This window comes from Phaseolus vulgaris, chromosome 11 (assembly GCF_000499845.2).
Source record: "Phaseolus vulgaris cultivar G19833 chromosome 11, P. vulgaris v2.0, whole genome shotgun sequence".
NCBI classification, from domain to species: Eukaryota; Viridiplantae; Streptophyta; class Magnoliopsida; order Fabales; family Fabaceae; genus Phaseolus; species Phaseolus vulgaris.
The window spans coordinates 34,175,160-34,243,544 of record NC_023749.2 but is presented as its reverse complement, the minus strand read 5'-3'; the positions used below and the strand labels follow the sequence as shown (position 1 = coordinate 34,243,544).

At 36.7% G+C, this 68,385-nt stretch overlaps 2 protein-coding genes and 2 long non-coding RNA genes across 4 annotated transcripts; 2 read left to right on the top strand and 2 right to left on the bottom strand.

The window, feature by feature from the left end:
* The first annotated feature begins 7,648 nt into the window (after window positions 1-7,648).
* Window positions 7,649-21,666, top strand: LOC137805806 (uncharacterized). Its single transcript, XM_068605728.1, has 2 exons — window positions 7,649-7,930; window positions 21,529-21,666. Exons 1-2 carry the CDS (start codon window positions 7,649-7,651, stop codon window positions 21,664-21,666), a joined length of 420 nt encoding a protein of 139 aa, XP_068461829.1.
* A 6,262-nt stretch (window positions 21,667-27,928) lies between these two features.
* LOC137805796 (eukaryotic translation initiation factor 5A-4-like) lies at window positions 27,929-29,507 on the top strand. Its single transcript, XM_068605721.1, has 6 exons — window positions 27,929-28,208; window positions 28,297-28,406; window positions 28,637-28,763; window positions 28,863-28,918; window positions 29,033-29,098; window positions 29,205-29,507. Exons 1-6 carry the CDS (start codon window positions 27,929-27,931, stop codon window positions 29,286-29,288), a joined length of 723 nt encoding a protein of 240 aa, XP_068461822.1. The 3' UTR covers window positions 29,289-29,507.
* A 27,494-nt stretch (window positions 29,508-57,001) lies between these two features.
* Window positions 57,002-58,248, bottom strand: LOC137810386 (uncharacterized). The gene is made up of 2 exons (XR_011080900.1): window positions 57,892-58,248; window positions 57,002-57,140 (listed from the first exon to the last, which is right to left on the bottom strand). It is a non-coding gene; the product is annotated as an uncharacterized lncRNA (long non-coding RNA).
* A 7,084-nt stretch (window positions 58,249-65,332) lies between these two features.
* Window positions 65,333-65,853, bottom strand: LOC137827840 (uncharacterized). Its single transcript, XR_011083782.1, has 3 exons — window positions 65,726-65,853; window positions 65,556-65,646; window positions 65,333-65,471 (listed from the first exon to the last, which is right to left on the bottom strand). It is a non-coding gene; the product is annotated as an uncharacterized lncRNA (long non-coding RNA).
* Window positions 65,854-68,385: the final 2,532 nt, after the last annotated feature.

Here is a 68,385-nt window from a genome sequence, read left to right as displayed (position 1 = left end):
AATGGGGAGATGAGAAAGAAACTGACCGAGGGGTCACTTGCACCCCACAACAGCAAATCTTACCAATATATACCTCCAAAGCTAACCCAGTGACAATCCCATCTGTCATAATCCAACCACTAAACGTTCGTAGTCAGAAGGCTAAATTTAGGCCAAACACTTCGGCCCATACTTCTAGAACACTGGGGGGAGTTTGCCGATACCCCTTCATTGATGGGATAATGGAAGCCCAGTTGCCTGCAAGCTAGAAAGGATTAAACACAAAAAAAAATATGATGGAATGATCGATTTCGATGAGCACATTGATGTTTACACGACACAGATGAGCCTATACACCCTGGACGGCATCGTCATGTGTCGAGTCTTCCTAATGTCCCTGAATGGAGAAGCCCTCAATTTGTTTACCCAACTCCCCTCTTTGTCAATTGACTACTTTGATACGTTGATCGCCAAGTTTGGGATGCAATTCACAATAAATCAACTTCACCACCTCTCCTCAATAGCCCTTGTAAATATTTTCCAAGAGAAGGGAGAGTTGTTGCGCTCATTCATGGAAAGGTTCGGGAAGATAGCTTTAAATATCCAAAACCTTAGTCCCGAGATGTGGCCTTGCACCACACGATAAAGACCTTAAGGCTGGGAATTTTCTTCGTTAACTTATGCAAGAAGAACTGCTGACCTGGACTAGCTACAAAGGAGGGCTACAAAATTCATTCAACTGGAAGTTTTGCGTGAGTTTGGAAACAATTCTCGGGCCAAGATGGTCCTGAACAAGAAAAAGGTTGAGAAGTAGGCTGATATCAAGGTGATATTGAGAGAGAAAATTAGGAGATGAAAAGAGACAAACTACAAAAGAGGATGTTCAGAAGTTACAATTCAAAGGTAAAGTCAAGAACCTTTAATCAAGGTGATCTCGTCTAGCAAATGCGCAATGGTGCAAGAAAAAAATTGATGGGAAACCTCGACCAACTGGGAGGGACCTTTTTGGATCTAGAACGAAGCCAAGAATGGAGCTTACATGCTAGAACATCTATCCGGCAAGACAATGTCGAGTACCTGAAATGCTACTCACTTGAAATTTTATTTTCATTGAGTTATTCCACTTGTAATGTAGCCACCACAGTGTACTATTTCCTCACTCGGCCTTTTTTTTTTTAAGAAGTTTTAGCCGAGAAGGTTTTGACGAGGCAACCAATGAATTTTTTTTTCAAGAATCTTAGAGTCAAATATCAATATTCGAGCCAAGCCTCAACTCTCAGCCAATGTAAATCGACACGCTTGAGACCTGCATAAACCAAAATATAAAGATCAAGCATAAACTGAGATGCTCTCGTCCAACATGAACCAACACGCTTGAAGATTTTGCTAAATCAAGATGCAAAGGATAAACGTCAAACGACATGCTATTGACCAACATGAACCGACACGCTTGAAGATTTGCATAAACCAAGATGCAAAAGTCAAAAATCAATTGAGATGCTCTCAGCCAGTGTGAACCGACATGCTTGAAGATTTTCATAAACCAAGATTCAAAGGCCAAAGCATCAATCGAGAGTGCCAGTGTGAGCCAGCACGCCCAAAGACTTGCATCAACCAAGATGCAAGGGCGAAGCATTAACCAAGATGCTCTCGGCCAACATGAACCAACACACTCGAATACTTGCATCAACCAAGATGCACAGACCAAACATCAACCTAGATGTTCTCGACATCAATCTAGATGTTCTCGGCATGAACAAACATGCACTTGGCTTTACATCAATCATAATGTCAAAGCAAAACATCAACCTAGATATTCTCGACATTAGCCTAGATGTTCTCACAATTGGCTTGGATGTTCTCGGAATGAACCAACATGCAATCGACTTTACATCGACCATATTTTCAAAGCGAAACATTAACCTAAATGTTCTCGGCATCTGCCTGGATGTTCTTAGCATGAACCAACATGCACTTGGGTTTACATCGATCCCAATCTCAAAGCAAAAAATCAACCTAGATTCTCTCGGCATCAACCAAGATGTTCTCAACATGAAACACCATGCATTTGGCTTTACATCGACCAAAATGTCAAAGCTAAACATCAACTTAGATGTTATTGGCATTAGCCTAGATGTTCTTAGGATCGACTTGGATGTTCGCGACATGAACCAGCATGCACTCAACTTTACATCGACCATGATGTCAAAGCAAAACATAAACCTAGATATTCTTAACATCACCCTAGATGTTCTTGATATCACTCTATATGTTCTTGGTATCGGCCTGGATGTTCTTGGCATGAAACAACATGCATTCGACTATACATCGACCATGATGTCAAAGCAAAACATCAATCTAGATGTTGTCGACATCAACCTTGATGTTCTCAGCATCGCCCTAGATGTTCTCGCCATGAACCAATATGCACTCGAATTTATATCAACCACGATGTCAAAACAAAACATCAACCTAGATGTCCTCAACACCAACCTAGATCTTCTTAACATCAACCTAGATGCACCAAACTATATGTTCTCGACATCAACAAACATGCACTCGACGTTACATGAACCATGATGTCAAAGTAAAACATAAACCTAAATGTTCTTGGCATTATCGGGTACAAAGTTTTTTATCATCCACAACATTAAAACAAGGCATTGTTGGTGAGACGCATGAACTTAACCGATATGCAAATGGCTCTACAATGAACATAGACTAAGAACGTACAAGTCCAACTGTTTCCCCATTTCCCAATTGTTAGATTAATCCTCATAAAATGGTTATGATGACCCTATAAGGAATCCCAGAAACATAAACCACGCCAAAACGTAGAAGCTTCTAACTCTTCAAGACCTTTGTCCAATCGAGCTTGGGGCCAATGTACGGATAAACAAAAGTGTACATCTCGGCACCAACAAGACCACCCAAACAAGATAAAATTTTCTTTCTCCTTTATCGAGGTACACAATCTGACTCTAAAAAAAGCAAAAACTTTACGAGTCTGGGGGCTAGTGTATTGTCCATGTACATCACCAGGTACTCCCATGGTATGACCGAATCTTCTACAGTTGAGTACATCTCGGGAAACCGATAAGTACTCTCGAATAACATGCTTAACATAATCATTATACGAAATATTTGTCTAATACTAAGATTAACTCGAAAAACTAGGCCCAATAATAAAGGTCCATGTTGACACTATAAATATATATTTCCAAGAGACTTAGAAAAGAACAAAGACCAAATTCATATAAGAGACACACATAATAAAATATCCTGAATGCAACAAGATGACCTTCCCAACTCATACAATAACAAATTATAACTATTATGAAACACCAGTTAAATAAATAAAATTAATAAGATTACATTTTTTTAAAAAGCATATTTTGCAATATTTTCTTATTATATTGATTAAAAGGGAAGTCAATGTCTCTATAATCTACTTCACTATTATTACACAAACTAGCCTCTACATTCACTCTGCTCCATCTATCTACATAGAAAATCCCCCACAATCTATTCAATTAGGGACCTTAAAAAGTTTGAATCTACAGGTTAATCATATTTTAATAAGCTGAATAAGAAATAATAAATAGTTGTTTTAATATTTTGTTTTTGATAACTACTTTAATCAGAATTTTTGGCTCTTACGGAATCTTTTGGCATTTTCACAAGTCTTGGGTCGAGTGTGAAACTGATTTTTAGTTTGGACTTTTTCCATTTTCAAAAGCTATTCGCAAATGTTACTAATGTATAAATATTATTATTATTTTTTTATTATTACTATATATATATTAAGATATATTATATGTATATAAAATATTTATTCATAAATACATATACGATCTTTTAATTATAAATTCTTGTATGTGACAAAATTGTTTATTTTGGTTTTGTATAATATGGATTTGCAGACTATATTCATCAATTCATGAAATAAATTAAAAAGTTTTTATCACCAGATAAATAGAGCTTTGTGGATTTGATGGCTTGCGTTTAAATTAAACAATCATTTTGAAGTTTCAAATGGCTTGCGTTTGAATTAATCAAACATTTTGAAGTTTCAATATTTGAAGATTCAAACCTACCTTATCAATTTGTTGAAAATGATATTTGGGGTCGATAATTATTTCTTAATATCAAAATAATAGAAGAATAAAATTTATTACTTTAAGAATATATTAAATTTTAAGTCCTCTTATAAATTTGAATATTTTGAGTTAAGTTTCTATTAGTTTTTTTATTCTATTAAGCACTTGAATCCTTTATATTTTTTAATTGAGTCTTTATTGTTTAATTTTTTTATTAATTAAGTGACATAAGTGTTATATATTACTCTATCATATTGTTTACTTGTTTCTAACTATAAAGAAATAAAAAAAATTTGTGATTATGTAAAGTGATATTGTGATTACAAATAACTTTTATTATTTTTTAAAAATATGTTTGTTAACGAAGTTGTCATGTTTCTTGATAACTTCCACGTCATTACTGTTAATAGTCAATGAGCCGTCTCTGTTACCACCATTAATATACTTAAGTGATGGTAGGAGTCTCTTGTCATCCAAAACATTTTTAATAATAAAAATAATTTATTATTTTATATTAATCAAAATAACATTTTATAGTAAATACAAAACTTCACATTTATTAGGTAAATAAATAAAAAATAATAAAACAATGAAATATAAAATATAATATTATATCAATATTACTTTTTTTATATTAAAATAATAGAATTATCCGTAACAATGCATAATTAAAAAAAATAGTAATAGAACCAATATATGAATGATGATATTTTTATTTCGTTTAGTGTATAAAATTATATTTCAATGATAAGTATAGCAAAAATTTTTAAACGTACATGAGTGAAAAACTATATGAATATCATTAATTTTATTTTAGTTTATAATAAACCGGATAAAAAACGTATTAATTTACTTTTGTCATTACAAATTTAACTAAAAATATTATTTTATACGATATATATAAAAATCTGATTTAATTAACCTATTTAATCATTTTTAATGGATATATTTCCCATCCATCAATGAAAAAATATTTTTAAAATTTTAAAATACTTGTTAATTATATTTAAAATAATTTTAGAAAATGAATTTAAAACACAATATAAACTATATTTATAAGAACATAAAAAAAGTTAAATTTAAGAAAGGTTTAATTATGGAAATAATTTTTTGTTTAATTTATTAGTTATTAATAAAATAATTCATTACGTTTTGAGAAATAATAATTAATAATTAATGGAATACATTTCATTTAATATTTTATTTTTATTTTTAATGGCTTTGTGGGTTTGTAAGAGGCCTCTGATAACAGAAAATAGATGAAAGTTATTATGAGTATGACATGCGGAAATTTTTCAGAGACGACGAGTTCTTGAAGTGTTTATATATAGGAAGTTAAACACAAAGAAAGATTTGGATTTGTGAGATTTGCCGACATAGATAATGAGATCGAACTAGAGAAAAGGTTGGACACAATGAGGATTAGGAATATAAGGATTCACGTCAACATACAATAATAATATAGGAGGGTTGAAAACCAAACTCTTGGATTCAAACAACAATAACAAAATAACACAAAAAAATTAAGAAAACAACTGTATTATACTAGAAAGTGTTGACCAAAGAAGTTTTGATGGATCTAAATCTGTTTTGAAGACTTATTGCGGATATAGTTAGGTAGATTTTGTTATGTAAATTTGTATTTCATTATGATCCAAGTTCTTTAATAGTAATTTACTTGAAATGCTTGTTTTCCAATTTTGTGTTTATTTTAATTAGTTGATTCATATATTAATCAGTTCAAATTACTTATATTCAAGTTTGTTGATTATAGAAAGTATTTTTATCAGATTGATCTATCGTATCAACTGGTTGAAAACACTTAGAGATTTTAAGGAATTAAAAATGATTTGTTTTCTATTTTGTCTTTTCTGTTAAGTAGAATCAACAAGTTATTTCAATAAAAGAACTGGTTTAAAATATGGTGATTTCTTATGTTAAAGAAAACAATCAGTTTATTTTCAAATATCAATTAAATGTTTTTAACAAAATTCTGTTATGTTAATAAAACTGTTTTTAATTGATAGAACTATTTTCGATAAATGATCAAACTGTTTTAATAATATTTGTCTGATAATTTCAAGCTAACACTTTTCATAGAGAGGAAAACATAAAGTTTTATATCATTATTGAAGATTAAATTTGCTTCTTGGGTCATTCTTGTTATGTGAAGAAACTTTCTGGGTTTACAATTCTGTTGTGCTTCATTTGTAATAAATCTAGGTGTATTCAAACTCTATTCTTTTCATTGTATTTTGTTGTAAGTAGATTCATATAGGGTTTCTGAATTTTTTGTGTGGTTAATAGTGTTGTGTGTTCTCGTAGGGTTCAAGATCAACACTCTTGGTTGTTTTTGTCTAACCTTGTATGTTTGGTTTAGTCAGTGGTTTGTTGAGGGCTGAATGTAGTGTTGAACCAAGTGTGTTCAAGCTTTGAAGAATCCAAACCCTTTGAAGGTTGATAAAAGACAGGATGTGCTTGCTGTTGCTGAGCTGTCTTTGGATAGGATATGGGTAGATTAATTGTATATATCCACTCTTGATTGAATCCAAAGCTTAAGCATTCTCAAACTTTTAATTGAAAAGTGTTTTTCAAACTAAGTGAAAAACAACCTGTTGTTTTGTCGAAACAACCGATTGTTTTATACTTAGGTGTTTTTAGAAAGGTTGAAAACTGTTTTTGATGGTTGACTTGTTGTCAAACCAAAACAACTGATTGATTCGTGGAAACAACCGATTGTTTGTTTTGGGACCATAACAGAAAACTGTTTTGTGCTTTAACTGAGCATTAAATGATTTTACAACTGTTTACGCTCCAGTTTTTAATGCCTTGACCAATCTTTAAATGCAATTAATAGTTTGTTAAGATTATTGCTTAGAGATTGCATTGATCACAGAGTGTGAGATAGGATTTTCATCTTGTATTGATTTCAGATCTTTTCTTTAACAAGTGTAATCCTTTGTACTTTTGAAAGAAACTTTGTGTGTATAGCTGAGAAGTGTTGTGTGTTCTTGAGGGGATCAAGATCAGCATTCTTAGTGGTGTTGTGCTGGACCAAAGGAAGTGTGTGTCTTGAGGGGATCAAGGTCACATCTTTGGTTGTGTTGTAAGTGATCTAGGGTTAATTGCTTAGTGGATTTCCCAGTGGTTTCTGGGAAGACTGGATGTAGCTCTTGGTTAAGAGTGAACCAGTATAAATCTCTGTGTGCATTCTCTCTATCCTTTAACTCTTTAATTTCAGTTTTATATTTGTAAACTGGTATAAACAATCGATTGTTTCTGCGAAACAACCGATTGTTTTGGCAAATTGATTTCTTAATCAAGTTATTCTCGAAGTAATTTCATTCTTGGCTTAAAAGTTTGCGAAAACCCTCTTTAAACCATTCACCCCCTCTAGTTTAAAGCCATACTTTCTAACAATTGGCATCAAGAGCTTGGTACTTGAAAGTTAATCAAGTTTGTTCCGAAAATCTTTTTTTATGGCTAGAAAACTATCTTTTGAGGAAGGTGCTTCAATCTACAAACCACCTTTATTCTGTGGATTGAATTACAAGTATTGGGAGGCCAGAATGAAAATCTTTGTGGAATCTTTTGATCATGGAATTTGGGATTCAATCGAGAATGGTCCTTTCATTCCAAAGTTTAAAAAGAATGGTTCTTTGATTGCAAAACCTTGGTCCCAATGGACTAATGAAGAATCTAAAATGGCCAAGCTTGATTGTACTGCTCAAAACATAATAGCTTCTGCACTAGATACTAATGAGTTTTCCAGGATATCAAAATGCAAAACTGCTAAAGAGATGTGGGATACACTCAAAGCTACTCATGGGAACAGCAATGAATCAAAGGAAGTAAGGTCAAGAAGTCAAGCAAGAAGGAAAAGAAGGCAAAACAGAAAAAGTCTCAACCTCTGCTTCATGGCCAGAAAGGAAGATGACTCAAGTAGTGTAAGTTCATCTAACTCCTCAAACTCTGAAAATTATAGTCAATTGCTTCAAGCCTTTCAAGAAACACATGAAGAAGCCAACCGATTGGCCCTCTTGAACAACCGATTAAAGGGAATGAATAGCTGGCTTGAAAAGAGAGTCAAAACACTGGAAGAGGAATTGGAAAATTCAAAAACAGATTTTGAAAACCTTGAAATTGTTTATAAAAACTCCTCTTGCAAGTGTGATACTCTTATTTGTGAAAATTGCGAAAATCTTGAAAAAGAAAGTACACTATCTTGTGAAAACTGTGGATAAGCTTTCCAAAGGTCAATCCAACTTTGAGAATGTCTTGGCATCTCAAAACTGTGTTTTTGGAAAAGATGGATTGGGCTTTAACCCACAAAACAAGCAAGATAGATTTTCAAAGTCATTTTCGAAAATGCCAGAAAAACAACCGATTGGACCATCGAAACAACTAGTTGTTACATGCTTCTACTGCATGAAAAGAGGCCATTTTGTTAGGTTCTGTAAAATCAGAAAATATGTTGTTCCTAGAGGATTTATGAAGTGGATTCCTAAGTTCAGTAAAGGTTCAGATGATGAATGTAAACCAAATGGACCCACATTCATAAGGGGACCAAATCTTTGTAATTGAAAATCTTCTTTGTAGGAAAACTTGGAGGAGAGCATGCAACAATGGTACTTGGACAGTGGATGCTCCAAGCACATGACTAAGGACACATAAAAGTTCCTGAGCATCTCCTTTAAGCAAGAAGGGCACGTTACCTATGGTGACAACAACAAGGGGAGGATTCTTGGGAGAGGATCCATAAGAAACAAAGATATCTTGGTCATCCATGATGTGCTCCATGTAGAAGGTTTAAAACACAATCTGCTAAGCATTAGTCAACTGTGTGACAAGGGATTTCAACTTATCTTCAAAACAAACACATGTGAAATCTGTCTCCCCAACACTAAAGAGGTAATGTTGGTAGGTAAGAGAATCAATAATGTTTATCTTCTAGATATCTCTTCACCATGTTCAATTGGTTGTCTTCTATCCAAGCAAGATGAGTCTTGGCTTTGGCATAGAAGAATTGCTCATATTCACATGAATCACTTGAACAAGCTAATTTCAAGGGATCTTGTGATTGGGCTACCAAAGCTTAAGTTTGAGAAGGATCATATTTGTGAAGCTTGCCAAAAGGGGAAACAAGTGAAAATCTCTTTTAAAATAAAAAATGTTGTTTATTCTTTAAAACCTCTTGAGCTACTTCACATGGATCTTTTTGGACCTTCAAGAATCATGAGCCTTGGTGGCAATTACTATGCTTTTGTTATTGTGGATGATTTTTCTAGGTTCACTTGGACTCTATTCTTGGAATAAAAAAGTGATGCCTTTTCTGCATTCAAGAAGATTGCAAAACACAAAGAACAACAACATAGGCTCAATAAAAAGTGATCATGGAGGAGAATTCCAAAATGAAAAGTTCAGCAAGTTTTGTGAAAAGATGGGGATTCTGCATAATTTCTCTGCTCCAAGAACTCCACAACAGAATGGTGTGGTAGAGAGGAAGAACAGGTCCCTTGAAGAGCTAACAAGAACAATGCTTAGTGAATCTTCAGTTCCTAAGTATTTTTGGGCTGATGCAGTTAGCACTTCTTGTTATGTGATGAATAGAGTGCTAATTAGGCCAATTCTAAAGAAGACTCCTTATGAACTCTTCAATGGAAGGAAGCCTAACATCAATCATCTCAGAGTTTTTGGTTGCAGCTGTTTTATTCTCAACAATGGAAAGGAAAGCCTAGGGAAGTTTGATGAAAAAGCTGATCTTGGTATCTTCATAGGCTATTCTTTAACAAGTCATGCATACAGAATCTACAACAAGAGGCTAATGACTGTAGAAGAGTCTGTTCATGTTGTCTTTGATGAGGTGGATCGCAAAAGCATTCAAATCCCGAAGACCAGTGCTGAAGAGGATGAGCAGAACATCAGTTTGGAGAAGCTGGGCATCAGTGCAGAAAAACAACCGGTTGAATCGTAGAAACAACCGATTGAAATTCTTCAACAGAGTGAGTTGCCCAAAGAATGGAGGATTCCTATAGATCTGAGAGTGGAAAACATCATAGGGCAGATAAAGGAAGGTGTCTCTACACGTAACTCCATCTCAAACTTCTGCAGGCACACTGCTTTTGTCTCTCAAATTGAACCAAAGTCAATTGATGAAGCTCTCAAGGATGAAAAGTGGGTTGAAGCTATGCATGAAGAGCTGAATCAGTTTGCAAGGAATGAGGTATGGTTTCTTGTCCCTAAAACAGCTGAGATGAACATCATAGGTTCGAAGTGGGTATTCAGAAACAAGTTTGATGAAGATGGTGTGATCACAAGGAACAAAGCAAGGCTAGTTGCCAAAGGCTACAATCAAGAGGAGGGCATTGATTATGGTGAAACCTTTGCTCCTGTTGCGAGATTGGAAGCTGTGAGGTTGCTGCTGGCTTCTGCATGTATGAGTGGTTTCAAACTCTTCCAAATGGATGTCAAGAGTGCTTTCTTGAATGGCTACATCAACGAGGAAGTGTATGTGGATCAACCACCGGGCTTTGAAGATCATCAACATCTCAATCATGTCTTCAAGTTGAAAAAGGCTTTGTATGGACTGAAGCAAGCTCCAAGGCAGTGGTATGAGAGGTTTAGCAACTTTCTGCTGTCTCATGGCTATGAAAGGGGAATGATTGACAAGACTCTCTTCATCAAAAAGTCAAATTATGAAATTATCCTTGTGCAAATCTATGTTGATGACATCATCTTTGGTCACAAGATAGTTAGTCTGAAGAATTTGTGGTTGCTATGAAAGGTGAGTTTGAAATGTCTGTGATGGGAGAATTGTCTTTCATTCTTGGATTGCAGGTTAAGCAAAAAAGTATTGTAAAGAGATTCTCAAGAAATTTGAAATGGAGAGTTGCAAAAAAGCAAGCACTCCTATGCCATCAAGCTGCTACATGGATGCAGATGCTGCTGGAAAAGGGTTAGATCAAACCAAATACAGAGGTTTGATTGGCTCTTTGTTATATTTAACAGCAAGTAGACCGGACATTATGTTTGCGGTGTGTCTTTGTTCAAGATATCAAGCAAATCCTAAGGAGTCACACTTCAAAGCTGCAAAAAGAATTCTGAAATATCTCAAAGGAACATCAACTGTTGGGTTATGGTATCCTTCTCACTCTCCCATTCATTTAATTGGTTATTTAGATTCTGACTTTGCAGGTTGCAAGCTAGATAGGAAGAGCACAAGTGGCACTTGCCACCTTCTTGGTTCAAGCCTTATCTCATGGCATAGCAAGAAGCAAGCATGTGTAGCTCTCTCTACTGTTGAGGCTGAGTACATAGCTGTTGGAAGCTGTTGTGCACAGATTCTGTGGCTCAAACAACAACTTGCAGACTTTGGATTGCAAATCAGCAAGGTTCCTTTGATGTGTGATTAGACAAGTGCCATCAATCTTACCAAAAATCAGATTCAGGACTCTAGGACTAAGCATATTAAGATACGTCATCATTTCATCAGGGATCATGTAAGCAATGGGGACTGTGAAGTGAAGTTTGTTGATACTAAACTGCAGTTAGCTGATATCTTCACAAAACCATTACCAAAAGAGAGGTTCTTCTTTCTAAGAAATGAGTTAGGTATCCTTGACCTTCATAATCTTTCCTAAATCTGTTTTAATACCTGTTAGAGTCTATTTGTGAAGACAAATAGGGGGGTAATTGATTGTTTCTTGTGTATCTTTCTCTAAAACTGTTTAAATCTGCTAAAATCTCCGATATCAAACCTGTTTCTGCTTCTGCTGATAAAAACAACCGATTGTTTCGAGTAAACAACCAATTGTTAGTCTGGAAATCTGCTTTCAAAGTGTGAAAATCTAACCTGCTGCTGTAAGAAGCATTGGACTGTACATATGTTGTTTTTGCAGGTACTGCTTCAGATTCAATCAGATCCAACACAAGCAATCAGGGATTTGTCTTCATCAAATAGGGGGAGATTGTTGAACCAAGTGTGTTCAAGCTTTGAAGAATCCAAACCCTTTGAAGGTTGATGAAAGACAGGATGTGCTTGCTGTTGCTGAGCTGTCTCTAGGTAGGATCTGGGTAGATTAATTGTATATATCCACTCTTGATTGAATCCAAAGCATAAGCATTCTCAAACCTTTTAATTGAAAAGTGTTTTTCAAACTAAGTGAAAAGCAACCTGTTGTTTTGTCGAAACAACCGATTGTTTTATACTTAGGTGTTTTTAGAAAGGTTGAAAACTATTTTTGATGGTTGACTTGCTGTCAAACCAAAACAACCGATTGATTCGTGGAAACAACCGATTGTTTGTTTTGGGACCATAACATAAAACTATTTTGTGCTTTGACTGAGCATTAAATGATTTTACAACTGTTTACGCTCCAGTTTTTAATACTTTGACCAATCTTTAATTGCAATTAATAGTTTGTTAAGATTATGCAACAAATAACTTTATTTTAATACAAAAAAACAGATTTGAGTTTTTCAATAGATTGAGCTTTTGAAAAGTTGAGAATTGCTTAGAGATTGCATTGATCAAAGAGTGTGAGATAGGATTTTCATCTTGTATTGATTTCAGATCTTTTCTGTAACAAGTGTAATCCTTTGTACTTTTGAAAGAAACTCTGTGTGTATAGCTGAGAAGTGCTGTGTGTTCTTGAGGGGATCAAGATCAGCATTCTTAGTGGTGTTGTGCTGGACCAAAGGAAGTGTGTGTCTTGAGGGGATCAAGGTCACTTCTTTGGTTGTGTTGTAAGTGATCTAGGGTTGATTGCTTAGTGGATTTCCCTGTGGTTTCTGGGAAGACTGGATGTAGCTCTTGGTTAAGAGTGAACCAGTATAAACCTCTGTGTGCATTCTCTCTATCCTTTAACTATTTAATTTCAGTTTTATATTTGTAAACTGGTATAAACAACCGATTGTTTCTGCGAAACAACCGATTGTTTTTCTGGTGCTGTGCTTTTTGCTTTGTGTTTTGGCAAATTGATTTCTTAATCAAGTTATTCTCGAAGTAATTTCATTCTTGGCTTAAAAGTCTGCAAAAACCCTCTTTAAACCATTCATCCCCCTCTAGTTTAAAGCCATAGTTTCTAACATGTGGCTCTTGGTTAAGAGTGTACCAATATAAATCTCTTGTGCAATATCTCTCTCTTTCACTTTGATATTTGTTTTATAAAGTGCTTTACAATGTTCTACTTTTAAATCAATTGATTGAATTCTCAAAACAACTGGTTTATATTTTGATTAAATGCTTCTTGTTTTTTTTTTATAATCAGTTGAATAGATAAATAAATTAGTTGATTTTATTGAGTTTTCAATCTGATACCAGTATTTGTGAAAATCTTTTGAAAACAATTCACCCCCTCTTGTTTCAAGCCATCTATTCTGACAAAAGGTTTTGTACATAAAGTTCGTTCACAATATTCAATGTATTTAGCATACACATATAAAACGATAGGTTGAGTTAAAGGGGTGTGGTAGGTGAATTGAACTTTTTTAAAATCTGGTTTAGAATGAAGTTACTAAAAATCAACATATTAAAATATTTGCAGATAACAAAATAATCGATTAAAGTTTCAATTGACCAACATGAATTTTAAAAATCAATCAATTCAAGAATTTAGTGCAGAAAAATAAAGAGAGAAAGAAAGAACATCATACAATAATTTTTATACTAGTTCACTCCTCCATAAGAGCTACATCCAGTTTTCTAGCCACACCAGCTGAAATTTCACTAACTCATAATCTTTAGAAATTTTTTGTGTTTTTCATCTTTTCTAGAGCTTTCCTTAGTTCCTTTTGCTTGTGTTTCCTTTCTCAATTGCTTTAATTTTTTGCTTGTCTTTTATTGATTCTCCATTTTTGTTTGTCACACTTATTCCCTTTGAGTTTAGCTTTTCAATTTTTTTAGTTTTTCTTTGGCTTCATTTATTACACAATTTGGTGAGTTGGTTGTGCTTGAAGTGGTGCATCAAGAATTGGTTTGGATCAACAATCTTTAGGTTCTATTTTGGTCTTCAAGACTCTATCAAGAGGAGAAAGAGGGATAAAAAAGAAGCATTTTCGATCCACTTCACTTCAAAGAAGCAAATTAAACACTTTTAGTGCTTTCACCAAAGACCTCATGATCAAACTTTGTAATTTGTTTTAGTATCACGAAATTTTGTGTACTTTACATCTTTCTAGTGTAGTTTTTTTTAATTTTAGTTGTTTGGGAAAGTGCTCCAACGACAATCCCAATAAAAATTTGTAATAGTTTTACATGCATTAGAGTGATTGTGTGTTAGTGAACTCTCAATGTTCATTGCACTATAACAATAAGACTCGTCTAACATTACTTTTGCATCTATTCTTTTGCTATGTTTTTGTACTTGTCTTCCTTTCTTATTTTCCTTGCTTATACGTCTCTGTGATACTTTACCGTTTTTCCTTTTCTTGCGATTAGATAACCTTTCTTTGGTTTTTCGAGTATTCACATGCATACATATTTTTATTTTTATTTTCCAAAATTGTTTTGAAGTTTCCTTTTGAAAACTTTTGTGAGATATTTATAAGTTTCATATTTCAATAGTATTTCATATTAAAATACAAACACTTATGCATATTAATTGATAAAATAACTATGATATAACCCCTAATTTATGAATTTAAACATTTTTACATATTTTGTGATTATAATTTGAATAAGAATGATTTATTCCCAAATTTGTGTTAATTTCAGGATTCTAGGGAAGAATGGAAATGAAAGGGCAAAAAGAGAATAAACAAAGATAAAAAAGGGAAAGTTGGAACGCTCTAGTACTCGCCCAAGATAGAAGCTTTCAAAGGATCTCGCCCAAGCGAGCCCAATCTCGCCCAGGCGAGATCACTCCAGTGACGTTGGGCCTGTTTTTGTCAAACTCGCCCATGCGAGTAGTCACTTAGCCCAAGCCCAACTAGGTTAAATATGAGGTGTGAGGCACAACCCTAAAGATCAATTGGAGAATAAAAGGTGTTAGAAAACACTAGAGGAGGTAGCCGTGAAGGAGAAACATCCTAGATATTCTTTTCTTGTTTTCCATGCTTGTAATGGCCAACATGAGTGGCTAATTCTACCCTTTGGGTTTTAGAGTAATCTTTTCAAACTCTTATGTATTTAGGTGATATTTAAATATAATGTTATGTTCTTGATTGATGATTGGTATTGTCATTTCATTTGTAATGCTTGTTTACCATGATCAAAATCCTTAGATTTGACTGGAAAGTAGATTTCTAAGTTTCTGACCCAAATGATAATGCTTAACATATTTGGATGCTAGGAATAGATTTGAAATGTTAATTGATATCAACATCTAATCATAATGCCAATGAGTTTTTATAAATATGCGAGGAATCGATATTTAGGACTCTCTTAATAATTTTATATGCGATGAATTGATATAAAAGACTTTTATATAGGCATCAACATCAATCATAGGATAAAATGTTACTATGCTTTTCAAAATACAAAAGAGTAAGAAGGATGAGCCCCAATCCCAATTGAACCAACAAACTCTTTGACTTTCTTTATTATTCTTGCAATCAATATAACAAACTCCCAACACATTTTATTCTTTTGTTTTATATTTAGTGAATCTTATACTTGATAATTCAATTGTTCCTCATGGGTTCGATATCCGTCCTTAGGGACAAATTATTACTTATGATACGGTACACTTGCCGTAAAAAAGTCATCAGATACCTTTGAGGTTACCTCTGTCTAGGAAAGCCTTAGTACTTAAAAAATCCTTGTGACTCACCTCACTTTCCTGGGAGTGAACTTGAACATTTATCACTTCAGCCTCCTTTACTAAACTTCACCTACAAAGTTGTTTAAACAAATTCTCTTACTTTGAAAAGTTTTGGGACCCACTTTAGTTGATCTTTTTCTTTCAAACACTTGCGAAATTTTTTTACATTCAACCATGAGTGGACCATTTCATCATTATGATATTCATGGAAATATAAATGATCAAACTAAAATAGATATCCGTTCACGACTAGACCAACTTGAAAAAAATATTTATAAGATAAAATAAATGCTTATAAAATATAAAAAAAAACTTAGGAAAGTAAAACACATAGGTCTAGAAGTAAATTTGTAGAAAGTTCACATGTTGCAATCCTAGCTTGCATTGTTATGAGTCTTTTGTTTTGTATTTTGGGGTGTAGAATTGGGTGGGATTGGGTGTCTAAAATTGGGTGAAAGAATTTGTGAAGTATTGGTGTATGGAGAATGATAATGAATCTTAAGAAAGGTGAAGCCAACTCCTCAGAAGTTCTAAGCTAGACACAAAACTAGTGCTAGCAAAGAGTGAGCTAAGGAACTAGTTGGGACTGAAATTTTGGTAGCGATTCAATAGTCTATTCAAAGCTCCTTTTTCTGCTTCCAATCTTCTTAGCCAAATGTTTCGAGGCTGGATGGATTTTCATCATTCCCTCCCTCTTGAGAAAGATCTGTCCTCAGATCATAAATGATGTTCTATGATAGAAACCTCTGTTTATTTGTTATTTTCCTCCAGGATCAAATATCCATCTACAAAAACATCAAACAAACATGAAAAAAGTTTCTTTAAAAGAAAATTAATGAAAAAGAAAACAGAATAAAAATAAGGCCCTTTATTGCTATAAAAGTTTTGAAAAATACAATCCTTTTCAAATCTATTTTTGTTCACTTTGTGTTGTTCTTTGCCTAAACTAGGAAACAACATCACAAAGTGTTGTTTTTGAGATTTTTGCGAAGAAGAATTAGCATTATATAATTGAAAAAAAGAGTTCAAGGTATTGAAATCCCTTTTAAGGATTCTTTCTCAACTATGTTTGCAAGGGGTGTCATAAAAGACTCTTCTTCTTTGTTGGTTTCTTCTTCTTCTTTCTTTTCAATCAAACATTCATCTGTATTTTTTGTGGAGGAAAAATTTATATCTATATTTGGTTAAACTCCAGACACATATTTCTCTTATCTCATTTATTTTTTTATTTGTATTTTCTCTATGTTTTTCTAATTATGTTTTCAATAACCTAACCTCTTCTTTCCACCCATAGTCATCTTTTGTGTTCTAATTACTACCTTGAACACTAGATGCATGATTATGATCACTCATTTTGAATTAAAAATAAATTATTTTCACAATTTTTTTTATTTCAAATGAGTGATAAAATATTTTCACAAATAGGTTTTTGAGTTGGTGAAGTTTCAATCAAAGTCAACAAGTCAAACCGTCTCCAAGTTCACTCCCAGGAAAGAGAGGTGAGTCACTAGGACTTCTTAAATACCAAGTCTTCCCTTAGCCATTGCTTACCTCAGATAGTATTAACAATTTTTTTCCTAAAAAGAAAGTTCAAAACAAATTTTCCCTAAATGTGATGTATGCAAGGCGTCCTAGTGGATCAAAGGAAGATCAATTACAAACGAAGAGCAATCACTTAGGTATCACGGAGACTTAGAAAAATAAAGGAAAGCAAGATAAGAAAAACAAAAAAAAAATTAAACTTGTACACAAAGGTTTCGTGATACAAAGCTAAAAATAAAACAACTTTTTTTTATGACTTTCTTTTCTTCAAGTTGTCAAATCTTCCTTCTCTTTATATGTTATTGATTCTTGTCTTCAATTTCTGCCCTCTCCAAATAATCATTTATTTTAGCCTTTAGCTATGAATCATCAAGTAGAAATTAGCTTCACAACTTCAAAACCAAACTTCCACTCAATATGAATTTCACTTTATGAGGCCAACAAGTAAAAAGTTCAAGAAAAGCTCAATTAAAATTGCTAAACTCAAATGGATTAATTTGACAACTGCAAGGATTATTTTAAGAGACAAATCAACAGTTAAATATAACAAAAACTGTGAGCACTCAAATAGGAAACCTAAGAATGGAACTAGAATAAATTTTTAAAAAAATACATATAGAATGAAACAAACAGTGAAACTTCCAAAGTGAAAATATCAACACAATATTTGATCAAATGGAATACCTTTTAGGTCAAAGAGATGTGTATTATGAGAGAAATAAATCAAACACTGCAACACTGGTATTCAGACATTGAAACTGTTTTTTTAGCACTGATAGAGATCATTCAAAAATTTACTAGGGAAATATTATAACGAATTTGAATCTCAAACTTTTATCCCAACTCCATAAGACATCCAGTAAGGTGTAGTTAAAATTTCTAGTAAAAAAGCCCAAGGAATAAGGTGCAGTAAATTTTATACCGAGAGCAACACCACACTGAAACTGTTTTTTGGAGCTGAAAACGTCCTCACTTTTACTGTTTATAACTTTTTTTTCTATTTTATTTTTGGACATTCTGTTTTAAATGGATACCAAAAAAATTCTCAATAGGGTTATGCAAATATTTTCAGCTTTTTTTACCAAAATAAAAACCCACAATAAATTCTCACAACAGAGACAAAATTTCATAAAAATTGGAAAAGAAGAAACTTAAAGGATTTGAAAAGGAGAATTGAAACTCAAGACATAATAGAAACCTAACTCTAATGAACTTGTTAATGTTGAACCAAGTGGTGTTCAATGTTTTGAAGAATCCAAATCCCTTGAAGGATGATGAAGCCTCTGCTTTGCTTGATGTTGCTGTGCTGGTTTTAGGGTTTAGGGTTTAGGGTTTAGGGTTTAGGGTTTAGGGTAATCAAAGTATTCTGAGATTGCTAAAGAGTTGAGAGATTGATCAAGGTGCTGAATAGGATTCTCTTGTATTGATTTCAGATATTCATCTGTAACAAGTGTAATCTTTGTAAACTGCTGAGCAATTCGTTTGTGTGTGTTGCTGAGATTGGCTGTGTGTTCTTGAGGTGTTCAAGATCAGCAATCTTAGTGTTGGCCAAGGAGAGTGTGTTTCTTGAGGTGTTCAAGGTCATTTTCTTGGTTATTGTTGTAAGTGATCAAGGTGTGGTTGCTTAGTGGATTTCCTCAGGGTTTCTGAGAAGACTGGATGTAGCTCTGGGTTGGAGTGAACCAGTATAAACAGCTGTGTACAATCTTTCTATCCTTAACTCTTTAATTTCAGTTTGTTTGTTGTTTGTTGGTATAAACAACCGATTGTTTCGAAGAAACAACCGATTGTTTTTCCTGGTATTTCAGTTTTGCTTGCTGTTTTGGCTAACTAAATTGCTTAATCATTTGATTTCTGAAATAAGTTCATTCTAGCTTCGAAAAGTTTGCGAAAACCCCTTTAAACCATTCACCCCCTCTAGTTTAAAGCCATCTTTTTTAACAATTGGTATCAGAGCTTGGTTCTTATAAGTCATTCAAGTTGATCCTAAAAATCATTCAAAATGGTTGTTAGACTACCTTTTGGGGAAGGTGCCTCAATAAACAGACCACCCTTGTTTTCTAGTTTGAATTACCAGTTTTGGAAAGTTAGAATGAAAATATTTATGGAATCTCTAGACAAAGGAATTTGGGAAGCAATTGAAAATGGTCCTTTTATTCCAACATTTGAAAAATATGGTTCTGTCATTGAGAACCATGGTCTCAATGGACTGAAGCAGAAAGTAGAAAGGCCAAATTCGATTGCATTGCCAAAAATATTATAACCTCTGCTTTAAATTCTGATGAGTTTTTCAGGGTCTCACAATGCAAGTCATCAAAGGAAATGTGGGATACTTTGGAAGTCACTCATGAAGGAACAAATGAGGTGAAAAGGGCTATAAAGCATGCTCTCATCCAAGAGTATAAGATGTTTAGAATGCTGAAAGGTGAAACCATAGCTGAAGTGCAGAAAAGGTTTACACACATCATAAATCACCTTATGAGCCTTGACAAGACGTTTGATAAAGAGGAGCTGAACATCAAGATCTTGAAATGTCTTGATAGAGCTTGGCAACCAAAGGTAACTGCTATTTCCGAATCTAAAGATCTAACATCATTAAGTGTTGCCTCTTTGTTTGGAAAGCTCAGGGAACATGAGCTAGAGATGAATAGACTCAATGTTCAAGAAAGTGAAGATAAGCACACAAGGAGCATAGCCTTGAAAGCATCCAAACATAAGGGAAAACAAGATTCAAGTGATGATAGTGATGAGGAAAATCTAAGTTTGCTGTCAAGAAAATTCAGCAAATTCCTCAAGAGAAGCCGCAACAAAGACAACAACAAGGATAGGTATGGAAACAAGAAACCCAATTAATTTAATTCAAATAACTATACTTGTTTTGGTTGTGGTGAGCAAGGTCACATAAAGGCTGATTGTCCCAACAAGAGTATAGAGAAAAAGACAAGCTACAAGGAGAAGAAAGGCAAAACAAAAAGAGCCTACATAGCTTGGGATGAAAATGAAGTGTCATCATCAAGTTCTTCATCAAGTAAAGATGAAAAAGCAAACATTTGCTTAGTTGCTGAGGATGATGATGATGATTCATGCAGTTCAAGTGAGGTAAGTTCATGTGCTTCCTTAAATGAACAAAACTATAGTGAATTGCTTGAAGCTTTTCAAGAAACACATGATGAAGCTAATAGATTGGTTCTTTCAAACAACCGATTGAAAGATCTTAACAATGGGCTTGAAAAGAAAGTTAGATCACTTGAAGAGGAACTGAGAAAAGAAAAAAATGATTTTGAAAAACTGGAAAAAGTTTTCAAAAAATGCCTCTTGCAAGTGTGATACTCTCAATTGCAAAAATTGTGAAAATCTTGAGAAAAAGGTTCACTATCTTGTTGAAACTGTGGACAAGCTTTCAAAAGGAAAGTCAAACTTTGAGAATGTCCTAGCATCTCAAAGCTGTTTTTTTGGAAAGGCTGGTTTAGGCTTCAATCCACAGAACAAGCAAGATAGATTTTCAAAAAGTTTTTTGAGAAAATCAGAAAAACAACCGATTATTAAGAAGAAACAACCGGTTGTTACATGCTTTTACTGCATGAAGAAAGGCCACTCTGTTAGATTCTGCAAAATTAGAAAATGTTATGTTCCTAAAGGTTTTATGAAATGGATTCCTAAGGGATGTGATGTTTCTAACAGCAAAGAAAAGCCAAGTGGACCCAAATTTGTAAGGGGACCAAATCTTGCAACTTGAATTTGTTTAGGCAGGAAAAATGAAGAGAAAAGGAAGATTTAAGCCTTCTGATCAAGCTGTTGAAAAAAAAAGGGCAGTCATTGAAGCTGAATCAATGCTGTGCAAAAGGTCAAAACAGTGAAAAGAAGTTTTCTTGATCAACAAGCAATTGGCTCATTGAAGAAACAACACAAGGATAAGACCTTCCTTTTATTTGTTCTCAATTTCTGTTTCCAAGTTCTTTCTTATGATTAATTGTATTTCAATCACTGTCATGTGCCTTAATCTGTTTCTGTTTATGGTTAAAAATTGAAAAGTTAAGTTTTTAACTGCTGCAGAAAAACAACCGATTGTTTCTTCGAAACAATTGATTGTTTTGAGTCTGACAGCACTGTGTAGAAATTGATTTAACTGCTTTTTGAATTTCTAGCTGTTGCAGATATTTTTCAAAGGGAGAATCTTGGTCAATGGATCTGTGTTGAAAGTTGATCACGTTCAAAAAGGATTTACAACAGTCATAAAGGAATATATTCCAAAATCTTGGAAAATCAAAAGCCTTAATGACTAGTCAAAGATCACATGTGAAGACCATGTGATTTTCAGCTTTTTCTGACATTTTCAGTGCAGAACAGAGTCAAACCCTCTCTCTGAAAATCAGGTACCCATTGAATGAAATTAAATTCAAATTGATTCTCTTGCTGCTATAAAATCAGGTGCAGATTTCTTTCAACAAGAACAACCAATTGCAACATCTCTTGCAATATCTCTTGCTCTATCTCTTGAAAAATCTGGGTTTTGTGCTCTCCTTTGTTTTCGTCTCTGCTATCATGGAATCAACTCCTCCCACTGCTAAAAGAGTCAAAACCAGAGCAGTAAGGTCTGGAGGAAGGCTTGAAAGCTGGTTTTCTGGTGACACCGAGCTCATTGAGAAGTATAGATATGAAACAAGTGTAAGGAAAATTAACAACCTCAAGGTTGTGTGCTTTAATTGGCTGAAAAGTCAAAAACTTGACAATGTGAGGAAGCTTCTCAAAGACCAGTCACTTAGAAAGTTTCTGGAGCTCAAAGGTAATATATATCCAGATTTGGTGAGAGTCTTCTACACCAACTTGAAGTTTGAGGGAAACAACTTGGTCTCTCATGTAAAAGGCGTGGAGATGGAGATAACCCATGAGGTTTGGGCTGCTGTAGCTGGACTCAAGTTCTCTGGACTAAGAATCAACAAAGGAAACCTTGGTGTGGTAGAAGATTTCAACAAGATTCAGTTCTACAAAATTTGCTTGAAGAATAATCAAACTCAAGTTAGCACTTGTTCGGTTGGTGGCTTGAAGCTAGATGAGAGGCTGCTTGCTCTCATTGTAACGTGGATCCTAACTCCTAGGGTGAGCAATCAATCTGTGTTGACTGAAGAAGATCTGGTTTACATCTTCTGCATTACCAAGAAAGTGAAGATCAATTGGATTCACATAATCAAAGAACATATGGAAAAAGCCATGAGGTTAGGTGATTACCATTATCCCTATGCTGTTTTAATATCTAAGTTTCTACTCTTTTTTGAAGTTAATCTTGAAGATGAAACTTCTGAGCTGGTCAAGTCAACTCAAGAGTTGAACAATGGATCACTCAGCAAGATGGGCTTCACAAAAATAGGTGGAAAGTGGTTAAGTAAGGATGGTGATCATGGTGCCTCATCAAGTGGTGCTGCCAATTTTGAACCAGATGAAGCTGCTGATATGGATGTTCAACATGAAGATCCAAATGGAGATTTTCAAGATGCTGGACCTAGCACTGAAGATGGGAATCAAAGAGAAAGAATGCAAACCATGTCACCTTTTGAAAGACTCATGGTGAATAGGCTTGATAGCTTTGCTGAAAATCAAAGGAGCCTTCATGATCTGTGTGTTAGCAACTTTCAAAGGATTGACACAAGGTTTGACAACATGGATGCAAGGTTTATGACACTGGACGAACAGATTGAAGCTGTCCAGAATCAGACCTTTGATCTTCAGTTTGCTGATGAAGAAGATTGAAGAAAAACAACCGATTGAAAATCGAAACAATCGATTGTTTTTGGCTGTTCTCGTTTCTATTTTTTTTTAAAAAAATTTCCTTCCTTCTGCTCTTGCTGTTTTATTCTGATGTAATGTGAACAATGTCTTCTTTTATCTCTTATCTTTGTCTATTTGTGAAGACAAATAGGGGGAGATATATGCTGTGTTTGAAGTTTGTTAAAAGTTTGTTAATTTTTCTGTTTTTCATAGTGTTAAAAACATGAATAACATGAAGTTTGACTCTATAATTGACTGTTTTAAGCTTTAATTGTTTATCTGTATACTAACAGAATATCAGAAAGTTCAAAATATTGCTCAAAGTTCTTTTGCAGAAACTGCTTCAGATTTAATCAAGAACAACACAAGCATCAGGGATTTGTCTTCATCAAATAGGGGGAGATTGTTGAACCAAGTGGTGTTCAATGTTTTGAAGAATCCAAATCCCTTGAAGGATGATGAAGCCTCTGCTTTGCTTGATGTTGCTGTGCTGGTTTTAGCCTTGTTCTGGGGTAGTTCAATGTTGTAATCAACACTTAGATTAAATCTCAAAGCAATTAGCATCTCATTTTCAACAAAGCAAAATGTTTTACAAACTAAGTTGAAACAACCGATTGTTTTGTCGAAACAACCGATTGTTTACACTTAGGTGTTTTTGAGAAAGTTTGAAAAATTTTTTTGAATGGTGTTTTTGTTAAGTAACAAAACAACCGATTGATTCGAGGAAACAATCGATTGTTTGTTTTAAAACCATAACAGAAAAAACTGTTTTCTTTGACTGAGCTTTAAATGCTTTAACTGAATACGCTCCAGTCATTAAATGCTTTGACCAATCTATTTTAAATGCAATTAAGAGTTTGTTAAGATTTGATAACAAACTATATTCTTAGATATATTCTGAAAAACAGTTTTTGATATATTAAGAATCTTGAAACAAAGTTTTCATCTAAGAAAGTTTTTCAAAGTATTCTGAGATTGCTAAAGAGTTGAGAGATTGATCAAGGTGCTGAATAGGATTCTCTTGTATTGATTTCAGATATTCATCTGTAACAAGTGTAATCTTTGTAAACTGCTGAACAATTCGTTTGTGTGTGTTGCTGAGATTGGCTGTATGTTCTTGAGGTGTTCAAGATCAACAATCTTAGTGTTGGCCAAGGAGAGTGTGTTTCTTGAGGTGTTCAAGGTCATTCTCTTGGTTATTGTTATAAGTGATCAAGGTGTGGTTGCTTAGTGGATTTCCTCAGGGTTTCTGAGAAGACTGGATGTAGCTCTGGGTTGGAGTGAACCAGTATAAACAGCTGTGTACAATCTTTCTATCCTTAACTCTTTAATTTCAGTTTGTTTGTTGTTTGCTGGCATAAACAACCGATTGTTTCGAAGAAACAACCGATTGTTTTTCCTGGTATTTCAGTTTTGCTTGCTGTTTTGGCTAACTAAATTGCTTAATCATTTGATTTCTGAAATAAGTTCATTCTAGCTTTGAAAAGTTTGCAAAAACCCCTTTAAACCATTCACCCCCCCTCTAGTTTAAAGCCATCTTTTCTAACAGTTAATGATCTAATAACAAGATAAGAGACTCAAAATCATAAAAAGAAGAGCACACAAAAGGCACAAAAATGACTCAAACTACATGGATATTCATTGTAAAAATAATAAACAAAAAATCAAACAAAGGACTACTTGATTTTATGACATATATGGAAACAATGACTTTAGAAAACTAAAAATGGATCATAAAATTAAAATGAAACCAACATAAATTGTTTTTACCAAAATAAAATGAAAGAAGACTCAACAAAATTAAAAAGCACATAAGATAAACTCAAAAAGAACTCCTAAACATCAATATAGACAGTTCAAGAAAGAACAAGTTATTTGAACTGTTTAAACCAAACAAACAACAAAAAAATTGGTAGAACTAAAACAAAAGTAAAATCAAGACCTGAAAAACAATATGGAAAAATGAAGAACAAATTTTTTTGAGAACTTATCTCTTGAAGAACCGTGTCTTTTATTTTGAGTCTTATGTTCATTAGTTTTCTAGGAGTCCTTGTTTTGATTCTACTTACTTGCTTTTAATTTTGAAGTTTGAAATTAATTTGAAACTTGTTTTTAGTAAGAGTAGATTTAAAGTTCCAAACACATGATTTCAAGTGTTCAATTATATTGAATCCAAACCAAAAAATTTTGTGCAAATTGAAAGTTCTTGAAAATTATGCATGATGCAAACTATGGACATTTCTTTCCATAACTCAACTTAGTATAAAAAAAAAAGCAAAGAAAACGTTTCAAACGCATCTCTAGGTATCAATTACAAAGAAAATTTCATTTTCCAAAATATGGATTCAACTTTATTGGCAAATTGTTTTCAACCTTGTGGAATTTTTGATCCTTTTGCTTTCACAAGTTCTAAAGAAAAAGTTTCTTAGTTAAAATTTTAGTAAGTTTCTTAGAGTCTTGTTTTGTGCCTTTTCTTGCTTGCCTTCCTTTTCCAAGTGTTGTCATAATTTCTTTTCCAACTTTGGTTTAGCTTTTTCTTGTTTAAGCTTTTTCTTGTTTGTCTTTTATTTCTTTTCCTCAAGTTTTGTGGTGATTTTACTTTGAGAAAGTATTGAAGGCTTTGACCTTTTTCACTTGAGAGTTTTCATCCACAAGAGAGACCTTGGCTAAGGGAAGAATTTCTTTCTTTGAGTGTTTGGAATGATCTTGATACAAGTTGTGCACCTTTGTGTGTTTCTTTATAACTTGTTTTCTCTAATTGTTTGTCATTTGTGTTTTTTGTTTTGTTTTTATGACTCATCTTTCAAGTGGAGAATCTTCTAAACCCCAATCTCCCCAAAAGGCTTTCCTTATGGGGGAATTGGCGGCGGCCAAAAGATCTACTGCACAAAAAGATGAAGAGATGAGGCAAATGGAGGAAAGATTCCAAAGGCTAGAAGCGACCTATGATAAACCTCAAAGAGGGAGAGGATATCATCCTAGGCGTGAATCAAGAAGTTACCAATACTATGGTAGCCATGAAGAAGAGGAAGAATGGCGAATGTAACATTTTGATGATAGGTGTCAACATGTGGCAAAGCCTTCCTTACCTTTTGTAAAAATTCTTAGTTTTAGTGGGGAAGGTGATCCAAATGTGTATTTAGGGTGGGAGGCTAAAGTAGAACAAATATTTAATGTACATGAGGTCCAAGAAGACCAAAAAGTTAAGTTAGCCTCTTTAGAATTTTTGGATTATGCCATGCAATGGTGGCCCAAAACTGTCATGGACATAGGACTAAACAAGAGGTCAGCCGTGATCTCTTGGGAGGATTTGAAGTTATGCATGCGCCTAGATTTGTGCCTCCACACTGTAGGAAAGAGCTCTTGTTGAAACTCCAACGACTTCAACAAGGAACACAAAGTGTGGATGCTTATTTTAAGGAACTTTAAACAACTTTAACAAAGATTGACATGCATGAAAGTGAGGAATAAAAAATGGCTAGATTTGTAAGTGGCTTAAGAAGGGATATCCAAGATGTGGTAGAACTCTATAAGTACTCCTCTTTAGAAAAGTTGGTTCACCTTGCCATCAAGGTAGAATCACAAATTTCAAAGAAAACATCTCCTAAAAATTCTCATAATGATGGCTTTTAGCACTCGTTTTGGAAAAACAAAAACAAAATTTCTTCAACTTTTCCCTTTAATTTTGTTAAGGAGTTCACTTACAAAACTAGGGATTCTAAACCCTCAACTTCAACCCCTAAATCCCCTACTAAAACCTCAAATAGAAAATGCTTTAAATGTTTAGGTTTTTAGTCACATTGCTTCAAATTGTCCTTCCAAACGCAATATGATTGTGCATGAAGGGGTAGTCCTAAGTGACCATAGTCCTCAAAGATCTAGGTCTCCCAACCCTTCTAGATCCCCAAGTGAGGAAGAATGTGAGAGTCCATGTGAAGGCAACTTATTAGTAGTGAGAAGAATACTAGGACAAGTTTTAAAGCCCTTTGATGAAAGTCAAAGAGAAAATATTTTCCACACTAGATGTGTCATTAATGATAAGTTGTGTTCTTTAATAGTGGATGGGGGGAGTTATGCGAATGTGGCAAGCACAAGAGTAGTAGATAAGCTTGGATTGTCTACTATCTCTCATGCCAAGCCCTATAAGCTTCAATGGTTAAGTGAAGAGGGGGAGATCATAGTCAATAAGCAAGTCCTCATAGCCTTTTCTATTGGCAAATACAAGGATGAGGTCTTGTGTGATGTTGTACCTATGGAAGCTACTCATATTCTGTTAGATAGGTCATGGCAATATGATAGAAAAACTCTTCATGATGGCCTTACCAACAAAATCTCTTTCAACTTCCATGGGCATAAGGTCACACTAAAATCTCTCTCATCAAAGGAAGTCCATGATGACTAACTTAGAATGAAAGAAAAGAGAGAAAAAGAAAAAGAAAAAAAGAATTATAAGAGAAGCCTTCTCATTTCACCACAAGAGGTAAAAAAGGTAATGCTTTCCCAAAAGAATATTTTCATAGCTTTCCCTAGGACCCTTGAGAGTGAGTTGGTGGTAGATAGTTCTTCATGTTTGGCAAAGGAATTTAATGATGTTTTTCAAGATCCCCCAAAAGGATTACCTCCTCTAAGGGGCATTGAGCACCAAATCGATTTCATTTCTGGTGCTTCTTTACCAAATAGGCCTGCATATAGGACCAATCCAACCGAGGCCAAAGAAATTCAATAACAAGTTGATGAATTAATAGCTAAAGGTGGGGGCAAGACAACACGAGTCCTTGTGCTATGCATGTGATTCTTGTCCCTAAAAAGGATGGGAGTTGGAGGATGTGTACGGATTGTCGTGCCATAAACAATATAACCATCAAGTATAGGCATCCCATTCCTAGATTAGATGACTTGTTGGATGAATTAGATGGGTCTCAAATATTTACAGAAATTGATCTTAAGAGTGGTTATAACCAAATCCGGATTAAACCGGTGGATGAATGGAAAACCGCCTTTAAGACCAAGTTTGGTTTATATGAGTGGTTAGTCATACCTTTTGACTTGACCAATGCTCCAAGTACCTTCATGCAACTCATGCACTATGTTTTACGACCTTTCATTGACAAGTGTGTAGTAGTTTATTTTGATGACATTCTTATTTATAGCTTGTCTTTGCCTTGTTCTTAATTTTTCCAAGGTTGACGCCGGAGCCTCCAAAACCTACCCTCAACAAGCTAGTACAATTCGCAAGAACGGTTACATAGTATCAAAGCTCGTCCGTGCAAGTTCAATTACTTTTTAAACCCTAATTTTTTTTTAGGTTTTCTTCCATCATTGCTTTGTTTTCGCTTTTTAGACCCACACTCACTATTGTTAATTTCTTTATAATTCGTTCAAATGTGCTATTAATTTGATGTCCTATGTTTGTCTTATCAATTTATTTATGTATATGGATGTTGATTTTTGTAGCTTATTTTAATTTTATTATATCTATATTGTTAACAGGTTGTGGAAGTCTCTACTTCCAAAACTAGAAAGCACGGTCACACTAAGTTTCATTTCATTGGAATTGATATTTTCATTGCCAAGAAGCTTGAGGACATTGTGCCCTCCTCTCACAATTTTGATGTATGCATATCTCTTTATCTTTTAATTTTAATTTTTATGGTTGTGGTAGATTAACTTAACTTGAAAAATATTTTCCTGAGTTGTTGCAAATGATTGTTGTTAGGTCCTCATGTGAATCGTACTAATTACCAGCTAATTGATATATCTAAGGATGGATTTGTGAGTTGATGTTTCTATTCAATTTTTCCCTTTTATTATTATGTTATAAATAGTATAATTAGTTTGGCTTCTGTTAGGAAATATGAACCTGATTTTGCTACTAAATTATTGTAGATGAGTCTGCTTACTGAAAATGGGAACACTAAGGATGACCTCAGGCTCCCCACTGATGACAGTTTGCTGACTCACATTTGTTCAATTTTAGAGAATTTTCCCCTTTTGCATTGACCAATACAAATTATTGTTTATAGGGACTTTCTCTCATTGTTTTCATTGTATTGATTTCTCTTTGCATATAAAGGATGGATTTGCAGAGGGCAAGGACCTTGTGATGTCTGTGATGTCTATTATGGGTGAGGAACATATTTAGCCTTTTCATGATGGCAGTTTATTGTTTCTATTTAAGCAAAAATATTTTTGTAAACTTTAGTTTGTTCAAGAACTGGCTTATAGAATAATTAGGGATGAACAATGTGTGTTTTAACTTTAAATTATGTATCAACTTTTGAATAATTATTTGTGTTTTAATTTTTAATTATGTATCAACTTTTTAACAATTATGTGTGTTTTAATTTTCAATGCAATGAATGGATGCTTATAACTTTATATATTATTTCATTTTAAGTTTAATTACCTTATTCGTCCCTACATTTGGGGTCAATATTCAATTTAGTACAGTGGTTCCTATATTTTTTAAAATATATCCAAATTGGTCCTTCTCGTTAAGTCCCACCTAACAGCGTTAGGTGTTGCTTATATGGCAGAGAGAGTGTGTTTATGTGGAGAGAGGTGAGATTAAGAGTTATTATTATTATTATTATTATTGTTATTATTATTATTATTATTATTGGTTTCAGAAAAATCTAAAGAGCAAGTAGTAACCAAAGAAGGTCTAATTACTAAACCATTTAAGTTTTGTTGTTATGTTATGATTATTATTATATTTATTAGTATGATTATCAATATTAATATAATTAATAATATAAAAATTATTAATATTAATATTATTATTCAGATTAATAACATTAATAATTATTATAATAATGCTATTAATATTATTAAATATTATTCATATTATTAAATATTATTAATATTATTAAATATTATTAATATTATTAAATATTATTAATATTATTAAATATTATTAATATTATTAAATATTATTAATATTATTAAATATTATTAATATTATTAAATATTATTTATTATTAAATATTATTAATATTATTAAATATTATTAATATTATAAAATATTATTAATATTATAAAAAAATATTGTTAATGTTATTAAAAATTAATAATATTATTATTAAATAATATTATTAGTATTATTAATATTATTAAATATTATAAATAATATTAAAATTATTAATATTTTTATTAATATTATTTATATTATAATTATTATTATTAGTAAAATTATTAATTTTATTCATATTATTAATATCATTAATACTATTAATATTATTAATATTATTATTAATAATAATATTCATATTATTATTTTTTTTATTAACAATGTTTGATATATATGTTTGATATTAAAATTTGAATAAATAATGTTTAATATTAAAATTTGAATAAATAATATTATTATTCGTACACTTATATTAACAATATAAATAAATTTATAGTAAGTTTTAATAAATATGAACGTACGTGATGTCTATGATTATTAATCAACCGTCGAAGCATATTCATTTGTTAAAAAGAAAATTCAATATTTGCATTTAAGATCTAAGAATATGTGTTATTGCTTTGATAACATCTATTTGTGTTGAACCAGGAGACAAATAATAAAAAAGGCGAAGATCAGTGAGAAATGGTGAAAATGTTTTTTAGGAATGCGGGAAGCACCAATAATAATTTATTAAGTTGTTGTTTTGATCGTATCGTAGAGAGACAAATAATAAAATTTACTTTAAATCACCTATGTCTGACCCTTAAATACAAAAGCATGCATGTATATGGTGTTGAACCAAGTGATGTTCAAGCTTTGAAGAATCCAAATCCTTTGAAGGATGTTGAAGCCTTTGCTTTGCTTGATGTTGTTGTGCTGGTTTAGTTTAGTTCTGGGGTAGTTTGAATGTTGTAATTCACCCTTTGATTAAATCTAAAGCATAAGCATCTCAATCTTTGTGAAAGTAAAATGTTTTCAAACTAAGTTAAAACAACCGATTGTTTTTTCGAAACAACCGATTGTTTATACTTAGGTGTTTTGAGAAAAAGATTGAAAACTGTTTTTAAAATGGTTGAACTGTTAAGTACCAAAACAACCGATTGATTCGAGATTGTTTTTAAAAGAGTTTTTGAGTTTTTCAAAGAGCTGAGATTGCCAAAAGTGTGTGATTGATCAAAGTTGTGGAATAGGATTCTGCTTGTATTGATTTCAGATTATCTTCTGTAACAAGTGTAATCCTTGTACTCTCTGTAAAGACAAGTTTCGTTTCTGAGTTTGCTAAGATTGATTGTGTGTTCTTGAGGCGATCAAGATCAGCAATCTTGGTGTAAGTGTGTTGACCAAGGAGAGTGTGTTTCTTGAGGTGTTCAAGGTCATTCTCTTGGTTGTTGTGTAAGTGATCAAGGTGTGGTTGCTTAGTGGATTTCCTCAGGGTTCTGAGAAGACTAGATGTAGCTCTGGGTTTGGAGTGAACCAGTATAAACAACTGTGTACAATCTCTCTATCTCTAACTCTTTAAATTTAGTTTTATTTGTTGTTTGCTGGTATAAACAACCGATTGTTTCTGTGAAACAACCGATTGTTTTTCTGGTACTGCAGCTTTTGCTTGTTGTTTTGGTGAACTGAATTTCTGAATCAATTGTTTCCTGAGATAAATTCATTATTGTTTTAAAATTTTACGAAAATTCTCTTTAAACAAGTCACCCCCCTCTAGTTTAAAGCCATCTATTCTAACAATTGGCATCAAGAGCTTGGTTCTTGAAAGTTATTCAAGTTGATCCTAAAAATCTTTTTTAAATGGCTGATAGACTACCTTTTGGGGAAGGTGCTTCAATTAACGGACCACCTTTGTTTTGTGGTTTGAATTACCAGTTTTGGAAAGTAAGAATGAAAATATTTATGGAATCTCTTGACAAAGGAATTTGGGATGCAATTGAAAATGGTCCTTTTGTCCCAAAGTTTGAAAAGGATGGATTTGTCATTGAGAAACCATGGTCTCAATGGACTGATGCAGAAAGCAAAAAGGCCAAATTCAATTGCATTGCCAAAAATATTATAACCTCTGCTTTAAATTCTGATGAGTTTTTCAAGGTCTCGCAATGCAAATCATCAAAAGAAATGTGGGACACTTTGGAAGTCACTCATGAAGGAACAAATGAGGTGAAAAGAGCTAGAAAGCATGGTCTTATCCAAGAGTATGAGATGTTTAGAATGCTTAAAGGAGAAACAATTTCTGAGGTGCAGAAAAGATTCATGCACATCATCAATCACTTTATAAGCCTTGACAAGACCTTTGATAAAGAAGAGCTGAACATCAAGATCTTGAAATGTCTTGATAGAGCATGGCAACCAAAGGTAACTGCTATTTCCGAATCTAAAGATCTAACATCGCTAGAGATGAATAGACTCAATGTTCAAGAGAGTGAAGATAAGCACACAAGGAGCATAGCCTTGAAAGCATCCAAGCACAAGGGAAAGCAAGATTCCAGTGATGATAGTGATGAGGAAAACCTTAGCTTGCTGTCAAGAAAGTTCAGCAAATTCCTAAAGAGAAACCGTAACAAAGACAACAACAAAGATAGGTATGGAAACAAGAAATCCAATGATTTCAATTCAAAATAACTATACTTGTTTTGGTTGTGGTGAGCAAGGTCATATAAAGGCAGATTGTCCAAACAAGAGCAAAGAGAAAAAGTCTAGCTACAAAGAGAAGAAGGGCAAGACAAAAAGAGCCTACATAGCTTGGGATGAAAATGAGGTGTCATCATCAAGTTCTTCATCAAGTGAAGATGAGAAAGCAAACATATGCTTGGTAGCTGAAAATGATGATGAATCTTGCAGCTCAAGTGAGGTAAGTTCATGTGCTTCCTTAAATGAACAAAATTACATGATGAAGCTTTCCAAATTACTCAAGTTCTTGAATTACTTGAAGCTTTCCAAGAAACACATGATGAAGCTAATAGATTGGTTCTTTCAAACAACCGATTGAAAGATCTTAACAGTTGGCTTGAAAAGAGAGTTAAATCACTTGAAGAAGATCTGGAAAAAGCAAAAAGTGATTTTGAAAAATTGGAAAACCATTTCAAAAATGCTTCTTGCAAGTGTGATACTCTCATTTGCGAAAATTGTGAAAATCTTGAGAAAAAGGTTCACTATCTTGTTGAAACTGTGGACAAGCTTTCAAAGGGGAAATCTAACTTTGAGAATGTCTTGGCATCTCAAAGTTGTGTTTTTGGAAAGGCTGGTTTAGGCTTTAATCCACAGAACAAGCAAGATAAGTTTTCAAAAAGTTTTTCAAGAAAATCATAAAAACAACCGATTGTTAAGAAGAAACAACCGGTTGTTACATGCTTTTACTGCATGAAGAAAGGCCACTCTGTTAGGTTCTGTAAAATAAGGAAATATTCTGTTCTAAGAGGTTTTATGAAATGGATTCCTAAGGGATGTGAAGTTTCTAACTGCAAAGAAAAGTCAAACGGACCCAAATTTGTAAGGGGACCAAATCTTGCTGCTTGAAATCTTTTATGCAGGAAATCTAAAGAAAAAGGAGGAACTGAGTCATCTGATCAAATTCTTGAAGAAAAAGACAGTCATTGAAGCTGAATCAATGATATGCAAAGGACCTCAAAGTGAAAAGAGGTTTCTTGATCATAAAGCACATGACTCATTGAAGAATTAAAATGAGGATAAGACTTTCCTTTATTTGTTTTTAATTTCTGTTTCAAACTTCTTTCTCATGGTCAAACAATATTTTTATATTGATCAATGTCATCTGCTTTGAAATCCTTCTGCTCATGATTAAAATTCAAAAACAGTTTTAACTGCTGCAGAAAAAGAACCGATTGTTTTGGGTCTGACAGCACTATGAAGAAATTGTTTTAATTTGCTATTTTAAATTTCTATCCGTTGCAGATCAATTCAAAGAGAGAATCTTGGTCAAAGAATCTATGCTGAAAGCTGATTATGTTCAGAGAGAAGTTACAACAGTCATAAAGGAAAATATTCCAAAATCTTGGAAATTCAAGAGCCTTAATGACTAGTCAAAGATCACATGTGAAGACCATGTGATTCTCAGCTTTTTCTGACGTTTTCTGTGCAGAGCAGAGTCAAGTCCTCTCTCTATGAAAATTAGGTACCCACTGAATAGAATTGAATACTAATTGATTCTTTTTTCTGCTATAAAAACTGGTGCAGCTGATCTCTTCCACAAGAACAACCAATTGCAACATCTCTTGCAAAAATCTGTGAAGTGAGTTCTTCTCTGTTTTCTTCTATACCACCATGGAATCAACTCCTCCCACCTCAAAAAAGATTCAAAACCAGGGTTGTAAGGTCTGGAGGAAGGCTAGAAGGCTGGTTTCCTGGAGACAATGATCTTATTGAGAAGTATAGATATGAAACAAGTATCAAGAAGATAAACAACCCCAAGGTTGTATGCTTTGATTGGCTAAAAAGTCAAAAGCTTGATAATGTGAGAAGGCTGCTCAAGGATCAATCTCTCAGAAAGTTCCTGGAGATGAAGGGAAACATATATCCAGATTTGGTGAGGGTGTTCTACACAAACCTAAAGTTTGAGGGAAACAATCTAGTTTCTCATGTGAAGGGTGTAGAAATGGAGATAACTCATGAAGTATGGATTGTTGTTGCTGGTCTCAAGTTCTCTGGTCTTAGAATCAACAAGGGAAACCTTGGAGTGGTGGAGGATTTTAACAAAATCCAATTCTACAAGAGTTGCTTGAAGAATCAACATGCTCAAGTAAGTACATGCTCGGTTGGAGGTCTAAAGCTTGATGAGAGATTGCTTGCTCTCATTGTAACTTGGATTCTAACTCCAAGGGGGAGTAATCATTCTGTTCTAACTGAAGAAGATCTGGTATATATCTTTTGCATCACCAAGAAAATCAAAGTCAATTGGATCCACATCATCAAAGAGCACATGCAAAAAGCCATGAGGTTAGGTGATTATCATTATCCATATGCTGTTTTGGTATCTAAATTTCTACTCTATTTTAAAGTTAACCTTGAAGATGAAACATCTGAGTTGGTCAAGTCAACTCAAGAGTTGAACAATGGATCACTCAGCAAAATGGGTTTTACAAAAGTAGGTGGAAAATGGATAAGCAAGGATGGTGATCATGGTGCCTCATCTAGTGGTGCTGCTAATCTTGAACAAGATGAACCTGCTGATATGGATGTTCAACATGAAGATCCACCTAAAGATTATCAAGATGCTGGACCAAGTGCTGGTGCTGGAAATTAAGGAGAAAGGATGCAAACCATGTCTTCTTTTGAAAGACTCATGGTGAATAAGCTTGATAGCTTTGCTGAAAATCAAAGGAGCCTCCATGATCTCTGTGTTAGTAATTTCCAAAGGATTGACACCAGGTTTGACAACATGGATGCAAGATTTATGACTCTGGATGAACAGATTGAAGCTGTCCAGAACCAAATCTTTGATCTTCAGTTTGCTGATGAAGAAGAATGAAGGCAAAACAACCGATTGGTTATCGGAACAATTGATTCTTTGTTTGGCTGTTATATCTGGTTTTTAAATTTCTTTCTTTCTTTTGTTGCTGCTTTAATTCTGATGTAATCAAAACAATATCTTGTTTTTATCTCTTCTCTTTGTCTGTTTGTGAAGACAAATAGGGCGAGATATATGTTGTGTTTCTGCTGTGTTTAAGTTTCTTTTTATTGTTGTTAAAACAGTTTGGGATGAGTAATATTTTTCTTATATTTAGTTTTGAAGTTTATTACTATTTATCTGTGCTAACCAAATATCAGAAGTTTTATGCTTTGTTCAAAATTGTATCTTGCAGGAACTGCTTCAGATTTAATCAGGTACAACACAAGCATAAGGGATTTGTCTTCATCAAATAGGGGGAGATTGTTGAACCAAGTGATGTTCAAGCTTTGAAGAATCCAAATCCTTTGAAGGATGTTGAAGCCTTTGCTGTGCTTGATGTTGCTGTGCTGGTTTAGCTTAGTTCTGGGGTAGTTTGAATGTTGTAATCCACCCTTTGATTAAATCTAAAGCATAAGCATCTCAATCTTTGTGAAAGTAATATGTTTTCAAACTAAGTTAAAACAACCGATTGTTTTTTCGAAACAACCGATTGTTTATACTTAGGTGTTTTGAGAAAAAGATTGAAAACTGTTTTTAAAATGGTTGAACTGTTAAGTACCAAAACAACCGATTGATTTGAGGAAACAACCGATTGTTTGTTTTGGGACCATAACAGAAAAACTGTTTTATCTTTGACTGAGCTTTAAATGATTTAACTGCTTACGCTCCAGTCATTAAATTCTTTGACCAATCTTTTAATGCAATTTAAGAGTTTGTTAAGATTTGATAACAAACTACATCTTTGAATAAATTCAGAAAAACAGATTTGACAATAAATCTTTGATAAGTTTTTGCTAAGAGTTTTTGAGTTTTTCAAATAGCTGAGATTGCCAAAAGTGTGTGATTGATCAAAGTTGTGGAATAGGATTCTGCTTGTATTGATTTTAGATTATCTTCTGTAACAAGTGTAATCCTTGTACTCTCTGTAAAGACAAGTTTCGTTTCTGTGTTTGCTAAGATTGATTGTGTGTTCTTGAGGCGATCAAGATCAGCAATCTTGGTGTAAGTGTGTTGACCAAGGAGAGTGTGTTTCTTGAGGTGTTCAAGGTCATTCTCTTGGTTGTTGTGTAAGTGATCAAGGTGTGGTTGCTTAGTGGATTTCCTCAGGGTTCTGAGAAGACTAGATGTAGCTCTGGGTTTGGAGTGAACCAGTATAAACAACTGTGTACAATCTCTCTATCTCTAACTCTTTAAATTTAGTTTTATTTGTTGTTTGCTGGTATAAACAACCGATTGTTTCTGTGAAACAACCGATTGTTTTTCTGGTACTGCAGGTTTTGCTTGCTATTTTGGCGAACTGAATTTCTGAATCAATTTTTTCCTGAGATAAATTCATTCTTGTTTTAAAAGTTTACGAAAATTCTCTTTAAACAATTCACCCCCCTTTAGTTTAAAGCCATATGTTCTAACATATGGTGGTTACACCACCCTTTATTACATCCTCCTCTCTCTCTTCCTCGCATACTTCAACAATCTCCCACACTATTCCTGCCACCATGCCTTCGAAACATTGCACCACGTAAACCACCTTCACTACATGCCATGCACTTTTTTCTCTGCCATCCACCTCATTCAATCAGCGAGCAACTTAACTCTTTCATATGTGTGTCCCATGTGAAGCACACTTCGAGGTGTAGGGGCTTAAAACTGGAACACTTCATTTTGAAGTATGTGCACCTGACTAACAGAAACAACCTTCTATTAAATAGTATCACTTTTAAATAATAAAAATTAAAGAGTAATCAAATATGAACAAAAAAACGGGCAAAACTTGCTCGAGGTTCAAAACAGAGGTTGAGAGTATGTTGTTCAAAAAAAATTATCACTTTTTCTTTCTCTCCGCATGCAAACATTTGTTCTGATAGTCCCTCTCTCTTTGGGTTCTCCTTTATCTTCAAATTTAGATGTTCTTTGACTCTGAGGGACACTTCTCAACTCTTTGGTGAGTATTTGTAGTTTTCATTTGTGGAACTTTCTATTCACCTGATTGCTTCGGTGTTGTACTGACCAGACCTCAGACATCGGCATCAGACATTAACATCAGACATCAGTGGTCTGGTCGCGATAATGGGCCACGTAAGCGGGGCCCCAGAAATAGTCATGAGCTAACATCTAGATATAAGAAAGACCTAAATCACGGGAGGGTTCATGCATGTGGTGTGTATAGTACGTTCAGGTCTAGCACGAGTAAGTATTCCCTAGAGGCATCAAGGCCCATGAGCGCTAGGGTTTCTAGGAAAAGCTGCATGCATGGCACGTGAATAATTAGGGCACCTATAGAATAGATGGCCCCGCAACGCTGGTGCATGAGTTGGTACCCTAGCGGCCATAATGTTAAGATTTTGCACTCCAGAAGAAGAAAGTCCTGTGCGGTGACTGCGCTAATATTGTGCAACACGCAACGGGATGTCTTCCTAGTAACCCTAATTCCACTTAAGGAAAGGTCTTCGTGGGACAGGGAAGGTAACCTAAAACAGCCTATAAAAGGGAGTTGAAATTCTTGGTAAAGGTACACCGTTTCTAAGGCTGAAATTGCTTTACATACTTATTGTTTCTTAACCCAGTACTAACTAGATCGTCGGAGTGCAATCAACAGGTAGGACCCCCTATGTTTCAATGGAGCCACTCTTTATCACCTGAAGAGAGAACATAAACCACCAGAAATAGGAAGAGCCACCACCTGCCTCTGAAGTCAACGACAACTGAGTCAACTTGCGAGAACATTTGGCGACCACCGTGGGGCCCGATAAAAGTAGGTCCCACTCACAATCGTGTTGAGAGCCATCCAGCAACATGAGGAATATGAGACAAGGCGCGACTGTGCTAGAAGGAGGAGACAACGTCACCATGCAATAACTCATGGAGACCATTCGTGCTCTTTAGCAAGCAGTGGCGGCGTCCAAGGCTGATCAAGACAAGATTCTGCCTAAAGTTCAAGTCGAACAGGCAGCGAGCTAGGACCGATTCCAAGTCGATTTGGCCGTGTCGTGAGCAAACAATGATGAGCTGCGCAGGACCAATGAGGAACTGCGCAAAGACTTACAACGCATGAGGGAGCGTACAATTGATGAGTGAACTCCGCCCATACCAGTTAGGGCTCGTCCCATGCCCTTTTCCTAGACAATCATGGACACGGTAATACCAACCAACTTCATGGTTCCAAAAATCACCTTCACAAGTGTAGAAGACCCGGAGGCCCACATCACAGCCTTCCATACCTAGATCATGATCTCGGAAGGCACTGACGCCATGCATTATAAGCTATTTATGGGAACATTCTCAGGCACAAAGTTGGACTGGTTCATCAGTCTTCCCAATGGACACATACCTCATTTGATCAGTTCTCAACGTTGTTCAAAGAGCAATTCATCTTCAACCAGGCTCCCCCTCCCGTCTCTTTCGATCTCTTCGACGCAAAGCAATACCAGGGAGATCCTTTGAAAGATTTTCTAAACAAATTCGGGGCACTAGTGGTGAAGCTGCACACTAAAGACGAAGACATGATGGTACACGCCTTCAGGCGAGGAATGCTGCCAGGACCTTTCAGTGATTCTCTGATAAGGTGTCGTCCAAAGACGTTCAACGAGATTCGTCGCCGAGCCGTGACCCACATCGGCATAGAGAAAGAGGTAACAGAAAAATGTGGAAGTGTTGGCCTTGCTAGACCTCGGGGAACTTGTCGTCCCTAGCCCATTGATAAATGTCTAATTTCAGTAATATTTCATATTAAAATATAGACACTTATGAGAATTTATTTCTAATTTACATATAAAATAATTCCTAATTTATGAATTTATACCTTTTTACATTTTTATGATCTTTATTTGAATAAGAGTATTTTATTCTCAAATTTGTGTTAATTGCAGATTTTTAGGGACGATTGAAGATTTGGAATAAAGGAGAATAATTTGAGCTAAAAAGATAAAGTTGGAAGGTCCCAGAATGAAAAAAGATGCAAATAAAGATTGAGCTTTTTTTATGTCTTATCACTTAGCCCATTAGTGCGACACAGCAAGCCACCTAACCCTAGAAAATTAGGATAAATAGGGGGCTAGAGGTTCAACCCTAGGTGCCAGATTCAGAGGAAAACACCATAGAGTGAATTTTAACCCAATTGGGAGAATGGAAGGTGATAGAAGTATGCGTGGCTAATTCTACCCTTTGGGGTTGGGAGTAATCTGCTCAAACTCTTATGTATTGAGGTGATATCTTATATATTAATATTCAGTTCTTGGTTGATTATTGGTATTGTTGTTTTACTTTTAACTTTCCGTGACAAATTGAGAATCTTAAATCTGACTGGGAGGTATTTTTAGGGTTCGGACCTAAACAACAATACTTAACATATTTGAGTGCTAGGAATAGACTTGAAATGTTAATTGTTATTAAACGTCTGAGCTTCGTTCTAAGTTGTTCTTATAATTATGCGAGGGATCGATAGTTAGGGGACATTCTTAAGGATTTTATATGCGAGGAATCGATATAAATGATTTTTAAACGGGCATCAATTTTAATCAAAGAACTTAATATTGACATGCTAATCAAAATACTTGAGAGTGAGAAAGATGAAACTAATCCTTATTTTTCCAATTGAAACAACTAATTCTTTGTCTGTTTTCTTATTGATCAGTGCCAACACAATTAATTCAAAACTCTTTTAATTGTTCTATTTTTATATTTAGCGATTATCGTACTCGATAATTCACTGTTCCTTGTGGGATCGATATCCGTCCTTAGGGACAATTACTACTTCTGACAAACGCGGTGCACTTGCCGTAAAAAGTCATCACCCATGAGGGTGCACAAGGCCACGATAAAGAAGAAAGCCCAGGGAAAGCAGCCACCGTATGAGACAAGGAAGCCTTAGACCAGGGCACGGAGAAAGGAAAGCGCTTCCACCAGACACAGCTTCCGGATGGACCTTAAAGAGCTAATTGTTATCCCAACGTGGCGGACAGACTGAAGTCACCCGTGAAGACCGACAGGAGGCTGGGGCCCAACAAAAACACTTGGTGCGAATTCCACCAAGCAGTTGGCCATAACTTGCGCAATTGCTTAGTGCTGGGGTACCAGTTAGACGAATTGGTAAGGAATGGCTTCCTGAAGGAGTACCTACAAGAGAACCAAGGGGCCCCGACGTCAGCGGTCCCCACAGGAGATCAGGGGCATGAAATACCCTTCCATGGAGAGATCAACACAATCTCTGGAGGATTCTCAGGAGGAGGATGTACCGCCTCCCAGTGAAAGAAGTATGCTACAGAGGTAATGGCAGTAGAAGCCGAAGAGCCCGATTAGTCTCCAGAACCCGACCTCTTCTTCACGAAAGCCGATGTGCAGGACGTGGTTCCACATGACAACAATCCAGTGTGATCTCAGTGGTGACCGCATGAAGGAGAGTGCATTGAGTCCTCGTCAATCAGGGGAGTTCGGTGGATGTGATGTTCTGGTCAACTTTCAACAAGTTGCAGCTGTCGCCCAATCAATTAAGACCTTACGACGGCTGCCTATACGGTTTTGCTAGGGACCAGGTGGAGGTGCGAGGGCATATAAAGCTAAGGACAACTTTCACAGACGGTACCGCATCCCGCACATTTAACATAAGGTACCTTGTTGTCAACGCCGCTTCACTTACAACATCCTTCTAGGCAAACCTGCCCTAAACAGAACAAGAGTCGTAGCCTCAACGAGGCATATGAAGATGAAGCTACCCTCCCTTGAGGGAACTGTGATAACAATGAAGTCTGGCCAAAAAGCGACAAAGAAGTGCTATGAGAATAGCCTGAAGACGAAGAGAGGGGTGTGCACCGTCGCCAACCAACCCCCAAGGGGAGAGGGGGCTACCCGAGTAGAGATCACCCGGGGAGTTCGACCCGAACCTGTGGAGGAGGTACTGTAAAGGTAGATTGGGGGAAAAAAGTTCAACCTTGGTAGATGCCTGAGTCAGGAGGTGCAGGACCAGATTGCCGAGGTAATAGAGCGACACCTGGATGCCTTCGCGTGGTCTGCCTATGACATGCCTGACATCGACCCAGATTTCCTGTGCCACCACCTCACCATGGATCCAGGTTCGGTCGGTGCACCAGAGACGAAGGAAGTTTAACGAAGAAAGGCGACTGGTCATCGGGCAAGAGACCAAGAAGTTGTTGGATGTTGGTCACATAAGGGAGATCCAATATCCCGAATGGGTAGCCAACATGGTATTGGTCAACAAGGCCAATGGTAAGTGGAAGATGTGCGTTGACTTCACAGACTTGAACAAAGCTTGCCCGAAGGACTCATATCCACTGCCCAGCATCAACGCCTTGGTGGACAGTGCGTCAGGCTGCAGACTTCTTAGCTTCCTGGATGCTTTCTCTGGATATAACCAGATCCGGATGCATCCCAGGGATAAGTGCAAGACAACATTCATGACGAAACTCTCATGTTAGTGTTATAAGGTGATGCCTTTTGGGCTCAAGAATGCAGGCACAACCTACCAGAGGTTGATGGACAGAGTACTCGCACCCATTATAGGGCAAAACGTCCAAGCGTATGTGGACGACATGGTGGTCACCTCCCAGGTGAAGGACCAACACGTTGCTGACTTTGAGGAGCTATTCACCACGATAGCTAAGTACAAATTGAAGCTGAACCTTGAAAAATGCATGTTCGGAGTAGAGGCAGGAAAATTCTTAGGGTTTTTACTCACTGAGCGTGGGATAAAGGAAAACCCTGAGAAGTGCACCGCGATTATAGCCATGAGGAGTCCGATCTTGGTGAAAAAGGTGCAACAGTTGACAGGGTGAATGGCCACGTTGTCCCGATTTGTATTGGCAGGAGAGGATACGGGTATCCCTATTTCCAGTGTTTGAATAGGAACAACAGGTTCGTGTGGACTAAGGAGGGCAAAGAATCATTTCTCAAGCTAAAAGAATACCTAGCCAGCGCCCTAGTGTTGTGCAAGTCGCTGCTAGGTACCCCACTCCGTTTGTACTTCGCCATCACAAAGCGGGCGATCAGCTCGATCCTTGTCCAGGAGCAGGATCACGTGCAAAAGCCCATATACTTTGTCAGCAAACTCTTACAATGGCCTGAGGTGAGATACTAGGCCATAGAAAAGGTAGCCCTAGCGGTGGTGTTCGCAGTGCAAAGGCTCCGCCACTACTTCCAGAGTTTCACCGTAATTGTGATGACGAACCTTCCTATTCACAAGGTCTTACAGAAGCCCGATGTGGCAGGACAAATGGTGCGTTGGAAGGTTGAGTTATCAGAGTTCAAGGTGCAGTACGAACCAAGAGGGCCTATCAAGGGCCAGGTTTACGCTTACTTCATAGTAGAACTCTCCTTGGCAATAACACATCAAGAAGAAGCAGACTTCAGATGGGTCCTCTCCGTGGACGCGTCCTCCAACCAGCAAGGTAGTGGAGGAGTCATTTTGGAAGGACCAAATGGGTTGCTGATTGAGCAGACCCTACGATTCGCCTTCAAAGCTAGTAACAACCAAGCTTAATACGAGACCTTGGTCGTAGGAATGTTGTTGGCCAAGGAGATGGGTGCTAAGAGTCACCCACAACTAGACCTTTACTTGTACCAAAGAAAAAACTTCAAATGCATCCCCCACTCCTCTTTTAAAAATTATGTTATTCCTGTGCTTCCATATTTCGCTCACCACCCCAACCCAAATTGTGTTCCAGACATTATTAATCGTTTCTGAAGCATGGCTCATCCTAAATTGATCAAAGTTACTCTTTGGCTCAATTTGGGACACGACCAGAACCCCAAGCCACCTATGACATAAACCCCAAACCCGCCTTGCAAAGTTGCAGTCGAAGAACAAATGGCAACAAGATTCTTCCTCCAACCCACACAAACCACACATCGAGCTATCCACCAAAACCCCTCTTCTACTCAGATTTACCCTAGTAGCGAGCTTGTTTTCCAACAACCTCCAAGCCATAAGCGCTGCAGAGGGAACTGCCTTGCACTTCCACAGATTACAAAAAATTGGCGAAATAATTGTCTCTTTATCCTTTCTAACAAGATTATAGGCAGAATTAACCGAAAAAGTTTGGGAACCCCCCTCCTTCCAAATCCAACCATCCACCTCTCCCGAAACAACTCGAGCCTCAAGCAGAAGCTGACTCAGCTGATCCGCCTTCGACTTTTCCCACTTAAAAGAAGGTCTTCTCCAAGATAACTGCCAAACCCAAACTCCATTAGACCAAGAACCAAGCTCTGACAACTTAGCATCTTTGGTAGAACTAATAGTAAACAATCTTGGGAAGGAATTCTTCAACGACTCGCCATTCAACCAACTATCCTTCCAAAAATATGTATCCTTCCCGTCCCCAATTTTCCACATGAAACTGTCTGCGAAATTTCTTCCCCAACCCTCCGAAAACCACACCTCTTTCAAATCTTTCCACCAGAGAGAGCACCTCCTACCTTTTCCTTCCTCTCCCAAACTTCTCCATCCTCCGTATTTAGACACAAGAATCTCCTTCCAGAGGCCGCTCTCGATCGACCCCAACCTCCAAATCCACTTCCCCAATAAAGCCAAGTTGAACAATTTTACATCATTTATCTCCAGCCCCCCATACTTGCAAGGCTTACATACCAGACTCCAGGCAGCCCAAGCAATCTTCCTTCCTTCTGCACCCCACCCCCAGAGGAAGTTTCTTTGCATCCGAATCAACTTTCCAGCCACCCCCGAAGGCAGTTTAAATAAAGACATATAGAATAGCGGAATAGAAGAGAGCACGGACTTAATCAAACATATCCTCCCAACCATCGTCAAACATCTTCCCTTTCGTCTGCTTAATCTAGCCTGTACTTTCTCAATCACCCCATTCCAAAAAACCCCTCTTTTATGACTCCCTCCAACTGGCATACCCAAGTATATAAAAGGAACAACCATCGTCTCGCAGTTAAGAATAGTTGTGAACCGCTGGAGCATTACCTGGTTCATCCCCGTCCCACCAATCCTACTCTTCCCGAAATTAACCCTTAACCCAGAAGAAAGCTCAAAACATTGCAAAATCGCCTTGATGTTAAACACGCTTTTGGCATTTGCTTCACAGAAAAACAAAGTATCATCTGCGTATTGTAACATATTTACCTTTACTTTATCCTTCCCAACCTCCAAACTGTCAATCAACTTCTTTTCTTCTGCTACCCTTGCCACCCCAGCTAACCCTTCTGCCACAATGAGGAATAGAAAAGGAGCTAGCGGATCTCCCTGACGAAGACCCCTTCTAGGGAAGAACTCCCTAGTTGGGCTCCCATTTACAAGGACAGAAACCGAAGCTGACTCTAAACAACCCTTAATCCACTGAACCCATTGGTCGCAAAATCCCAACCTCCTTAGCATATAATATAGAAAATCCCAATTCACCGAGTCATAAGCCTTCTCGTAATCGACTTTGAAGACCACACAACTCTTTCTTTTTCTCTTGTACTCTTCCAAAACCTCATTCGAAACTAGCACACTATCCATTAAACCTCTTCCTTCAAGAAAAGCCGATTGTCTAGCGTCTATAATTTTTCCAATCACCATTTTCAAACGCAAGGAAAGCGCTTTAGAAATGATCTTGTACAGGCAACCTACTAATGAAATAGGTCTAAACTCCCCTAGCTGTTGAGGATTTTCTACTTTTGGTATCAAACAAAGAAATGACGCATTCGAACCTCTTGGCCATTTGCCATAACCTGCAAAATCCTTTACTGCCGACACCACGTCCTTCTTTAAAATGTCCCAACAAGATTTTATAAAACCAAAGTTAAAACCATCCGAGCCGGGACTCTTTGAACTATCACACCCGCAAATCGCTACTTTCACCTCTTCTTCCGAAAAATCACCGATTAGCATCTCATTGTCTGCTTCAGAAATGGAATTAAAATCAACCTTATCCAGTCTCACCTGGCACGCATCATTCCTAGCAAACCTTTCTTCAAAGAACTCACATACCTTATTCTTCACCTCTTCCTTATTGTCACTCCATTTTTTATTGACAAAAATCCCGTGCAATTGATTCCTTGCCCTCCTCCATTTTACCGAAGAGTGGAAGAACTTTGTATTAAGATCCCCCTGCTTAATCCAACTTTGTGTTGCTTTCTAAAACAAAATCGCCTGTTGTTTAGACTTAGAGACTGAAAGCTTGGCAAAGAGGGACTTTCTTTCTTCTCTTTCCGATTCATCTAACCCGTCTTCGTCATCGCTCAAATCTAGCTCGTCTAACCTCTGTTGGATTTCCTTACTAGTCTGATTCACATCCCTAAAGACTTCCTTGTTCCACACCTTTAAATCTGCTTTTAATTTTTTCAACTTTTCTTTAAACACAAAGATTCCTCTTCCTACCACCTTGTACGAAGCCCAACTCGATCTCACGAACTCTTTAAATCCGCTATCTCTCTGCCACACATCCAAACACCTAAACGGTTTCGGACCCCAATCCACTGAGACTTCCTTCAGAATAACTGCACAATAATCTGAGATCGATCTGCTTAAAACAAATTGTTGGTTGTTAGGCCACAAATCCAACCATTCTTTAGAGACTAATACCCTGTCTATTATGCTTTTCACCAAGTCGTTGGGTTTGAACCAAGTAAACTTCCTGCCCACCAATGGGATGTCCGCCAATTCTGAACTTTCAATAAAATCATTAAAACCCTTTATTTCTCTAGAGTAGTCAGAATTCGACATCACGCTCTTCCTTTCCTCCTGCCTTCTTATGGAATTAAAATCCCCAATGATACACCACACCTTTGAGAGTTGTCCCTGTCTGAAAACACCAACCTCGTTCCACATCTCTTTCTTTTCCCTTAGTGAGCCAGTACAATAGATATTCATAATAGTTATGTGTGGACCATTTCCTCTCTTCCAAAATCCCTCTAACATAGTATAGTTTCTCCCATTTACGAAACTGGATAGCTGGAACGACTTATTACTCCACATCATAAGCACACCCCCTGTGTTATTTATTGCTTTGTTTTCCACCCATTCTACTTCATTGGTTCCCCAAAGAAGACACACCTTCTCCCTACTAAACTCCGAGCACTTTGTCTCTTGTAAACACACCATATCCACTTGTTCCCTACTGATCAGATCCCTTACATAATTCCTTTTTACAGCACCTCCCGCTCCTCTGATATTCCGACTAATTATCTTCATTAACTACCTTTCTCCTTTCCTTCCACATCTTTCTCGTAGTTACTCCACCCTGATTAGACAACGAACAAATACTATTTAAAACTATTTCTTCTCGACCTGGGAACGAAAACCCTACTTCTTTCCCTACTCCCCAAACACTGGAAGCTACATTCTTATCAGTCTTCACCCAGAAAATTCTATTGTAGTTCTCAATTGCACTATCAGAAGCAAATAAGGAATTCGACTCACTGCCAATTTGATGAACCAAGAAAACTTGGTCCACCGTAAGCTGCTTTCCAACCTTATCTCCAACTAGCTCCTCAAACCTCCGTGTTTCCTCCGCTTCTTCCATCTTATTACCATCTAACGGTCCACTACTCACTGAACCGTGAATATCTACGTTTATGTCTAGGATTGATAGCGCTTCCTCTCCCTCTTCATCCACCCTCACTCCAGCTTGTTCCAATTCCTCCAATGAGATTCCAGGCCTTAATGAGTCTCCTACCCAACTCTTACTTCCCATATGTTCCAGCAATAACCCATCTGAATGAGCCTCGTAAGCCGCATCTCTACAAATTAACAATTCCTTCCCACCTACCTCTTTATTTAATGCCTGTTGTGGGAATAACTCCACGTTAGATTCCCAACCAACTTCCTTCCCACTTTCTTTGCATTTTTCCGCGCCTCCACTATTAATACCCTTAAACAACGAAGGGGGCCCACGACCTGCATGATCTCTAGAGAGATTCCCCTCCACGTGGGACCCCATTCCACCACTTTCGGAAAAATTCCCACTCAATTCATCATCTTTGCACCTTATCCCACACTCACCAAAGCATGAGATCCCTTCATCAATACTCCTCCTACCCCATTCTGTTGCTGCCTTAGTCATATTGGGAATACGCACTCCAACATTTAAAGATGAATTCACGCTTTCAACCTTTGAGAATCCTAGAGAGTCGTTCGCCATTAATGATCCACAAATTGACCTTGAGAGGGAACCCTTTCACCTTGCTTGCTCATCTTACCGAGGAGTAATGAGTCCCGTCTGCCCAAGGCCAACCCTTCGTTCCCCGCGCCTCCATCTCCGACGACATCCATTCCTCCACCTCCTTCGTTGCCTACTCTCCCACCTCCGCCCACTTCAATCTTCGAATCTGCTGAGTCGCAGAGGCTTGCTCCTAAGCTTCCCTCCTCTGAACTTGCCTCAGTATCCACCTTAGAACCCCCTCCATCCCATTTGCTGCAGAAATTCTTGAAAGATATGTCCGGGATGCACGCCTCTTCTTCTAGCGACACCGTACACAAAACTCCATTGATACTGAAATCCTTCACCACGCTGACTACACTGTTAACCGGGATTTTTACCCGAAAATGCGTGTATTCCGACTTTTCTTTCTTCTCTATTGCTTCGTCAATCTCCACCACCTCCCCCACCGAGGCCCTTACTCTGGTAAAGCACTGATTGCACCACATTTGAAGCGGGATGCCTCTACATCGTAACCACACCAATCTATCCTTCACTGCAAAAGAATCATCCCATGGTATGACCGATAAGAAAACTTCGTCAAACCAGGCTTTATTATCAGCTATGATCTTGCTCAACCCTTCTCCTTAATCGCATGACAGCAACACGTAACTTTCCCCAAGATACCCTATTCTGACATGACTGAAGCCTCCCATCACAAAGCTCTCTTTCATCGACTGCATGCATGGCACCTCCTTAAGGCAACCAACGTAGCTCCCTTCAAGCCAGGAAGGCTGCTCTAAAACCACTGTAAGCTTGGTAACCTCTTCCCCCTGTGCACCTCCTACGTTCCCGTCGGTCCCACTTTGTGCTACCTCCCACGATACCACTTGAGCAAACGACGGCTGCTCCGTCCGATCCCGATTCCAGACTGCCCTAGACTGCGTCACTCTCTTCCTTGGCGACCAACTGAACTTAGGACCCTCATTTCTCTGCACCCTTGGAACCTCCATCCTCTGGTACTTTAGAAGATTCACCTGCAACTTCCAAGTATCAATCCAAATTTCATCCAACTCTCTTTCCAGAGAGACAACATCGTTCACTCCCTGAAACCTTACAAACCCAAACTTTCGGTTCCTTGCATTGAGCTTTCTTGAGACGAAAACATCCAGCACCCTTCCCCACCTTTGAAAAACCCTCCATAAGTCTCTCTCCCGAAAGTGTTTAGGAAAGTTAGTAAAGAAAAAAGAAGTGTCAGCCATATTCAGAACACTCACCCCGCCGGAAACCTACTTACTCTCTCTCTCTCTCTCGTGAACTCTTCCTACCTCATCCTTGACCACTTGTGTCAGCCAAATGGCGAAGAGTGTTTAGTGACGGGGCAGGTTACGGGAGAATATCAGGCCAAGGACCCTCAGATGGCCGCATAGAATATGTCAAAATCTTGAAAGAGACTTTTGCAGTGTTCGAACTAGTACACGTCCCAGAGAGCAGAATGCCCAAGCTGACTTGCTAGCAAAGTTCGCCAGTTCAGGCAAGGGGGGCAGACAAATGACAGTAATACAAGAGACCCTGAGAACGCCTTGAACCACCACGAATTGCACAACAGAAGTCCAGCAAGTAAGCACCTCAGAAGGCGTTAAGAGAAGTCATCGGTCGTTGACTCAAGAAACGTTGAAAACACCCAGAATAAGCACATATAACTTATCAAGGGAAGAATCATTGAACGTTTGCCTAGTTGAAGAAGGCGAAACCTGGATGACACCCTATAAACGCTACTTGGCTGACGGGGTACTCCCGCTAGAGCCCGTACAGGCCAGGGTAGTCAAGAAAAATTCAAGTAGGTATACCCTGGTCGATGGGAATTTGTTCAAACATGGGTATACTCACCCTATCCTGATTTGCGTAAGTGGTGAACAATGCACGCGCATTATGGCGGAACTCCACGAAAGGATATGTGGGAGTCACTTCGGCGGCCGAGCTCTCTCATCAAAAGCCATTCGCGCGGGATACTACTGGCCGACCATGAGGGAAGACTGCACGAGGTATGCACAGTGATGCAAGCAGTGCCAATGGCATGCTGACTGGCATAATGCACCCTAGAGGAGTTGCGATCGATCCAAAGCCCATGGTCGTTTCACACTTGGGGGATCGACATCCTGGGACCATTTCCTCTAGCAGTTCGACAGATGAAGTATCTTGTGGTTGCCATTGAGTACTTTACAAAGTGGATAGAGGCCGAGCCCGTCGCGCAGATCACAGCTCACAAGATCTAACACTTCGTACGGAAGAACATAGTATGTTCGATAATGGCACCCAGTTTGCAAGCCAGCAGGTTGGCAAACTCTGTACAAAGCTCGGAATAAAACAGATGTTTGCATCAGTCGAGTACCCCCAGACGAATGGGCGGGTCGAGTGTGCCAACCGAGTCTTGCTTAGGGGTCTAAAGAGAGGACTGGAAAAAGCTAAGTGAACTTGGAAAGACGAGGTCCCTAGAATTGTGTGGGCCTACCAAACCACTCCCCAATCCATCACCAAGGAAACACCTTTTAGTTTGGTGTATGGTTCGGACGCGATGATCCCTGTAGAAATTCAGGAGAGTTCACCACGCTTCCAGAACTTCGTGGCCGAGGAATCCAACGAGGAAAGAAAGGTGAACCTAGATCTATTGGACGAGGTCAGGGAAGAAGCACGCATCAAGGCTGAAGCCTCTAAGGGAAGCGTGGAGTACAAGTACAACTCCAAGTTGAAACATCGGCAGTTCCAAGTCCCCGACTTGGTAATGCGAAAGGCCCACCCATACCAACTAGAGAACAAGTTATCCCCCAAGTCCATTCCGTGTGACAGAGGTGCTTGGGAACGGGGCGTACAAGTTTGAGACCTTAGAAGGTGAGACAATTCCTCGAACTTGGAACGAAACCAACCTAAAGTTTTATTTCAATTAATTATATCATTGTACGCAATTAAGAGGACACTTTTTTTCCCTTATCAAAGTTTTTTAATGAGGTCACCCAATAAAAAATTAGTTGAAAAAATATATTTGAAAGGGTGTTGTACAGATCAGCAAAGTGAACCTCTCCCTTGCCTTTATACGCCAAGGTCGAGAATAGTATGGTTCTCAGTAAAACATCTGTCTTGCCTTTATATGCCAAGGTTGAGAATAGTATGATTCCCAGTAAAACATCTCCCTTGCCTTTATACGCTAAGGTCGAGAATAATAAAGTGAACATTTCCCTTGCCTTTATAAGCCAAGGTCGAGAATAGTAAGGTTCCAAGTAAAAGTAAACCTTCCCTTGCCTTTACAAGTCAAGGTTGAGAACAATATGGTTCCAAGTAAGACGTCTCCCTTGCCTTTATACGCCAAGGTCGAGAATAGTAAAGTGAACCTCTCCTTTGCCTTTATAAGCCAAGGTCGAGAACAGTAAGGTTCCAAGTAAAGGTGAACCTCTCCTTTGCCTTTATAAGCCAAGCTCGAGAACAGTATGGTTCCAAGTAAAACGTCTCCCTTGCTTTATACGCCAAGGTCGAGACCAGTAAAGGTGAGCCTCTCCCTTGTCTTTATAAGCCAAGGTCGAGAACAACATGGTTCAAAGATGAGACCAACTAGAGTTCAAGCAAACATCTCCTCTACCGCTATGTGTTGAAAATCGAGGAAGGTAAAGATCAAGTAGGTTGGTCAAGGAGCGTACTACTTAGGTAAGGACGGTCATCAAAGCGTTGTTAGTTAACGAGACTAATCCAAGACAGGCAAGGTAACTCACAACGAGTACAAGAGAAAAAAAAAAGACTTCATGAATAAAACATATGTACAGGGTCATCAATTGTTTATGAGGTTACAAAATAAAGACAAAAGGAATCACCACCGCTATTCGGCGTCTACTAGCTTTCCATCAACAACTACTTTGGTCAAGCCAGTTTGAGAATGATCCACCCCCGGATGCACATAGGCAACCTGGGCAATAGAGAACCACATGGTTCAGAGATGAGACCAACTAGAGTTCAAGCAAACATCTCCTCTACCCCTATATGTTGAAAATCGAGGAAGGTAAAGATCAAGTAGGTTTGTCAAGGAGCATACTACTTAGGTAAGGACGGTCATCAAAGCGTTGTTAGTTAACGAGACTAATCCAAGACAGGCAAGGTAACTCACAACGAGTACAAGAGACAAATAAAAAAAAAAGACTTCATGATCGGTGTTCCTGGCGTAAATCCTCAGAGTTTCTTGGGACTTCTCAAACAAGATTTTTTTGGTCTCTTGATCAGATTTGCGAAGTTCTGCCATCTCCAAGATCATGCCAGTCTCGCGGCGTTTAAGCTCTTTGGCTTGAAGGGCGTCCTGGCTAGCCGCTTCCCTTAACTTCTTCATCTTGGACAGGAGAAGGCTAGATCCAACTAGGGTCTCCCCAAGATGTCTCGACACGTGCTTCAGCAGGGGGTCATCCTCCAAGTTTTCCAGCCTCTCCTAAGTTCGGAAGGATTGCAGCTCTTGCTGGAGGAAGACTGGCAGATCAGCAAGGGAGTCGCCATGGTCACCCCCCGAGGCACTCTCCCCCTACCTTCATGCACCACGATGTCGCGGGGAGAAGAGGAACTGGGAGGGCATTCCCTATAAGAAGGGGCTTGACCATCTGAGCCCGAGGGTACAAGGACGACATCATCAACCTTGCGTTTCCTTTTAAAGACGAGGTCTGAGCAGGTATTCTCGTCCTCAGAAGGGGCAACCTCAACGACCTCCGCCACCCCTTTGAGCCTTTGGTCTATGGGGGTTGGGGCAGAAGGGCCAGGGGCAGAGCGACCTGGGGCAGTCTTCATTTGAGCCGTCACGGCAGCCAAGTGCCTCCTCTTCTCCACGTTAAGTACCATGCCTGCATAAGAAGATAAAGGAGCATAAGAATTCAAACAAGCGATGCACACAAGCAAGAAAAACACTAGCAGGAATAAGGGAAAAATGAGGGAAAAATGGGGTACCAATGTAGCCCTTAAGAGAATTAAGGCTGTATTTGAGCTTGAGTAACTCGACAGAGCTAAACACCACTCGAAGGTTGGAGAAGAAGTGGCACACCTCTCATTCCCGCAGGGTAAGTCCTCGAGGCATTTGGGTTTCTTGAGCCCAGGTTCCTTCACCCGGTAAAGGGGAAACCCAACCAAGAGGGTAGGATCGAACTTGCTGCAACGAATCTTAAAGAACTTCCCTTTGAAGCCCTTGTACGATTTCTGGAAGAGGATCAACAATACTCTCCCAACGACCCCATTGAAGCTCACCCACAGCTTCTTCCCTGGGCTCTTGGCTTCGAAGAAATACAGGAATACATCCATAGACGGCGTACGGCCAAAGTGGTCGCATAGGATGGAAAATGCCCTAACGAATGCCCAATTGTTGGGGTGTAGTTGGGCAGCAACGACGTTGACCTCAGTAAGGAGAGCACGCTCGAAATCGGTGTAGGGTAGGTGAAGGGTAAGTCTCTCGAAGACAGTTGAATAGATGAAGCAAAATGGTCCCTCTGGGTCCAACGACTCATAAGAGCAGACAGGTTCACCTATCCTATAAGGCACGACCTTCATGAATCTATCATGCTCCTTCCCAAAGACACGAGATTTAAGGCAGTCTTCGTTCTTCCTATATGTAGCTATGCTCTCGAATGTGGTGAAGCTAGAGATTTGTAGTTAGGGGAGGGAGGAACTAGGTTTGCTTGAGCCATCTTATGAGGGAAAGCTAAAACAAGGAAGAAAAAGAAACGCACAACTCAGAAGAAGAAGTGTGCGCGCTCGTAAAATGCGATCGTAAAACGAAGAACAAAAAAGCAGAAAAATGAAGAACAATGATCGTAAAATGCAGAAAACTTAAACAGTCCCAAAACAGTTAAAGCATGTCAAAAGCATCAGAATAATAGAACTAAGGCGATGATGGAATAAAAAACATACCTTGGAGTGATTATGCTTTGGGGAGTTGAAGATGTTGGGAAGAAGACAAAGCGTTGAGAGGCAGAAATGTTTGAAAAATGCTTAAGAGAAGTAATGAAACAGTGAAAGGAGGGTAAGGGTTGAGGAATTTAACGTATAATGGGAAGCGCAAGCGGCAACGAGCCTCGACCGTTGATCTTGCCACGTGTACACTGATAAAAATGTATGGTGAAACGTCACCTCGACGCACTAAGCACGTCCTGTCACTCATTCGCCACATAGGTCGCCATGGACAATCATTTAGCCTCTTCGCTGAAACAAGTTACAGCTCGAGCCTGGGGGGCTTGTGTACTGGCCAACCTTAGACATCGACATCAAACATTAACATCGGACATTGGTGGTTTGGTCGCGATAATGGGCAACGTAAGTGGGGCCCCAGAAATAGTAACGAGCTGACATCTAGATATAAGAAAGACCTAAATCACGGGAGGGTTCATGCATGTGGTGTGTATAGTACGTTTAGGTCTAGCACAAGTAAGTATTCCCTGGAGGCTTCAAGGCCCATGAGCGTTAGGGTTTCCAGGGAAAGTTGCATGCATGACATGTGAATAATTAGGGCACCTATAGAACAGATGGCCCTGCAACGCTGGTGCATGAGTTGGTATCCTACGACCATATTGTTAAGATTTTGCACTCTAGAAGAGGAAAGTCTTGTGCGTCAGCTGCGCTAAGATTGTGCAACAAGCAACATGATGTCTTCCTAATAACCCTAATTTCCCTTAAGGAAAGGTCCTCGTGGGACAGGGAAGTTAACCTAAAACAACCTATGAAAGGGACTTGAAATCCTTGGTAATGGTATGTCGTTTCTAAGGCTGAAACTGCTTTACATACTTATTGTTTCTTAGCGTAGTACTAACTTGATCGTCGTAGTGCAATCAACGGGTAGGACCCCTCTGTTTCAACGGAGCCACTCTCTATCACCTAAAGGGAGAACATAAACCACCAAAAATAGGAGAAGTCACCACCTACCTCTGAAGTCAAACGGCGGCTGAGTCAACCAGTGGGAACAGGTGTTGACAATGAAATGATAATATACATCTTGAACTTGCGGTGTCTACTTGCGTCCTGAATCTCTTATTGGCTTCCTCTCCTCTTCGTTGACTTATAAAATGAGATGGGTGAGAGTAGGAGAAGAACATGGAGTGTGAAGGAAGAGGGTTCAAGATGTGTCAAAATTTATGAGCATTTTCTTTTCTCTATAGTCTGAATATAAAAGACAAAAGGGAGTGGATGTAACCGTGAAAACTATTAATCTTTTAAAATTTAAAATTCAAAATTCAAAATTTAAAATTTAAATTTCAAAATTTAAAATTTCAAAATTAAAATTTCAAATTTAAATTCAAAATTTGAAAATTCAAAATTCAAAATTCAAAATTTAATTTTTAAATTTAAAAATTTAAAATTTAAAATTTAAAATCTAAAATCTAAAATCTAAAATCTAAAATCTAAAATTTAAAATCTAAAATCTAAAATTTAAAACCTAAAATTTAAAAATTAAATTCGAAAATTTAAAATTTAAAATTTAAAATCTAAAATCTAAACCATAAATATTTAAATTAAATATTAATATAATATAATATATTTTCAATCTAAAGTTCAATCTTCCTGACTCTCTTCAAACAAATCTCTACATATTTCTCAATCAGTTTTTTTCGAATTTAATACTAAAACTATTTTGTGGTTATTGGTGTGCCATGGTTTGGTCACTCCAGTAGTCGTTGTTTCTTTTCTCTGTGGATCTTCAAAGGCACTTTCATTCAACGCATACACTACCCTCTCACTTTCGGCACTTACGATTACTTCATGTATCTCTCTCTTTCTCTCTCAAATTTCCATTTTCGATTCCTTCAATTTCAATTGCTTCATCTCTCACTCTCTTCATCACAGGCGTTTCGTTGGCGCAATTTTCGGCCATAAGTGCACGAACGCAATTCTTTATATTGAATATTACTGTTGCGATCGTGTCAATCCTCTTCTCCAGGTACTACTATTCTTTCCTATTTCATTTCATTTCTTCAAACAAGAATGTGTGATGTGGAGAAAGAATACTCACTACTGGATATTAATTTAAAGAAAAAAAAAATAAATTAGTTTTAAAAATTAAAATAATTTTCAAAATCAAATCTTATAAAATCTATTGTATATGTAGTTATTGTTCAAAAAAATAATAAAATAACTAAAATATTTAAAATAAAATAAATATTGATATAAGTGTAATATTAAAAAATTAAACAATAATTTATAAAAGAAAAATAATTAAGGAGTGGAATCTCCTTTATATAGATATAGATAATATTATTTATATTATTATATTAATATTATTTATTTTATATATTAATAATAGGTATACCTATTAGTTATGATTATTATTATTTATGAATATTAATTATGATTTTATAATTATTCATATTATAATAATATATTTAATATTATGTGTATAATTATTATGATAATAGTTTGTAGGTAATAGAGATCCGTAGGTAATAGATGGTAGGTAATGTTGAATTTATTTACGAATTCAGATCAGTGAGTAATATTCATAGATAATGTTGAATTTACCTACAAATTTAGATTTGTGGAAAATATCCGTAAGTAATCTTATCCGTAGGTAATGCTAAATTTACTTACAAATTTAAATTTGTAGGTAAAAATTCGTAGATAATACTAATTTTTTTATAGTGTCTGTCCAGTTCTTACTCTAATCTCTTGCCACATTTGAACCAAGGATTCTACCTTGACATTTATAAATTAAGATTTATAAAGAATAAAATTATACTATCATCATAAACTAAGTTACAAAATAAATAAACCATTTTGGTTATGAGAGACCGTTGATGTCTCAACATAGAGGAGTGTTCAACACTAAACCACATACAAAAAATTATGAAATCATTTTTAGTTCAAAACTTAAAAGTAACTTTTTTTTTTTGTAGAGGCTTCTTTTTATATTAATTTTTCATTTATACTTAATCTAAGACTCAAATTTACATATACATTTTTAATTAATATTGAAACATATTTGATTAATTATGTAAAGAAGTGGTAAGGAGGGGAAGAAGTTTTATTGTGAATGAGAAACAAAGGTAGATGATTATGTTGAATATATCATACAATCTGGTCAATTGTGAAGGTCTTTAACGCACCGCAATTTAAGAAATTAAGAATATTTAGGATATTAAATTATTAATTTGGTAAAGAGTTACGAAATAATACCGATATACATCAGGAAAGTCTAAAATCATCTTAACATAGTTACATTTTGACATTTTCATAACTAATTAAGCAATAACACCACTTAAAACTAATCTCCTTGCTTAAGCAACACTTAAATCATGTAGGGTAACATGACATCTTCATAACCTATAAAAAAAAAGTTCATTAAAAATATACCACATTAACTTGAGTGTCTCAATAACTTGACTTTCAGAATATCTTTGCAGACATATCACATCCATAATCATAGGACCGAGAAGCGCTAATGAGACAACAATATTCGGATTTATAGATTAATCAAGATATAAGTGATCTGATAAAGATCATCTTAGTATAGTAAGATCACTAAAAAGTCACAATTATAAGAGAAAAATTTCACTGCCAAGTAAAAATTTAATTGATTCTCTTAACTGATCACCAAAATAAACATAGAATGTATTACATTTATGGAAGGATGATCCAAATACGAGATAGTTTGTGTTTTTGATTTTGCCTTGTGCAAAACTAGTAAGACTAAAAGTAATTATTGAGTACATTAGTCTTTAAACAGATTCAACAAAAACAAACCATTGAAAAAAAAAAGAGACTGGAATAATTATATCATCCAAATGAAGGCTTGTGAGAATTATGAAAAACTGTTATAAATTAATGCAATCTATATATCAAATCCAATTCTAAAACAAAGGTAGAGAGTTCATGTATATTGACTAGTAGAGTAACAACACCCTAAAATAGTAAGACAAAAAGGAAACTATATCGTGTTACTGTTGTATTTGCACACACAAAAAGGTTTGATACAAAGGTACACTGTATTTGCAGAAATTTACTAAGAAGAAAAAGCATTATTTTGCAAACACAAACTTCTTTTACATCTTATAACTAATACTATTATTTCTACCTTGAGAAAGGGAAACTCCAAGCCAGACTGCAGGTTTGTCTCTTACATTCCATGTACTTTGTATATTATTCCTAACACTTAACCGCCACATCCACCACCACATCCACCACCACATCCACCGCCACCACATCCACCGCCACCGCCACCACGGTCATGCTTGGTATTTTTGTTGTCGTCTCCGCAGGCAAATATGATGATTGAAATCATAGAAAGAGAGGCAATAATCATGAGAAACAAAAGTATAGGTGGAGAGTGGAGCACCAAACCTTCTTCACCTCTGTTTGCATCACCACCATCAACAAGAACAAAGTGTCTAGCCATGTATCTTTTCAATATGAATCTCTGTATAGTGAGATTAGTGCACACGCGTGTTGTGTGAAATGATGCTTTATAAATTTGGAATACATCATCTAAATGAAGTCAACGGGTATGAAAATACCAAGAACTTTCATCTGCCGTACCTTATCGTTTTCTTGAAGTTCATATTCTGAAGAATAACACGTATATTGAAATGGAAGCTGACTTTTAATTACGATAAAAAAAAATGTATACCTTTGATTTTGTGTTCCTGGGAAATTACTAGGTATCTATCTACCTGAAAATCATATATATCAAATTACTTTTTAACTAATCATTTTTTTTTGTATAAAATGAACGAACTCATGAATAAAAGATATGAGAAGTTACAGAAGACCAAAAATAAGAGGAATTAACTAAATTAACTTGATTGAATAAGATGAAATTCTTAAACAAACAAAGAAAATATTTATTTAAATTATATAATTAAATTTTACTTAAATAAAATTTATTTAATATTCTTATCTTAAAACTATTATTAGGCATAACTTTATATATTATTTCCAGTAAGGGTCCCGATTTTTGGACAACCCTAAATTTGTTTCTCCACCATACAACTGCCAACGTGGCACAAGAAAATATTATTTTATTTGGATTGTGGGGTCCAGGCAAAATCTGAAATTGAGTGTTTAGGGTGCAGTAGAATGTTAAATTAGGTTTTTAGAAAGGGGCTGAATTTAGGTTTCTTCTCCACGAACTCGTCTTCTCCACCACTTCGTCTTCTCCACCACATCGTCTTCTCTGCAAGGTATTTGTTCGAAGTTCTCCACAACCTTTATGTGCAACGACGTTCGTGGTCGTCGTAGGTGCATCTATTTTCAGGGTGGTTTGGCGGTGGTGTCATCTTCGACATCCTCCTTTGACGGTGGTTGGGTGGCCGTGTTGTCTTGGACATCCTGTTTTCACGGTGGTTGAGTGGCGTTCTCCTCTTGGACATCCTGTTTTCAAAGGTAATATATTTTTTTTTTCATTTGTTTATTAAGTGAAACCTTGTTGTTGTATGATTTTTGTTGTTGGGTCATTCTTGTTATTTGTCCTGTGGTGACGCTTGTATGAGCCAAAGCTGATTTTTCGCACAGCCTGTTAAGATAAATGTATATTTGTATTTGATGTTGGGTTTACTTTGTGGGTCTGTATTTCACTATTATTGTAGTATTTGATTTCATAGTAGCATGTTAGGATACACAAAGAAAAGGGATTGGTGGAGCAACTCATTTAGAGTTGTCCAAAAATCGGGACCCATTTTTGTGGAGTATGACTTGATTTTTTGTGGAAAATATTGTGGTTGGAAATATGTGTTAGTATATAATTAGTGCAAAGTGTTTGTTTGGAATGTTAGGTTGATGAGGTACCAAACTTTTTAAGGAAATTTTGTAATGTTGACATGGATAAGAAAGTTAAAAAAAGAGTGTTAGTGTTGATGTTGGTTGGGGAGGGACACTAGGTGGGGAGAAAGTGGGTTAAATCAGTTTTTTATATAGGCCATCAAAGGAGGATAGTGTCAAGTAACCACAATGTTCATTGAATTTAGAGGGTTGCAGTGTGTGGTGACCCTAGTAGGAGTATGTGGTGACCCACATGAGACTTCCTGCACAGACTTAACAGGGGAAATTTTTCTTGAAATGTGAATTGTGTTTGTGTTGGTTAGGGAGTGACAGGAGGTGGGGAGAAAATGGACTAAATTAGTTATTTAGAGGCTGTGAGAGTACGACCCTGTGAATTAATCCCAAAATTTAGTAAAGTTAGAGACTGATAGTATGTGGTGACCCTTAAGGGAATATGTGGTGACCCACTTCTTACTTCCTGCACAAACCCAGTGAAACTTGTTATGGAAATATGAAGTGAGTGTTCATGTTTGTTGGGATGGGCATGATGTGGGGAGAGAGTGTATTAGATCAAGACTTTAGAGGGCATGAGTGTAAGGCAGTGGCAAGTGAGCAGAAATCCAGTCAACTTAGACGATTGCAGTATGTGGTGAGCCACATTACATTTCCTGCACAAACCTAACAAGGGAACTTTTTCTTGAAATGTCAATTGTGTTCGTGTTGGTTAGGGAGGGACACGAGGTGGGGAGAAAGTGGATTAAATGAGTTATTTAGAGGGTTTAGGGTTTAGAGGGTGTGAGAGTAGGACCCTGTGAATTAACCCCAAAATTTAGTAAAGTTAGAGACTGACAGTATGTGGTGACCCTTCAGGGAATATGTGGTGACCGACCTCTTACTTCTTGCACAAACCCAGTGAAACTTGTTATGGAAATATGAAGTGAGTGTTCATGTTTGTTGGGATGGGCATGATGTGGGGAAACTTTTTCTAAAAATGGGAAGTGAGTGTTCATGTTGGTTGTAGTGGGGCATGAGCTAGGGACAAAGTAGTTTAATTGAAGTGTTTAGAGGCCATGAGTGTAGAGCAGTGTGAAGTGGGCACAAAATTCACTCAACTAAGAGAATATAATGAAATGGTGATCCTATAGGGAATATGTGGTGATCCACACTTTAGTTCCTGCACATACCCAGGTAAACTTTTTCTAGAAATGGGAAGTGAGTGTTTGTGTTGGTTGTAGTGGGGCATGAGCTGGGGACAAAGTGGTTTAATTGAGGTATTTAGAGGCCATGAGTTTAGAGCACTGTGAAGTGGACACAAAATTCACTCAACTTAGAATATCATCAAATGGTGACCCTATAGGGAATATGTGGTGACCCACATTACACTTCGTGCACAACCCCAGTGAAAATTGTTCCTGGATATGGGAAATGAGTGTTCGTGTTGGTTAAGGGTGGGCCATGAGGTGGAGAGAAAGTGGGTTAAATGGGTTCTTTAAAACCCATGAGTGTAGGAAAGTGCAAACTAACCACAAAATTCACCCAAAGTCAGTTTATTGCAGAAGCACATTTACAGAATACATTAACTATAAATTGTTTGATTTTTTAAAGATTGATGTTCTTTGATTGTTGTTTGGTTTTGAATAATGTATTCAATGTTGCTTTTTTATGTTTTGTAGGATATAATGACAAGTGAAGAAAGTAGTCATGCAAAATCTTTTGTGGATGATAAGGTTTGATTTCAAATATGCTTAATTTTGTTGGGCATACGATGACATCACATTCTTAGTAAAGTGTACACGTTTTTATAAATGCAGGTCTTTAGGCATTATTGCAGGCCTAAATTTTTGGGAAGTTTGAACAAAACCTTAAGTGATGAAGAAAAGTTTATTATTCAGTCAACCCCCTTTGGTTGGCTAATTGTGTTGGATGGGAACCTGAAATTGAGTCGCTGCCTTTTAAGAGAGTTATGTACTAGGTGGGTGGAGAAAAGTCATGGTTTTATAGTCAGCTCTAGAGTTGTCCCATTTACTTTGTTAGATGTTTGTTTAGGTATAGGTCTTAGAGTTGTGGGAGACAAATTTGACTTACAAAAAACAGAAAACAATTGTAAGAGTAGGAGTTTTTTCAAAAGTAGTCATGTATCTGTCAAAATGATTTATGATGAAATTGTTAAACGTCGCAATGAATGTTCCATACATGACTTTTGCAGGCTATACATCTTGTTAGGAATGTCAGAGTTTTTATTTCCAAGTAGACTGAGTTTAGTTCCTGGTGGGTTGTTTAAGGTTGTGGATGATCTAGGCGAATTGGGTAGGTTTAATTGGGGAGGTTTAGTTTATGACTTTTTGGTTCAGAGTTTGTGTTCAACTTCAATGTGTATGAGGAGGAAAACTAATGTTGCATATATCCATGTTCGTGGTTGTGTGTACTTGATGCAGGTAATTTAAAATATTTACTTCGTATGTGATTTGACTTCCCATACAAATTGTGGTTACTGGCATTAATTTGACATGAATTGTGTAAATATGGGCTCTTGAACATTTGTTCTCTTACAAGCGGCAAATGCCGATGATTGGAAATAGATATCCTCGTATCACACATTGGATGGATGTTAGGCTAGGTGACATTGAAATTGCATCTGGACTGCAACAAAATGTGGTGTGTAGAATACATTGAAATTTTTTATTTAATGTACAATACTTAATTTTATTTATTTATTTATGTTGGCATTTGTTGTCTGCCTGAACAGGTTATTGTGGACTTATCTGCGTCCAATGAAGAGTTGCAAAAAGAATTCGTTGTATAAGCATTTGAGATAGTTCGACGTGGATTTACAAGTGACATGTAAAAAAAAAGACTATGGTAAAATGAAGGTGAAAGTACTTGATATGCTTCGCCAAGCAAAGGAACAACAGGTTGTCATCAACAATTTGGAGGAGTTGAAAGAGTTACAAGAATTTTTAAGTGCACGTGTAAAATCTTATGTGCGTGATAGTCCTTCTGTAGATGATGACGAACATCTGCAGATGTCTTACGTTGATGATAAAGACGAACTCGATGAGCAAGGCATACTTGAAGGGAAAGGTTTACCCGAAGAGCAAGGCCTACCCGATGAGCAAGGCTTACCCGAAGAGCAACATGTACCCGAACAACAAGACGTACTCGAAGACCAAGACGTACCCCAAGAGCAAGACGTACCCGAAGACCAAGATGGGGGAGAAGAAAAAAGTAACATATTCACCCGAGTGAAGCATAGAGCAAGGAAATGTGTGAAGTCGGCTGTGATTAAATCACCATGGACTAGGTATGGAAGGGAAAAAATGATTTTGTTAGTCATAATTGAAAGGGATCGTACATGACGTGTTTAGTACTTAAGTATGTTTATTACGAAGTAGTTGTTAGAAATGATACATGTTTATTTCATTGGGTGTAATGTGGTTAGAGAATTTAAGACATGTTGCGTTGTAATTTTAGTAACTCTAATTTGGTTGGACTTTTTGAAGTTTTATTTAATTTTAATCGTCTTCCATTTATGTGGTTGAAGTGAACATATTTTTTAAATTTGAATGTATGGCAGTGTCAACACATATAAACTAAGTTCATAGAAGCTAAGAAGGACAAGTAACCAAAAAATTCACTTAACACATGTAATAAGCATTGTTCAAACATGTGCTTATAAATTATAAATACAATTTTGTATCCTCAATTATACAATAATAGTCTTCATTGTGCATGTAGCCATGTTTGTAAGATGTGGAAGTTTAAACCATCCTTGAACGTTAGATTCTATCTTCCTCCATCTTATTCAATAACTCCAATTGCTTTGCATCTGAATATATTTTGGATATTGAAATGTGAATTAAAATATTGGATATAGGACATTGTTTTTTAAGTATAGACAATTTTTGAAACTGTACCTAGAGTCAGTGGATCGCGTATTACTAGATGAGAACAACGAACTTCCTCATCAGATGGTGTGGACATATGTCAAATTTGAAAACCTATATGCATGAATCAGATGGTGTACATATGTTAAAATTTAAAACCTATAAGCATGAATATTGTAACAAAAGGCACAGTTGTTTGTACTATAGTTATAATGAAAGGCACATACCTTAACAATGTTGTTTACGGTTATATTAAGGTAGAAAGCCATTTTAGCTTGTACGATAATTTTTGGATTGAGCGGAAACGGGGCAGTGCTGAAGGGGTCCATTTTAGCTTGCACGAAAATAATTTGGATTGATCGAAAATAGGGCAGTGCTGAAGGGGTCCATTTTAGCTTGCACGAAAATTTTTGGATTGAGCGAAAACGGGGCAGTGCTGAAGGGGTTCATTTAAGCTTGTGCGAAAATAATTTGGATTGAGCGAAAATAGGGCAGTGCTGAAGGGGACCATTTTAGCTTGCACGAAATTTTTTGGATTGAGCGAAAATAGTCCAGTGCTGAAGGGGTCAATTTTAGCTTACACGAAATATTTTGGATTGAGCGAAAATAGGCCAGTGTTGAAGGGGTCCATTTTAGCTTGCACGAAAATTTTCTGGATTGAGCGAAAACGGGACAGTGCTGAAGGGGTCCATTTTAGCTTGCACGAAAATTTTTGGTTTGAGCGAAAATAGTCCGGTGCTGAAGGAGTCCATTTTAGCTTGCACGAAAAATTTTGGATTGAGTGAAAACGGGGCAGTACTGAAGGGGTCCATTTTAGCTTGCGCGAAAATAATTTGGATTGAGCGAAAATAGGACAGTGCTAAATGGGTCCATTTTAGCTTGCACGATATTTTTTGGATTGAGCGAAAATAGGTCAGTGTTGAAGGGGGGTCCATTTGAGCTTGCACGAGAATAATTTGGATTGAGCGAAAATAGGGCAGTGCTGAATGGGACCATTTTAGCTTGCACGAAATTTTCCATTTTAGCTTGCACGAAAATTTTTGGTTTGAACGAAAATAGTCCAGTGCTGAAGGAGTCCATTTTAGCTTGCACGAAAATTTTGGATTGAGCGAAAATGGGCAGTGCTGAAGGGGTCCATTTTAGCTTGCGCAAAAATAATTTGGATTGAGCAAAAATAGGACAGTGCTAAAGGGGTCCATTTTAGCTTGCACGATATTTTTTAGATTGTGCGAAAATAGTCAATGCTGAAGGGTCCATTTTAGCTTACACGAAATTTTTTGGATTGAGCGAAAATAGGTTAGTGCTGAAAGGGGGTCCATTTGAGCTTGCACGAAAAGTTTTTGATGGAATGTTGCTTAGGATAGTATCATGAAATTTTGTCTTCCTCGCTTTGATCGTAGTTGTTTATGTTTTACCCAAAGACTTGGTAAAAAAGTTGCCAAATTTTGAACTTTAACATTGTTAACTTTAAACTTATTTTAGTGTAGCAAAATGGACAAATGTAAATATTTATAACTTTTTTTTGACTGAGTCCAACAAACTAAGAACATGGTCATACTTAACCACGAACGACTGTTAAATTAACCTTCCACAATATGTGGCACCTGCTAATGGATCCTTTGAGTTTGAATACGAATAAAATCATTTCTGGAAAAACTTGTCATCATAATTACAAATGATGGAAACTAATTTTAAGTGTAATTAGAAGGTTTGTTGCATCATATGGTACAACAATATTCGTCTTCAATTCTTAGCATTAAAAAGTTCGCACATTGTTCAACTCAATGGAAGTGTATGTAATCCATTATATTTCTATAGTTATGAATGCTCCTAAGATACACTAAAACATGTAATGAATAACTACACAATTGCAGAACATGCAACGCACTCTCAACCACCATCATTTTGAAGTTCCACTAAAGTTGAACTCCCTCAACAAATTTTCTCGTTCTGCATTACGTGCATCAAGGACCCAATTACAAACCATTTCCTGACGGAATGCTTGAAGCTCGTCCTGAAATTAATTTTGAAAATCAATTTTCAGTGCAGAATAAAACTTATAACTTGTACTCTACTAGTGAAGGGAACAAATACGTACGCTGTTGTATTCAGGCATCGTCTTCCCGTCATAGTCAACCATACCATTCAATAGCTCAATATATTTCAAAACCAATACTCCACAATCATAACTACATACAGGAAAGCACATAAAAATATTTACATATGAATATGCATAAAAATAACAAAAGTTTTCATTTCAATACTAACCTGTTTGGTTGTATAGGAAGTTTTTGTTTGACTACTTTGATAGGGGGACTATTCACTCCACCGAACTTGTCAAGAATTTTGTACACATGGTCAACTTGCACAGCCTGCACCGTACAATACAAGAAATCAGAAATCAAATACCAAATTCATCGCTTCATTCTTTACTAAACATCATCTTTTACTCTTTACCATAGCTTTATCAATTTTGTTGCGTTTTCCCCTTCTATGGCCGAGGGGGTCCAAGACACGCAATTCCCTACTCTGAAAATTAAACGCGTAGACCCACGAATGGTCATTGTGCACCGTTGGGATGAATACCTAAAAATGAATAATGTAACTTAATTAAACACATAAAAAATTATGCCCCAAAATCATTATAGAAAATTATATAATACAAACTTACAAAATCGCAATATGATAGTGATTCAAATGGAATCAAATCTTTTGCAAACGAACAGTAATCCTTCGTGTCCCACTCTTTCTTTTCCGAAGTTGTTTTTATTTCTTCAATAACACGATCCTTTATGCAAAAAAAAATGTAGTGCTATTAATAGAAAATATACATATGAAAACAAAAACTTAAATTCCACAATCCACTTACAGCAAAAAAAAGGGTTAAAGGAAAAACGTTGGACCTTTCCATTCTTTTGAAGTTGATCAACCATGAACAACCCCGTTGCAAAGAACATCACCTAAAAACAAATTCCCACGAATAAGAAGTCTAATGCGGGTCACCACATGTTTCTACTTGGGTCACCACATACTGTAATCCTCTAAGTTGAGTGAATTTCTGATCATTGGACACTGCCCTACACTCATGGAATCTCAAAACCTGATATAACACACTTTCTGCCCACATCATGCCCAACTCAACCAACACTAACACGCTCTTCACATTTACATAATAAGTTTGCACAGGGACTGTGCAGGAACTATAATGTGGTCACCACATATTCCTACTAAGGTCACCACATACAACAATGCCCTAAGTTGAGTGAATTTGTGATCACTGGACACTGCCTTACACTCATGGACTCTAAAATCTGATCTAACGCATTTTCTGTCGACATCATGCCCACCCAAACCAACACCAACACGCACTTCACATTTCCTGAATAAGTTTGCAAAGGGATTGTGCAGGAAGTCTAATGTGGTCACCACATATTCCTACTAGGGTCACCACATACAACAAACCTCTAAATTGAGTGAATTTGTGATCACTGGACACTGCCCTACACTCATGCTGCATACTGTGATTTCGATATATAGATGGATAACAACAACTCAACAGAAAGGATATGGTGCAAACTATGTTTCTTCATATTTATTGGGTTTATTGAACGGCTATCCAACTATATATAACCAGGGCCAAAATCACAGGAAAAAAAGTATTGTTGGAAATCATTAACCGTAAAATTGGAAACAAAAAGATTTTATTGTAATATGACATTTTACCCCATGGGCATGTTTGGTTGCATTCTACTGCCCTGCTTCACATAAATAACATGTTTTATACATACAGAGATGCAAAGTCACAAATTCATATTTTTACAATCATGTTATACAAAATTAAAAGCATCTCATGGTAATTTCTAAATATAGATTACAAATTAAGATTCTCATTCCCTTTTGTCAACCACACTCTGTTTTTGAGCATTTTATAACAATAATTGGTTAAAAGGTATCTGCTGCTTAGAACAGTCTATGTCACATCTTGGTAACAAACAATTACAATGACACTGGACTCAAACTTCAAAGCTTAATGTAATGTTTATTTTGCATCAGGGTATTGACAGCATGGCACTAGCTTCCACAGATTTTGGAGTTACAATCGCTTAATGACTTGGGTTTTTCTGAAACATATGCGAGATGTTTGCAGGTATGGTATTAAATTCTACCTGAAAGTGTATGTCAAATGTTGAGTAATAAAAAGAAAACCTTTGATTTGTTATGCTTTGTATTTTCTCTACCAATATATTACATGCTACAATGCTTGACAAATTTCGGAGGTTGTCAACAGCATGAAAGACCTAATACATATTTGTGCACAACACAGAGTTGGGGTAATAAGTAATTTGCGTGTAGTTTTTATGATGAGGTTACCATATCGTGTTCTATTAAAAGCTGTTTTAATTTGGGCTTTTGGAATTATATTCTTACATTGGCCATTGGTCTTTCCTACAAAGTGTTTCAAACAATTATCCTCTACTAACAACAACCTCAAAGCTCAACATGCAATAGATGCAGGAAATGGAGCACATGCCAAATGTTCATGGTCTCCCAACTTATACAATCACACTCAATAAGCTGATGGACTCTAAAAATCTTATCTAACGCACTTTCTGCCCACTTCATGCCCACCCCAACCACATATTCCTACTAAACCCTAAACCAACAATTACCAAACTTGTTTGTTCAACGATTAGACCATACAATTTATATGCTCTAACTTCATCACTGTGAAAAAAATTTATCAATTTTATATCAATGTGTCTAGTAATGATTCTGCCTGTTGACCGGAACGTTGGAACTTGCCTCGTCAAACTTGGATCGACGTGCGCACCGCTTCAACCTTCGTCCTTCGTCACGATCCACCTCAAGAACCTGCAAAAGAATAGAGCGGCGCCGCTGCGGCCGATCGCACTCCAACGCCCAAGTCA

Excerpts from the sequence above, each read along its gene's own strand:
- LOC137805796 (XM_068605721.1), top strand. The coding sequence starts at position 27,929 with ATGCATGTGATTCTTGTCCCTAAAAAGGATGGGAGTTGGAGGATGTGT. Across the intron at positions 28,919-29,032 it reads ATATATCTAAGGATGGATTT|ATGAGTCTGCTTACTGAAAA; the intron begins GTGAGTTGATGT and ends AAATTATTGTAG. Across the intron at positions 29,099-29,204 it reads TCCCCACTGATGACAGTTTG|TCTTTGCATATAAAGGATGG; the intron begins CTGACTCACATT and ends TGTATTGATTTC.
- LOC137805806 (XM_068605728.1), top strand. The coding sequence starts at position 7,649 with ATGAAAATCTTTGTGGAATCTTTTGATCATGGAATTTGGGATTCAATC. Across the intron at positions 7,931-21,528 it reads ACAGCAATGAATCAAAGGAA|CTGTTGCAGATATTTTTCAA; the intron begins GTAAGGTCAAGA and ends TTGAATTTCTAG.